The sequence below is a fragment of the Solanum lycopersicum genome, chromosome 2 (genome assembly GCF_036512215.1).
Source record: "Solanum lycopersicum chromosome 2, SLM_r2.1".
Classification (NCBI taxonomy): Eukaryota; Viridiplantae; Streptophyta; class Magnoliopsida; order Solanales; family Solanaceae; genus Solanum; species Solanum lycopersicum.
The window spans coordinates 22,858,900-22,930,988 of NC_090801.1; the positions used below are offsets into that span (position 1 = coordinate 22,858,900).

General features: G+C 34.3%; 1 long non-coding RNA gene across 1 annotated transcript; it reads left to right on the plus strand.

The window, feature by feature from the left end:
• Positions 1-26,076: 26,076 nt before the first annotated feature.
• LOC109119510 (uncharacterized) lies at positions 26,077-29,337 on the plus strand. Its single transcript, XR_002026711.3, has 2 exons — positions 26,077-26,846; positions 29,087-29,337. It is a non-coding gene; the product is annotated as an uncharacterized lncRNA (long non-coding RNA).
• Positions 29,338-72,089: the final 42,752 nt, after the last annotated feature.

Sequence of the window (72,089 nt, forward strand, 5' to 3'; positions counted from 1 at the left end):
CTACTCATTTACTGCATAGGAATCCTCCGCATAATAGCATTCATCATTTGGTGGTGGTGGTTTAGACAAGTAGTTAACTACATTTATCTTTTCTGCACCCCCAGTGATATGTTTTAATACCAACCCAATATCAGTTTTGATCTGTGCCATCTCTTCACGGATCTCATCTGTGGCTGGGTTGTGAGTGGATTGCACAACGAAGGTGTTTCTCCCAGTATCTGACTTCCTAGTACTCCAAGCTTTATTTTTCTAGGAGATTTTCTCTAACTTTTCAACAATCTAAGCATGAGGACACACCCCATAAGAATTACACGCTATAGTACCCAACACCGCTTTATTATTATCAACATGTCCCCGATAGAATTATTCCTTCAATGACTCATCATCTATGCGGTGATTGGGGAGGCTTCTCAAAAATGAGGTGAATCTATCCCAAGAACTACTAACTGACTCTCCTGGTAGTGCTACAAATTTGTTCACTCTATCTTTGTTGTTTAGTTTCTTGGAGACCGGGTAGTGGAGTGCTAAGAAAACATCCCTTAGTTGGTTCCAAGTGAATATTGAGTTGTAAGGGAGCTCATGAACCAAATAGCAGCCTCTCCCGTCAGTGAGAGAGGAAACACTCTTAGCGCTATCACATCCAAGTCCAAGTCAGGACTCCCTACACAGCTTTTACACACTGCCCTTACCTTATCTATATAGGCATGTGGATCCTCAGAGGGTAGCCCTAAAAACAAACCTCTGGCAGTGAGCATTTGCATCAGGCTACTAGTTACCACAAAGGTGTGGCCTTGTGGTAGAGAGGGCAAGACTAGTGGCCCATCAGAGTCTGCTATATTGTCATAGCCTCTGTAGTACTCTAAAGGACGTGGAGAGGGATTTTTCCTCCTCTGTTGGTTTTTACCCGAAGCATCGGGAAAATATTGCCCATGAACATCAACCGGAGTTGGGATGTTCTCGTTTGGAGCATCATAATTAACTCCCAAGTTTCGATTAATGTTGCGTAGTATACGCTCTAATTCGTGTTCGTAGGGAAACAAGGTTCTCTTCCTCTCCGTGTATTTAGCATACAAGGAAGATGATTCTGCAAGAATAAAAAACAATAAAACAAAGTACAATCAAGAAAATATTGACTAAACTATAGTAATAAGTTTAAGTTAAATCCGAAAGTTACTTTCCCTGGTAGCGGCGCCAAAATTTGATACGCTCAAACTTAATTCTCAAATAAGAAGTAAAGTGGTCGTATCAAGTAAAGAACCCAACTAATGAGGTTGGGATCGTTCCCACGAGGAAAATAGTTCAGACTTAACTTCAATCTATTATTAATACTTCCAATTATTTATGTGGAAATCAAAACAATAAAAGCGGGTTTTTTAATTCTAAATGAATGAAAATAACTATCTAAATTAAAGGAGACAACTAATAGCTTCAAATGTTGGAGCTAGTCAATTAATAAAAGTAACTAGGGTTTACGTGTCCCCCAAAGGTTTCTAACTTGATAATTCTAACTATAACAATTCTTTCCTAGTATCTTCCATGCAAAGTGATAAGTTATGTATTTCTGAATCTTTGGTCCGGCCTTTGGAAAATTTCACTCCGCACCTTGGTCCGGCTACGTGTGTTGCTATACTAACCCTTACCTTTACCTCATATTAAGCATCGTATTCGATATTTGACTAAGTTATTACCTCGTAACTGTCAATACTAGCCTATTAGATAGTATACACTAAATCTATGTTGATAATTCTTTTCCTATTATCTACCTCCTTGGTCCGGCAAGTAGCATTAAGGCGAGTTGTAATGTTGGCCATCCGTTAAAAAGGCTTCTAAGCGAAAGACTTATCAATACATGCAAGACACTATTCTAGAATTGTTATTTTAGTTAGGTTTTACCTCATTATTCGCCCATGGTTCCCACAACCCTAGTTATGGAGTTTAGTTAACCATAGTCATAATCACAATATTCAAATATGTAATAGAAGAATTCATGCACTTACTTCAATGAAAAAGAATAAAATTCAGAAGTTCACTTGATTAATCAATAAAAATCACAAATAAATTACCGTAACTAATTGGAGACTAAAGATTCTCCAAAAGTGTAATAATTATCACAAAGTCTTATCCACAAAAGAAGCTCAAACAACCAAGACTCGAACTATATGAAAATCTAACTACCAAAGAGTCTAACCCCAAAAATGAGTTTTTTCGAAGTATTTATAAAAATAACTAATTAAATAAGGACTCTATTTGCTTGCATACTTATGCAATTTCTTATGGTGATATTTTCATTACCCTCAATGACAGGTCTGACGGATCGTCACAGGCACAACGGTACGTCGGGGGTCTCCATTCCATAACACTTGAACTCTTGAAATTTGGGTACTGGACTACTTCTCTGATCTTCATGACTAACAAGCAGGATGGACCGTCATGGCTACGACAGTCCGCCATGCACTCCGTACCTCCATACTTGGTCAGACTTCCCCATCTTCCTTCAGTAGCTGCACTACAATGCCACCTACGGACAGTCATGGGCACGACGGACCGTAAGAAGCTCCGTAGGTGGTACTTTTCTGCATTTCATTCTCAAAAACATCCACATTCATCTATTAGAAAGATTTCCTTCAAATAAAGAGAACTGACATATAAATTAATACAAAAAAGCTTTTGGACACACTAAACTTAAGGAAAAAACATTAAAAATACCGTGAAACCACGGTATATCAAAAGTCAACTTCATGTGTACCATTATATATCACCTATATATCATTAAACATGTGCCTTATACTTAAAAGAATAGTCTGCATACTCAATTAAGCAAAATGCATATACTTTAAGGAGTTTGCAAACATAGTACACTCTCACTTAATTTATTTATTATACATGCATCCATTAAGAACCAGAAGTTGCCCACTATGTACATCTTTTTTAAATAATCGTTCAATACAAATTATAAATTAGGATTTTTGTGGATTGAAACGTAGGCTTGAGGTAAATGAGGGCACACTTAGATAAAACTAGTAATGTATCCCCTTAATGCACCAGATTCGATTTCCTTGCTACATTCACAATTTGATCTTCTCTTTATACTCCCTCTTTGTATATTTTTCACTAGTTATTCCACTCATTCCTTTATTTTCTACACACCCCTTGATTTTTTTTTGATACTAAACAACAACCACCCTTAACTTAGAGATTTCTCGCAAGTTAAGGTGCACATCATACTTGTAAAGAGAAAGGCCATTATTAAGGTATTCTCCGGCTTAGTCACCCTAAACATAGGCTATTACCTTTAGTTGAAGTACACAAAATCTAAAGGACAACGGAGATTTGCAAATTTAGGAACTTCTAGGTAATTATTGTTCCTAGCAATTTTCTTTCTTCCCTAAAAAACAAAGCATTTCCACCCTGTTGTAAACCTTTCCTAGGTCTGCTTCCTCAATAATACTTTTCCTTCCTTCTTTGCAACTCTCAGCCCGAACCTCGTGGTTTTAATTTGTGTACTTCCAGTTCAAAAAGTACAATCTCCCCACTCCGAACATGCTTCCTGTTGCTATAGGATGAATTTTCCTTACCAGGGCATTGACTTCCAGATATGATTACTTTGAATCAAAACATAAATAAGCGTCACAACACATACAAACATAATGTATTATGTAGGGAATAGAAGAAGAAAAGTAGAATTTTGGAAACCTTCTTCTACCCCAAGATCTTTAACTAAGATGAAATGATTAAATAAAGAAGTGGAATCTGGAAAGGAGACGGAATATCTTGAATAAGAAAACTTTGATAGAAAAGATGACTAGTTGATTTCGATTTTGGGTTGATTACAAATGACTATGGTCACCCTTATTTATTCTACTATCGGTATGCTTGTAGAAATTATCTTAGAAAGATCTATAAGAACAATCTAGATGACCCTATCTTCTAAATATCTAACGAAATATAGATTATTCTATATTTTACTCAAAGTATCTAATTATGTAGATTTTTCTTTAAGTATAAATATCAAAGATATTTATTCTACCAAATTCTAAAAAGTTCTAATAGATATCTAAGATATTTGTATATCCCCAAAAAAATCATCTTTATTTTTCACACTGCCCCTTAAAGTGATTTTTCGGAAACTATCCCACACTTGTCATGAAAGAACTCAACCGAAGCTTTGAGCAACATCATGGTGAGAATCTCGCCGGTTTCTTCCGATATCATCTTAATTTTTCAAATGATTAAAATTCTTCATGGACAGCTTATCCGTGCATGTTATCTCCTTGTTGAGTTCTCAAACTCCCCCTTTCTCTCAACTTCTCAACCATTATATTATCGAGAGATATATTATGGAGAGAAGCACTATAAATTTCCTATGAAGTCTCAACACCAACATAGGATCCACTGTCATATTCTCTTATCATCTCTTTGATATATTTTATTGCATCTTCAGAGCTTTCAAACAGCATATTCCTACATGGTATCAGAGTCATAACCATGTGTTTATTTGTGAGTGTTATTTTAAGATGGGGTTAGAGGTAGATTCAACTGGTTTGTGTATATGGATTTTAGCGGACGTGTTAATAGAGTTGGGATGGAGTTGTTGAATCAGTCCAATTAAAAGGTATGGAAGACATATAAAGAATCATACCTTGTGGGATAGGATTTGTGGGATGTTGTTAATGGGAATGACACAAATCCTCATTCTGATGGACCAGAATATAGCAATGTGAACATGAAGTGGAAGAAAGTTAATGTGAAGACAGTGTTTTTTCAAAAGAGGATAGTCTCCTTTGTCTTATTGAATCACATTATAAAGTGTAAATCAGCTCACATCATATGAAGGATCCTCGAACGCTTGTTTAGCAAGAATAATGAATCTCGGCTGCAGATATTAAAAATTGAATTGGCTAACACCACTTAGGGTAATCTTTCTATCTTTGAGTATTTCTTGAAGATTAAGAACTTATGTTCTGAGATATCTTTGTTGAATTCGTATGATGTAATTTCAAAAGAACGAATGAGAAGATTAGTCATTCGTGGGTTAAAACATGAATATATTCCATTTCTGACGTCTATTCAAGGATGAGCTCAACAACCATCCTTGGAGGAATTTGAAAATTTGTTATCGTCACAGATTTACTAGCCAAGCAGTTAGCTAGTGTGTTTGTCAAAGACGGAGAAGGTGATGCTCTTTTAGACTACAAAAGAAACTTGAAAAAAAATATAGGAGATATACCACACTCTCGATCCTCAGATGGTTCGCGCTCACTTATATAAAAGGAAGAGCCTTCTAACTACTACAAAACGAAGTCTCTCAGATGTTATCGATGTGGAAATATAGGACACATAAAAAGATATTGTCGAGCCAAGGAGAGCAAGATGGCTCTAAAAGTTGCTGAAGAGGACAAATGGGGAAAAATGCTTCTTAGTTGAGGCTTGAGCAGTAAATGCCATGATTTCTATCATCTTGAAAAATATTGGATTGAATATATAGAATATAATATAGTCGATCATGTGGAGAAGAACGCAAATGATATTGGTGACATGAAGCAAGAAATTTAAAGGATGTTTCCAATGGTAACATGGTAGCTACTATTGAAGAAATCAAAGAAGAAAATCTTCAATAGGTAGTATGTGAAACTACACGTGTTAATGGCGACCATTACAAAGAAAGGATGGAGGAAGATAAATTGAAAGCAGAAATATATGGTCAATCCTCTGCAATATCAAGGTCAACTAATGACTCAAAGCAAATTTTGAAGTAGATAGAGAAAGTAAAGATTTATAAGAAAAATCTAGATGACCCTATCTTCTAAATATCTAACAAAATATAGATTATTCTATATTTTACTCTAAGTATCTAAGTATCTAGATTTTTCTTTAAATATAAATATCAAAGATATTTATTCTACGCAAGTCTAAAAAGTTTTACTAAAAATCTAAGATATTTTTGTATCTCCAAAAAATCATCTTTATTTTTCACATGTTATGGTTATTTGCATACGGTACCCCATACGTAAGATCAAGTAGTGAATCATTTGTGGTACTCTTACATCCCAAAGGTGAACACATAATGCTCACAAGAAACACTGCATTACTGATTCGCATATCTGATGCACACCCCATATTAGTAATCAAACTGAATAGCATCCACTCAAGGTACCACAAAGCACACCCCTATTTTATACAATACAATTCTAATGGTCCTACTCATGAATTAACACTACAAGTTAAGACAAACATTTAAGAATCTAAAGAAAAACATTAGCCATCAAAGGGACTTTTTGCTCAAACTTTTGAGTACGAAAAAAACTTCCAGAAACAAACAATCTTACGACAGAAAAAAAAAAAGCTTTCCAAAAGCATGCTCATTCAACCCGACCAATTTACCCTAAGCCAAACTTTAACAAACAAAAGGCTAGTTCAATTATAGATTACAGACTACCCATTCAAACAATAACAAAGCACAACTATCCTTTAACAAATAAATCCATAATTCCCCAATCCTATATACTCTACACAACAATCTTCAAAGGAACGAACACCGATAATCACAAGCAAAAGCTGAAAATACATACCTGTAGTGTTGTAATTGAAGAAAATCAGAAGGGAGAACGGTTGAAGTGATTTCGGGTTATAGATGAAACCTTGAAAATTTGTAAGGTACAATGGGAGGGGTAATCGCAAGTGAACAGAGCAAGAATTGGGTTTTGCTTCGGGTAGAAAGAAAATGGGTAAACCCGTCTGTTTGATGAAAAACAAAACATACCTACCTTTTATGAGACGAGGTTTTGTCACAAACACTTCTTCCTAACAAACGTAATTAATTCCTAGATAAATACAGAAAAATTTCAGGCCCCGTGATACGGGATGGTTTTGGACCTTTCTTATTTTTATGAAGATCCAATTCACGTCGAATCAAAGTTTTTAAGAACCTTTTGTGATACGGGATGGTCATGAACGATTCTAACTCACCTTAGAAAATTAACTTCAAACAAAGAAAATTTTATCCCCTTCTTCGCAATTCTTTAACGGTGTCAATTCCATTTCCTGCATATTTTAAGTACACAATACAATATGTTGCCTCCTATCCAGTTCCGTAGTTTTGGTTGTGGCACGACTTATATTTTTGTATTTTCTAAATACATTCCTTTTTATATACTACTTCCTATTAATAGAATTATCCAAAACAAAAGAGCAGAATCTCTAACTATTACAAGGGGTCACTAGTTGCCTCTTGTGTAAAGCCTGATTTATCATTGCAGCACGAGCCTACTCACGAATCACTTGTCATTCCAAGTAAGTGTTTATTTCTCACAATCAACATGATTTACAAAATAGTGCTTTATTCATAGTCGATTCACAAGGAAACTAGAGCTCTTATCCTTCTTCCTTAGCTCCAGAGATCCATGTTAGGTCATCCTAACAACTTTTATGTCACAATCGGGGAGCACCCCCAGACGTAACAAGCGTCATCCTCCTCGAAGAGAACTTACACAAGCCTCTTAGCATTCGTCTTAACATAACATAAGTCAAAAATACAAAAAAAATTAAAGCATTTAGTTATGTATACATAGTGAGGTTTACATAAACCTCTCACATAATTCCATGGAGTTTACATAGACTCCTCACACAAGAAGCTTACATAGGATTCTCGATTAGACAAGATAATACATATGAATTATTCTAAACCATTGTCTCATATAGAACCATCTAAACTGAAGTAGAAACATTGTGCATATCCCTTACATAAATGTATAATTACCACATAGGGCTTAAAACAATATCCTCAAAACAAAAGGAATGAAGTGAATGTCTTTAGACTATAGCAATACTACTACGCTAGAGTAGTTGGAACCATCCTCGAACTAGAGGACCTACCAAAACTTTGGGAATCTTCCAAGTTCTCTTGCAAACGACCTTGATATTCAACGGCCTGAACCTACATAATTATTCAAATAGAAGCATTTTGTCTTAGTACAACCACTTCTACAAAGTATGGACATATGCACATAAAACCAATTCAATACATGTATAAATAGGATCATTTCTTTAAAAACGTGCTAGGTCATACGAAAACCCTTATGCACACACAAGATTTCATATACAAGCCGAGGAATCACAACAACATAAGAAATGTTCATAAATTGGACAACACCATCATTGAGTCATTTTACCATATTATGTTCATTAGTTCATATCATAAACATACAAGAACCTTAAAAACAATAACATCCCAAACCTACAAGTGCAATGCCGGTGTTAAGACCCATAACCCCACACAATCAAGTAAACAAGATAGGAGATCATAAGCAAAGTCTTGCTTCATAACACATATCATTATATGTAGTCATCACATCATGTATCCATTTAGACCAATATCATGCTCATCAATGTAACCAACATCATTTAGGAAAAACATATGTATATTCCATGATATCATAATACATAAGAACAACCTCCTAGGACTCCTCTTAGAGACAACTTGTGCAATGTATAGGTAGGGTCTCATAAACCTACCTATAATAAGTCAAACCCCTTAAGTCACCCTAGTTAGTGTTCACTTTATTACTTCATTTTACTTTCAGGAACAATTTCCCTAACAGACATAGACCATGTGAGATAAACATGGAATCCGGTGTGATGAACCCTATATGGAAAGAAGGTGTTGTACTTGCAAAGGTAGAATTAAAACATTAACATAGCTTTCTAGGTGGCTACACTAGCTAGTCTTCCTATTGGGGCAACATAGTTAAGGAACTAGGAGATATGTAATGAACCTTCTACATACCCATTAGCATTAGAATCCTCATCTCATGAAAACCATAGGATGAATCTCCCTCCAAGGGGAGTCGACACCTCATGTGGAACTATATGGTGAATCTTTCTCTAAGAGAAGTCAAAACCTCTCCTTTTTAAGTTCACTCGGTTCTAAGCTAAAGTCCCTTTTTGAAATGTCTTTAAGCCTCTATTAATCATCAAATCTTTTTATATGCCATATGAGACGACCCCCTTGTACATCATCATCATTATCTTATTAAGAATTGCATAAGAATGTCCTTGTATCGCAACACTTCATTTGTGGGATTAACATCATCATCATCATATCTTAATAAGGAACATAAGTGATTTACAATCAACCTTATATTATAATACCTTAATGATCATTTCACGATTCATATAGTAAAGATATTTAAATTATATTTATCATACCATAACCTAGATAATCTAATCACGTATAAGACTTCAATTTAACATCATCATCAAGTACAAGGCATCACAATTGGAGTAAAGGATTCAAGATCATAAGATATTAACAATTCACCTTCATAAGCATCCTTAAATGTTCTTACCATAAACCAACAAAATTCACCCATCAATAGGCTTAATAACATCATACAATAGTAATCCATACAAAAACTGGGTCAATTGTATCATCACTATCCCAATTAACTTCAATTTATAACCTAAGGTTAGGGGAAAAGGGTTCAAAATGAAGTCTTAAATATTTATATCCAATACCAACAATAAATTAATGAATAAATTATAAAGGATAAAAAAACCTAATAATCAATACATTCTCCAATTCCAATCAATTTATGAGCAAGATCAAGGAATTAGGGAAATTTGGGGAGGGATATGATCACCACGAAATTTCCTCAATTAATAACAATTACTAAAAAAGCTACACTTAATTAGCCATGGGTAACCACAATTAGTCACAATCAATCATCAATTTCAGGTTTAGAAGAAAACCCATTTGTAGAGAAACCCTTGAATTGGATGATTTAGATATCATCTTTAAAGGGACCTCTTGGGGAAAGGAAATACAAAAGTGAATAATATATATCTTAATGAAGATTAATACATGAAATTCTAGTGAAATCCTAGAGAAATTTGTCTTCTTCTTCAATATTTCTTTTTCCTTTAATGGAGGTTGAATAGAGAGAGAAAGTACATAGAGGTGAGAACTTTTGGATTTTTATTTGGGGATTTGATTTGAGTGAGTGAATGGGAGGTAAAACTGATTTAAAATCACTATATAGACTCCCCATGAAATACCTAAAAGATCCCTCACTTAAGTGGACCATTTAATAAAGTCAAACTTGAATTCTAAATTATAGATTTTCATCGGGGAACAAGTCCGCGACATTGACCTGCTCCGGCATGATTTTCTAAATTATTTTTTGATGCATAGGAGTACGATGTGTGTCCCGACACAGACCAAGAATTTTGGTCCAAGTAGGACCTATTCCTCAATGCGAACCTATTTCAGCCAAGTGTTATTGGGCAACTTGCTTGGCCAAGTTTGGGTTCCTTCGTTTACTCCTCGCGGGGTCGTACCGTGATGTTTTTACCCAATATATATAATTTTACATATTTGAAGTAATTTTACAATTTTTAGACCTCATACAACACCTCAAAACCTTCATGAAACTTACGGACGTATTAATAGTTCAATTACACTAGCTTTCGGACGTCTTGACTCTAAAGCTTCTTAAATGGTTTATAAACATTAAATTAGGATTAGAAACAGTTTTACCAACCTTAATTAAACATGTGAGGCTCTATATTAGTTAATGGACTTTCAGAGTGTTACATTCAAATGATTCACTCAACATAGACAAAAAATTTTAGGGGAACAACTTAAATCTTGAATAAAATATTAGTAACAATTGACCAAGGCTGAAAGGTATGTGACACAATATTCTTATCTTACTGCATTTTTGCCTTATCTTTGTAAAGCTTGGGGTTCTCATATGCGTATATCCTGGTTCTCTAACACATGCAACTATCTTATCCATTTCTTTCCTGCCATATCGGAATAAAAATTTAATGTTTCAATCGCCAGTATACTTTATGCTCCAATTCAGCTGGGAGGTTCCACACTTATCCAAACATCATTTTATAAGTACAAGTCCTTGTTGATGTCTTGTATTGCATTTTATACGCCCACCAAGAATCATTTAAATTTTTAGCCCAATCTTTCCTTTTGGCATTCACAGCCTTTTTCCAGGATTTGCTTTACTACTCGATTAGACACTTCTACCCACCAATTAGTCTGCGGATGATATATTGCCGCTACCTTGTGTCTCACTTCATATTTTTCAAACATTTTTCACATTGAACTATTATAAAATGCGTACCTAATGAATTATAATGGCCCTTAGAGTTCCAAACCTGGGGAAAATGTGCTTCTTGATAAACTATACTATGAACTTTGCATCTTCACTAAGTAGAACAACTTCTTCCATCAACTGGGACACATATTCAATACCACTATGATGTATTTGATTTCCATGTGAAGATGGGAATGGTCACATGATGTGCATCCTCCAGACATCAAAGATCTCCACCTCAAGGATGGTGTCCAATGGCATGTCATGCCTTCTAGAAATAGTACTCATGCTTTGACTGTTATCACAACCCTTTAGAAACATTGAGAAATCATTAAATAAATTAGGACAAAAGAAATATGTTTTTTGTCTTTGCCTCCATGGTATGAGTTATAGACTGAAGAGTGTCAAAAAAAATTGAAATGCTTCCTGTTGAGCTACAAAACTTCTCACCATTTGATTAGGTCCCTTCTGGAATAAGAGGAGCTGATCCTATAAAAAAATGTGCCTCAAGCATCAGCCTTTGCTTTTTATCTGTTGAGGCCTCGGTGGAAATAAGCCACACACCTTAAATTTCACAATATCCGCATACAAATATACTTGAGCAAGGTCCAAGGCATGAAATTTCTCATCAGGAACTCTTGGCAAATCATTCCTTAATTTCTCACAAGAAATGAATCCTCCAATCTAGACAGATGATCATTTATATTATCTCCGGTCCCCTTCCTATCTTTAAACTTTAGATCAAAACCCTTCAAGAATAATATCCATTAATTAGCCTAGACTTTGCATCTTTCTTGTTCAACATATACCTGATTGCATCATGATCAGTTTGAATGACAACCTTGAATCTACCAAGTATGACTTGACCTTATGAAATGCAAACACTAATGCTAGCATATCTTTCTCTTTGAAACTATAATTACACTTAGTTGTATAAAGTGCCTTTCTAGTATATCAGACTGAATAAAATATCTTATCTTTTCACTTCCCAAAAACTGCATCAATTACTGTATCACTAGCATCACGCATGATCTCGAATGGAAGCTCCCAGTTAGGAGCAATTAAAATAGAGACTTCTATAAATTTTTTTAAACTACTCAAATTCCTTGAAACACTTATCATAAAAAAAACTTCAGCCACACAAGGTTATTGCAATCTTATAAAATTCCTGATGAATCTCCGGTAATAACCATCATTTCCTAGCAAAATCCTTACTCCCTTCATTGTGGTGGAGATTTTTAATTACCTCGACCTTATATTTATTAACTTCAAGCCCATTCTTTTAGATTTTTTTCCATAATACAATACTCTCTCAAACTAAGAAGTGTTCCTTCTCCGAGTTTAACTCCATATTTGTTTCCTGACACATTGTAAGAACCCTATAAGTATTAGTCAAACAAAAGTCAAAAGACTCAAAAAAAGCTGAGAAGACATCCATGAAAACCTCACAAAAATTCTCCACCATATCATGGAATACTACCAACATGCATATTTGGAATGTCGCGAGTGCATTACATAATTTGAATGAGATACATTTGAACACGTGAGTGCGATACACACAAGTGAATGAAGTCTTCTCCTGGTCCTCTGATGCAATATCAATCTTAGTATAACATCAGTATTCAACCAAAAAGTAGTAATATTATTACCCTGCTAGACTATCATACTTTTTATCAATAAATGATACTACATAAGGTCCTTCCTTGTGGCATCATTCAGTTTCTATAGTTCGTGCAGTTATACCACCAGTTACTATCCTTGTGGGGATCAATTCCTTCTTCTCATTAGTGATCATCGTCATTCCACCCTTCTTGATAACACTGTGTACTGGACTCACCCATGTATACACAATCCTTGCATCAAACAAGGATTTTTCTTCTGATTATCCTAATTCAAATATCAAAATGGCTATTACAACACTTCCATTGTAATCTTTTTTTTTGTTGTTTAAAAGTCATGATATTTTTTTTAACTCACACAATGTTTTTTTCATAAAATCATAAACATTATTCTTTGAACGAAAAGAGTGAGATATACCAATTAAATATATAAACTAATGATATCATATAATGATGTAAATTAGCAAAATGAGAAAATTAATTTTAAGAATAATAGATACAACTCTATTTATATATACAAGTAAAAATAGCAGATAATAATAACTATTAGAAATATATTTATACATAGAAAATACAAAAATAATTAAATTAAAGTAAAAATTTTAACGTCACGATCGGAGAGCACCCCCTAGAAGTAACATGGCGTACTTGACCTCATGAAGGTCTTATACAAACAACTTAGCTTCATTACAAAACATCATGTATCAATGGGTGGAATTAAAACTTTTTATTCTTTTAACATAATACAGAAATCATTTCATAAATACGGATATCTTTCTAACATATGTCTCAAAACCATCTACGTTATACATGAATAATAATATCTTTGGACGCATCCCACAAAATTCTAAAACATAGTAAATGACATAAAAGAACATAAGGATATTCTCCTCAAATACTATGAGGACTCACCAATATTCACTTCTTGAAAGCTTTGGAATCTCTATCCTTCAATGCAATTGGATCTCCTCAATACCCTACATTGAATTAGAATGTAGAAAAATATTTTTTAGTACAAAATGTACAAAGTATGGAAGTTAACATAAGAAACATAAGATATCTCAAAGGGTAAGTTATAATAGACATTATAATAGGCTATAATAGCTTAAGCATAACATGGATATCATAAACATAATAATTTATCATAAGGCATGCATAAGTTCAAACTATCTACAATTTGTCCTACTCAAGTGAACTACATCACAAGCTACCTTAAAGTATACTTGTGCAAGGCAAAGGTAGCATCCCATTATACTACCTAGCTAAGTACCTCTCTTTAGTCATTCTATATCATATAGTCCACTCTCATAATCAAGACCCAAGTTCTTCATGACATAAGAGAATATACCCCTGGATCACCTCAAGTAACACTTGTCCAATGCATATGAGGCATCCTATACTACCTCACACACTAAGCATATCCTGATGTCATCCTAGTCATGGTCCCCCTACTTTTTCCTTATTATTAACTTAACCTTATTCACTAATAATATCTCATCTCTAGTCAACTATAACTTGGAAAGACAACTCTATTCCAATCCTACCTCAAGACTCCTCTTTAGTGACCCTAAGTCATGCTTTGTGCAATGTACTCATAGCACCCCATAATACTATTCAATTTACGTATTCCTTTTAGGTCCTCTTTACTATTACTTCTAAATATGTAACCTATTTTCTCTCATTAACATTAAAACCCTAAAGGTACTCTATCTTAAGAGCGTATTAGTTCATTATTAAGTGTAACCCTGGGAGATACTTCTTTAAGTATGTCTAAGTTCCTTATTCCCTTGTACCCTATGAGATACTTCTTTAAGTATGTCTAAGATCATATAAATTCATGATTACTATTAGATACCACTTTAATATTTCTAAGTTCAATCCACACTGAAGAACTACTTCTAAGTCTCAGTTCATTATTCTTTGAACAGTACGAGATGTTTCTCAAGCATGCCTTAGATCATAGGATATGAAGACATTCACTAAGAAACCTTTACTCAACTACCTGAAGGGATCCCGTCTCATGAGACCTAACTTTTGTAAAACCCACACTCTACTACGTAAGACTTCACCATTAAACTTGGATAGTACTCACATCTACTAGGTGTGACTCTCCTTTCTACTTGGACTCAAGCATATACTCCAACTTTTACTTCTTAAGCCTTGATTAACACTTTTCTCTCATTGAGGCATGTTCTTGACAATCTCCACATTCTCAAGTGATTCCATCTCTTTCATTCATTCAGTTCCCTAAATCTACATTCAACACAACCTAAGATTCACAATTCTTTACTTCATTCTATCCTCATTCATATGTACATTACAAGACTTTCAAGTAGTAAGCCTCTTCTCAATTAATTCTCCTCACATTCTTCATTACTAGGTGAATCTAGCCATAGTTCATCTTTAAGGTTAAATTCATGCATAAAAAGTCATTATCAACAATAATAAATAAGGTTTAGTTCAGTTCATATGTAGATGATCCTAATTATAATCAATTAGTATTCAAGACAATTGAATTAAGAAGATCACCTTAGAATCTTTATTCTTTCCTCTAATGGCCTAAACCTACAATTATTACATTCATCATAAAATATAAGAATTCATCAAGGAAACATCATGAAAACACAATACAATCATCGTATAAACAGAATTGAATGCTACCGACAAGATTGGATTACAAACAGGACTTACCCACTATACAATCATAACCTAGCTAAATTGGGGTCTTTTCGATTCAAAATGGAGGAAAACTATGGTGGATCCATGGATGGAAGACTTAATGGATGAAGAATATTCACATACCTTTAATGTAAGTCTTAATATAAGCTTGAATCCTTGGGGAAATGCTTCCTAGAAGCTGCCTCCTTTTTCATTGGTTATTTGATGGTGATCTTAGGAGAATTTTTAGGAGGCAAAGGTTTTGTTTGGAGTATTGATACGCTCAAACTTACTTCTCAAATGAGAAGTAAAGCGGTCGCGTCAAGTAAATAACCCAACTAGTGAGGTTGGGATTGTTCCCACGAGGAAAATAGTCTAGACTTAACTCCAACTTGTAATTACTATTGTTCGGTTGATGACTTTCTTAAAAAGTAAAAGCATAAAAGGGGGGTTTTGTACTTCCTAATAAAATAAAAATAACTAACGAACTTGATAGAGACACTTAACAGCTTTTAATGTTGAGTTTCAATCAAGTAATCAAAGTAACTAGGGTTTACGTGTTCCCCACAGGTTCATAACTTGATAATTCTAGCTATAACATTTCTTTCCTAGTATCTTGCATGCAAAGTGATAAGTTATGTATTTCTAAATCCTTGGTCCGGCATCTAGAAAATCTCACTCCGCACCTTGGTCCGGCTACGTGTGTTGCTTTCCTAACCCTTATCCTTACCTCATATTAAGAATCATATTCGATATTTGACTCAGTTATTACCTCGTACCAATCAATACTAGCCTATTAGATAGTATACACTAAATTTATGTTAATAATTCTTTTCCTATTATCTACCTCGTTGGTCCGGCAAGTAGCATTAAGGCGAGTTCTAACGTTGATCATCCGTTAAAAAGACTTCTAAGCGAAAGAATTATTAATACATGCAAGACACTATTCTAGAATTGTTATTTTAGCTAGGGTTTATCTCATTATTTGCCTATGGTTCCCACAACCCTTGTTATAGAGTTTAGTTCCTCATAGCTATAAACACAATATTCAAATATATTAAACAAGAATTCATGTACTTACTTTAATGAGAAAGAATAAAGTCTGAAAATTTGCTTGATTAATCAATAAGAGTTGCTTGTAAGAATCTCCAATAATCAAAAACTCAGAAAAACAAAGTCTAATAATATGATGTTAAATCTCCCAGAGTCTAACCTCAAAAATGAAGCATAGAAAACACAAAATAAGGATCAAGACAATTAGATTCAAGCTACAACATTTGCCCTTCTTTTTCTCCTTCATCATGACTTGGTTACTTTCAAAATGATTTTCATAAGAGGTCAATACTTCTTCTAACTCCTTAATTCTCTTTGCTAATCTCGAAATAACGTACTTGGATCGTATATCAACTTCTTCTCGATCCCTCTATCTAAAGAAGTTGCACGCATCTTCCTATAATATGCAAAACACAAATTAAAAAAAATACATAAAGAAAATATCTCAACAAAAGAATTAGTAAACATACAATAGCATGGAAAATACAAAAATCTTCAAGCTAGATTATGCTCCGACCATGAAGTTTGCATTGATAGTAAGTCACCATGTTTACATCATTGTTTCAGTCGCAACATCGAATCATTGTCATCATTATAAATACAATTTAACATTGAATTTGACATTTTCAATCAAAAACTAATCACAAAATTAAGAAGAAATTCAACTATAAAAAATATCAAATGAACATTTCTACTGGAAATTAAAAGATAAAAGATGAATTCCTACATTATTTTCTTGAGGAAGATGATGAAGTCGTCAAACAGAGAGCACTAACATTGTTCTTGCGATGGATATCAAAATATTAGGGCTACGTACAGATATTTTTGAGTTTACATTAGGGAAGATGACATAAATTGATTAAGTAATTAGTATTAAAGAAAGAAAATGAAATGTGGCTATTTTAAACTGCTATATAAAAATGATAAATGGCCCATGACGTGCCTAACATGCGTGTAAATAACCCAGATGAGATACTGGGTAAAAATGCTCCATTTAAAATGATATATAGTTTTTTAGTGGGGTGATAGGACACTTTGAAAGTTTAGGTATCTTTATGCAAATATGAAAAAACTTTAATGGTGTCTTTATGTCTTTTCTCATATGATCTAATACAATAACTTTCATCAATTTTATCAGTTATTTTTACAAAGACTATCATATCACTAGTTCATCATACAATGACTAAGTAACTTTATATGATGGTTATATAACACTAATGTAAATTGTTGTTTCAAGTGTTAATACTTTTATTGTTTAATTATGGTCCAAACTACTAAAATTTGATCCAATTTAACATTTTTCCATTCATTAATCGCTCAATTATCGATCAAGTCAACCTTGAAGTGACATATGTGACAACATATGCATGTTTGATTGAAAAAATGCAATATACATGTCATATGTGGCAACATTTACATCTTAAAATGTATTTTTTGGCCAGATAATATTTCAAAAGGAATAAAAACCCAACCATCCTACAACACAAATAGGTGATAAAAACAACTAAATTCCTTATTTTATATCAATAGTTATTATATTTTATCTTAGAAGATATCAACGATAAACTAGAATGATGAGGTCAACGATGCTCTGTTGTAGAAGAAAATCGCAACATATTAGCGGTGATGTTGTAGAAAACATAACAAAAATTTGAATTGCAAAGAAATAATGGAACGAGAGAAAGGAAAGAGAGAAAGAAAACGAAAATTAGCAAAAAAAAAAATTGATATATTAAATGAAACGAACTTTTATAGAGGAGAGGAGAGAGGGATAAAGAAGGATGATTGTTATAGACATTTTTATTATTTTTTATTTTTTTTATAATTCATAGTGTGACATCTGTTGCCACATATAACCTTTCTATTGGGGTATATGCAGATAATTTTTTTTTTTTTACAACAAAAAAGTTACATGTTATCAGAGACACCACATTTGTAACAATGAAATGTTGTCACATATCTTGTTTCTGTGGCATATGTTGCCACATAGATTCTTTTTGTGACCTATGTTGCCACATATATTCATTCTGTGACATATGTTAACACATCTCTTCTTTATGTGACATATGTTGCACATGTCTTCTTTAAGTGACATATGATTCCACATATATCTTTTCTGTTGGGGAACATGTAGATAATTTTTTGGTATTTTTTACAACATAGGTTATATATTTTGCAAAATACACCACATTTCTTCTTTTCCATCATAATTTAAATTTGTTTCAACAAAAAAAATCATTAATGTTATCATAAAAAATAAACACATCACCAATTGTTTTATACAACTTATAAATTAAAAAAGTAATTCACAATGCTATACATAAACATCAATCTAATCAATTGTGGATATTGTTGCTTCACATCACAATTGATGTCTTCAACTTTTTTATCTTTCTCTTTCACTTTCTTTTTCAATCTCCTTCTCCATCTCTAGGTCCTTGTCCTTCTCCTTCCTGTTCTCCTTGCCTTTTGGGTTTGACTGTGATACAGATCAGTATTCATTATTTTTTTTCTTTCACTAATTATAGATAGTGATTGAGAAATTGATTTTTTTTAATCTCCTACACTTCAAATATTTGTGGACAACTGAATAAAACTATATATCTTAAATCATATGTACAAAATAGTCACAAAAAGAACAACAAAATAACAAAAATATGAATTTTCAGTGAATGTTAACATTACATATACATTTTCTAAAATTATGGCTTTTGGGGTTTGTTAATTTTCTTTCTAAAATAGTAAAAAATAGGTATCCTTACACTATTATTCATTTTCATATCTATATAATGATTTATTCATTATTAACCCAAGAAAAAAACTTAATATTGTTTCAAAATTATAAAATCTCTAAAAAAAGGACTTACCCATTTTAAGTCAAATAAAATTTTCAGTTAAGAAAGTGGAGAGAGTCACGACCGGAGATGATAAGGAAGATGAGATAATGGGGGAGAATATTTGTTTGGATAGTTAAATTTTTTATATTTTCTAAACAGGAAGAAAAACAGAAGAGAGAACATTGAAAGAAGAAGAAGAGAGATACCTAGTTTATTTTGTTTTTTTAAAAAGAATGGTTTGGATAGAATTATAAAAGTTGAAAAAATGAAGTACTTTTTTTGTATTTTATAAAAAATTAGAAAGTTTTCAAAATATTAATTTGGTCCCAAATACACTTAATTACATTTTAAAAATGGTTTGACCAGCTTTTGAACAATTTGCTACCAAAACCCAAAGCAAGAATTATTTGACACCTTTCATTTAATTTTCTCAAGTTAAGTTGAAATAGGGTTTTTTCTTAAAAGATGAAAATAATGTTTTATTGATATAATTAGCGGGAATAGTTAATTGTAGTAGATTAATTTAGAGGGAAAACAAACAGGTGAAATTTGTGTTTAAGTGACTTTAACTGGTAAATTATTTTTATTGCCAATAAAAAGATATTTTTTAGCAGCTTTTGTTCATATAACACTGATAATTCAGTCTTAAGAATTAATTAGCGGCAATTAATTAAATGTCAATTTTTTAGTAATTTCCCCAAAAACCAATTTTCCTAGAGGTGTCACAAACCATTCTCGGGTTGGAGTTTCTCTTTGTACCAAGGCAACAATTTTCTAGGGTGCCAAAAATTAAGAATTCATCAAGAACGATCGAAACTATTGCCTTTGTCACATACCAATCATCATCCTTCTCTATAATGCTTATAGTCACGTCTCAATAGTTTGGTAACAAATTACTATTAACATTGAGCGCGATTGTCCGAAAAGTGACCACTTTCTGGTTAATCAGTTCTGATTGATATAGTTCTCGGTATCATGTCAAACACCATTGAAGTTATATACCCACCTTTTTTTCGATCTACAAAACTTTGAGCTATAGTGTCAACTGCATTGGCCCCAATGGATGAATACATATGCTTCTGTAGTTAATCACTCAAATAATTTTTTTGGTTTTCAATGTACGAAACAAAATTTCTAGTGGGCTTCTTCTCAATACTAGGATAAGGGGTATTGTTATTGCGCTGTTGAGGAGGAAGCATTTGACGATAATTTGGAGTATTTGGACGGGGAATTGGTATATTGGGTTTGACTTGGTTTGGTAATTTGGATTTGGACCTTTGTAGTTTTGAGGGAAGTTTTTGTAGTAAAAGGGTGGAGTTTGATAAATTGGGATGAGCTTGGTAGTTTGTGTGAATGTTCACACAGTTGGGGTCGACATTTTAGTATTGAGAGAATGGATTTGGGTGATCTGGGGAGTTCGGCAGACAAGTGGAGGGGTTTGGTAAGTAGGGGGTTATTTTTGTAAATAGGAGGAGGGTATTTCGGCAATTAACTTGTGTATAATAAGTCTTGTATGAACTCTGTGATGGTCGAGAATGAACTTGGTACGATGAGAATTTTCTTGAGGGTTTCTTTCGCTAAGATGCACAAGATATTCAAGACTCATCTTCTCTTTTTTCTTGAAAAACCCCTAGAATCCTGGAGAGACAACAACACGAGCAATCTTCTCAGTTCTTTATCCGTCTTTGATAATCTCATCTACCTTGATTTATACAACAATCTTCTCTTAAATGAGCGACATGATCCTGTCATAATATTCGGGCTCTTGATCCAACACAAATACATCAACAATTTCATTCTCACGCATAGAAGGTCGAACCCTAGTTTCATGCTTTAAGCAAATAACATCTTTCTAGCCTGCAAATTCGTGGAACTCAATCTCATTTTGAAAGCCTATCTCTATCTTTCAGCAACTGAAAGGGAAGTGGTTTAATCCATCTATAGGAAAATTCCATGAATCTTTAAGTTGAATATTGTTTCATCTTTTGTAAAGAATTTCGCTCAGCAACGATCTCGACATATTAGTAAAGTAGCTTAGCAAAATCTCTAGCGAGTGTGCTCCAATTGGACCACTACTTCAAATCTTGGGAAGTGATCCATTCTTGTTCCTCCCCTTTAAAAGGTCAGCTAAAGAGCCGCATTAACGCTTTTTCATCTATACCAACTCCAGCAAGTTGGTCATTATTAGTTCGTAGATGAGCCAACAAATTTCATGTTCATCCAAATGTGAAACTTTGGCACATTGAACCACTCATGATGGTCTATATTTGGATGAATGCATACGTCTTTGTAACTGAATCTGGTGACATCTAAAAGAGTGTAATGAAAATCCTTCACAATTTTCAAGATTTCCTCCTTCAAATGTTGTATTGATGAGTCTAATTTAGCCCTTCACTCTTTTTCCTGTTCCTTGTCATGATAAAGTTCAAAACAATTGGCATATGCTTATTTGGGACTGGAATCTAGAGAGTAGTCTGTTGAGGTAACGGAGGAATAATGGAAGGATTCTAAACATTAGGAGGGGCTGGTAATTTTTTTTTGGGGGGGGAGGGTGTTTGGGGTTCGTTATGCTCATGGTGGAAGGCTTGCGAGTTGTCGGTTTTCTGGTTTAACAGGGGAGGGAAAGTTTGCACATTCGTATTTTTATGAGGGGCAAGGTTTAAAGGTTTGTATTTTTGGAGAAACTGGCGCTTTGAAGGTTTGTCTTTGTGGGAAACGGTGGCATGATGGGAGTTTGAAGCGTTTAGATAAATGATTGGTTGATTTTGAACTACCTTTTGGGAGCAGGTTCTTAAAATATTCTGCACTTGAATTCTGATAAGAGAAATGTAGTGGAGGCCTTGCTTCACATAGAGAGTTGACCAAAAATTAGATTTTGTATACCTTATTAACCTCAGTTGTTAAATCTACAATGTGTTGGATCATTTGCACAATCAACTCATTCAGCTCAATGACAAAGTTATGAGCTACGACAACCTAATACAAGCAAACGTCATCACTATTATTGCACATTGACCATATTCATTTCTGAGAATTCTGAGTAGAGAATGAATCTTTGGGAGCTTTTCATCATGTAAAATAAGGATGATCAGATAACTTATCGACATAGACCAATTCTAAGTACCTATTGAGGAAACCAACTCAGAAGAAACTTTGTTAGTTTTGATCCATGACAACGTGATGAAAAATATCACATAGAAGGCATATAAATACATAAAAGTTCCTTTGTTTGAGGACATGTTAAACCACAAAGAATGGGGACTGATATTTAAATACGTAGGAATTTACTCTTTTTTTAGACTAGTTATCACGAAGGTTGAATTGTGTTGTGCTAAAGTCTTCTTGTAGCATCTGCTAGCACACGATGATGTGAGTTCAATGTTTCAATGTATATTGAAGGGGGAAAAGATTAATTTAAAAAGACATGGGGTAGGGGTCGGACCTTGAAAGGCTGCCTACGTATCTCCAGAGGAGAATTCAGGCAATACATAGTTTTACCCACATTTTTTTATTTGAGATAAATGGTTGACCTTTTTATTAGATGAGAAAGTAATATTTTTAAAATGAAGTTCAAACTATGTTGTGAAACTAAATACTCGGGACCTATTTGGACACACCATTGATAGTGACTTGATAGTTTTGATTAGGGGTTCTAAAAACAATTTTAAGAGGAGTGATATAGAATATCTCAAAATAAAGTGATATATTCTCACAAGCACTTATAAAAGATAAACAAATCTTGCACGTTCTAAAAAGGTTTGTGAACCTTTTTTTTTTATCAAGGATAGGCCTAGAGATTTTAAGGATTTTTCCCCTAAGATTTAAAAATATAAATGGGATACAAATAATCGGTCCCACAAAGGGATACAATCCTAACTAAGCATACATGGAAACTCCTCTATTCTTGAGATTTTTGCCATTACATTGGATTTTCACCAATGTTTGTGTTACCCAATAAGACAATCTTCCTTCAATTTTTTTCACCACCGCCCGTGCAGAGGCTTCTTTCTATGTTGGAGTGCTCCTGTATTGATTTTTTTTACATCCTACAGCTTCAGCGGACTGCTTAGCCCCGTTCATCTTCTATGCAAGAGCGGTTGGTCAGTGATCTATTATGAACTCTTTTAAAGGTGGATACCTTTAAGAAAACCTCCTAAATGTCTTAGAACCGCTAGTTCCTTTATCAATGAGCGGTCACTTAGAGGCCTTAGATGGTGATCCGGGTCGTTTCCCACTCGACGATGGAACTTATACCCCATCATATCACTTGACCACTATTATTTTGAGTTCATATCTTGCAGCGAAAATATGTTTTACCACTAGATGTCTAGTTAACTGCTGCACCTCAACATATTTTAGGGATTACCCGCTAGCTTTAGGTTTCAGTGGCATTTCACTACTAGCCACAAATCATCTATTGATCTTCAAAATCAGTCGGTTCAGAACTCAACTTAGTTTCGTACAAGCTTCATCCTGGTCACTGATAGATTAACCAGGTTCTGGTTCATAAGCAATGACAATTTCTCGAAGAAGACTCGTTTTCGATACTATTTGGGTGGGTTCAGTTAACCAAGCTAGTGCTTATGAATCACCGACTCATTTTACAACAGGGACGCGGTCAGAGCCCTGTCTTCTCACACTACTTTGGAAATTACAGTTTCATGCTCTGTTTCATTCCACGATGGGGGTTCTTTTCACCCTTCCCTCATGGTACTACTTCTATATCAGTCTCCTAAAGTATTTAGCCTTTCAAATTTGTCCTTGCTAATTCACATAGGATTCCACATGCCACCTGCTACTTGGTTAGAGAGTAAGCTATTGATGTTTTCGACTACTAGACTTTTTCTATTTAGGGCACAATATTTAGGATACTTCCCCTAGCAGTACGACGATTGTATTGCTCTCCGCAACATCATTTTCATAGTTTAGGTTGCTCTCATTTTGCTCTCAGCTACTATAGGAATATCTTTAGTTTTCTTCTATTGTGGCTACTAAGATGTTTTAGTTCGCCAGGTTTTCTCTTTCCTACAAATGGATTCAGCAGTAGTTAAAAATGTTGACCTATTCAGAAATATCTGTTTCCATGCAATTTTTCCAAATCCCTGAAGATATTTCATCGATTACTATTCCCTTCGTTATTTCTAGATACCTAGATATCCACTGTAAGCCTTTCCTTGTCTGAAATTTTCCCTTCACTCTATGTCTATTCCATCCTAAGGTACTTCTAAATGGATATATCTTATCAATTTCCATGAGTGATAAATGATATATTAAATTGCTAAATAAGAAAAATTGGTTGCTATTGTATCAGTTATGTTCACGAGTCTAAGATAAGAAGACTCCAACCGATGACATATGTCGCCGGGTAAATTACTGCCTCTCAAGTACCTCATTGATTCTACCACAGAGTCCAAAATTAGAGAATAACTACCACTAAACACAACTTACAACATTCATCGTACAGTGCTCTCCAAAAAATAGCTCTTTTCAAAATCTCACTCAAAAACATTCTAGAATATCGTTTGAAATATCAATTCTTGTCATTCCAAAGGATCCAACACCAGGAGAACAAGAAACGAAAAGATTTTCCCCCTTCCCCCTGATACTTTGGTCTTAACAACAATAGTTTTAAGAATAAGTCATTTACCTTCTCCAACCATAACTAACAAGGTTTTATGGCGATCCGTGAACCTTGGATGGTGAAAACGCCCTTGGGGTTGATCTTGTAGTTCCTATGGGGTGGAACAAAAGTAATCCTTGCCCTATCATTCACTTACACAAAAGTAAGAAATTTTTATTAGTGTTGTACCTTGAGTCAAATTGATCTTTTCATGTGCAATTTACTTCAAATATTGTTCATTAATTTTCATTAATTTAGATTACTTAATCCTTCCCAACTAAAAATATATTAAAGGGGCCCAAAAGCTCTGAAAAATTGAAATATAATTCGATCAATTGTCCATTCCCTCTAAAATAAATTAAGCTCACTCTAGGTCGAGTCTTTACCTATTGTTGTGTCCCCGCCACATGAAATATGCACAGACGAGGTATTCCTTGTGCACAGAGGATCCATTGAGAATTTTTCTCGGTGGGAACTATATGATATTTTCCACTACTATATTGAATTAATATAAAATAGAAGTTTGTGTTATGGCCCCCTATTATGTGATGTAATATTTACCATGGACGAGCCCCTACTTTCATCGATCCTTGGTTTAACCTACCCTAGTGGTGCTTGCTTTTAAGAAAGTGGAGCGTAGGCGATTTCTGATACTCTTTTAGTGTTCTCCCCTTTCTTCGGGTTCCCCGCCCAATTTACTGGTTTTTGTCTTAACAAGAAATGGTCTTCTTCTCCCATCACCTGATTAGCGGGTGGAGTGCTCGTTATTTAGACTATCCACTCTGCTGGGCATTCCTATTGCTATAGCCATAAGCTATGGGAGCTCCAACTCGCAACTGCTTCTGTTCTTGGTGGAAAAGAATCAAACAAAAGTAGGCTAGATTGTTTTCTTATTATGATCACTATCTGCTATCGCTCTCTATACCAAGACAACAAAGCTTAGATAGCCTACCGAGAAGAGGGTTCACGTCACTCGTCCCCTTGACCCAGAAATGTACTAATCCTTTTCTATCTCAAATGGATTCCCAATTTTCATTTAATATTTTTGATCATTTGACTAAAGAAAAAACACTCATCTTGCATTTTTCCTAAACTATATGCTCATTTTTTCCAAACCATAGTTTCTAGTTTCAAGATTGCGCTTTTTGTATGCGTGTGGTGAGATGTTCTGGGTCCGCCTCTATTACACTCTAAACATTAGCTAGGTTTAAATAGATCCTAAAACTTGTGTCATGATATTTTAAATTCTTTAAAGGGATAATAATGGTGTTTATAGTAAGTATATAAAGTTTGAAAGTGTTAGGAGGTAAAACATCCAAGAACGTCCTAAAAGTCCGAAAACTTGTCGAAGTTTAACTATTGTGTAGTAGTGTTTTATAGCGGAGTTTTGGGGGATGGTTTGAGGGTGAAGTTCAGTATTGACATGTAAAGGGGTTGAAAAGTCTAAGAATGATGCCGCGGAGACCATCCTAAGGGTCCCCAAGGAGGACCCACACATAGCCAATGAAAGTTGCCACGCTAGCCAAGATTTGGCAGTGGCTGCGCGTCGCGCATCTGGCACATAAGTGAGACAAAGTCTTCCCTAATACATGGGTCCATCATGATTCATTCTTTCTCAAAATTTTCTACAATCAAGATTTAAAAATGCCTCCATGACGCGCAGTAAACTTCCAATTTTGATTGCATTTTTTTTAGTCAAATATGAGTTTGTTAAAATGTCCAAAAAGTGAAGGGGTATTTTAGTTAATTTGGGGATGACTTATGACGATTATTGAGTATTTTTAATCCCATAAATTCAACAATAAAAGCTAAACTTTCAACTCAAAATAAAACCTCTCCATTCTTCTCTCCAAAACCTCCATTGATGAAGCTTTAAAGCTCCAAGGAGGAAGACTGATTTTCTCAAGTTTTCTCCATCAATCTCGTGGAATTTTCATCACATTTTAAGGTATCATTTTTCATCCCATAAATATTTTTCCTTAAGGATTCAATTCCAATGATTTTCAAAGATTATCAAAAGATGAATCCTTCTAATTCAAAATGTAGCCATGGGTTTTTGCATAAAACATTTTGAATCATTGTATTATGATTGAAGTGATGTTAATTTGATAATTTTAACCTAAAAATCTATGAACCCATGCAATTCTTGTTTTGACTATTTCATAGGTGAAGTGATCAATCTCTCTATATTATTGAATTTTTGTGTAGTTTTATGTGGCTATTAAATTATGGAGAAACTATGTTAGAATCATGTGTAGGATATCTTATATTGAAAAATTCATACTGAATTACGTTGAATTCATTTTACATTATGATTATTGGATTGAATTGGTGATCATAACCATTAGTAAGGGCCTTTCGGCATTGTGTCGGTTGAATTCGCTATGGATTGAAGTTGTGTGAGTTGATTGCTGGTATGCTGCCCCCTAAATCTCTTTATATTATGTAATATAGGTCTTCAATTGTGATTATGATTGGAATGGTCCACTTATGGTGGCGGTGCTTATGTGTTATACTTGTGAATTATGTATCCTTTCCGGCATTACTTTATGAATTGTGAAACAATGTTGCCTCGTCGGCATTACTTTATGTATTATGATATTTTTATGTGACACCTATGATATGTGATCATTGTGAAAATCTATATGAGTTATATGCATCTGTAAATTTAAGTATGTGTTCTTCTAATCAAATAGAATGATCATGAAACGCTAGGGAGATGCCATAAGTAGGTATACTTGATGTGGGAGTGTAAATCTTCCTAGTTGACGATATGAACATTATGATGAGTTCTATTAAAGTTTCTATATAACTTAGTAGGATGACTAGCAAGTATACTTAGTGTCTCTATGTGCCTCTTGACTGTTATGTTATATGTGATAAGATTATAATGAAGTGTGTCTTTCTTTGATAGACCTATGTCCATTACTTGATGCATCAAGACTAAGAATATAAACATCTTGATTTAGTAGGCTGATGATAATGAAGTGTGTCTTGCTTTGAAAGACCTATGTCCATTACTTGATGCATGAAGACTATGAATATAAACATCTTGAGTGAGTAGGTTTATGAACCTTTGTCTTGTATGTGTGTTAATGAATGTTTAATGAAAGTCCAGGATCGATTAGCCTAAGATGGTGCCCTTAAAAGCATGACTAATGCGTAGACGTTGTAAATAAAAAGAAGGTTAAGAATCATCTATCCTTATAAATCTTGAGTGGCAACCCTTATGTACCCATTCTTTGTAGGGTATTATGAGTTTGTAGGACAAATATATGGTACCTTCTCATATACCTTTAGATGATTGAACACTCTATAAGAACAAAGGCTAGTACCGAGTGAATATGTTATGGGTTGTAGCTCTACTTAATAAGGAGACTTAGAGTAAGATTTGACTTTATTTGAGAAGGACACTAGAGTTCATAAAATCCCTCGATATTCCTTAAATTCCTAGCTCTACCCTTGGCACGTATAACACCCTCCATCGGAGTAGGGTAGACTCCGGATTCCATGCCTAGCCAGTATGGTCTATGTCAATTTTTTACTATTCTCATCATGTGACATACATTCTAGTGTTGGATAAGTACGATGAATTTAGGTAGTTGAATGGGATGATACCTAGACATTGCAAGATTACTATTTGAAGATGATAGCATGTGAGTCCCTAGGTTTTCTCCAAGACCATTATGTGAAAGTCCTTAGTTGGTGAGTGTCTCTTAAAACCTCTAATGGACATAATGACTTAAGTAAAGGTAGTTTAATGAAAAGATAATTATCTAAAGTAGCTTTGAGGATGGCTTAGGTACGTTTGAAGAGGGTGTATGGGGGTCTCTTCATGCTTTACTCAGGTGAGTTTTAGAGTAATTCTAAATAGGGAGTTTAATTAATAAAATGGGAATAATATTATCTTTTGTAATCTAAAGAATCTCTTTGGTATATGTGAAGGAATTTTATGGGAGGTCTCTTCATAACTCACTGTAGCGATCCTTAGAATCCCCTTTGGTAGGAGTGTCTCATGCCTATGTGTTTTGAAGTGATCTTGTGTAATAAATGTGGTATTGGTGTTACATGTGATTCTTATACTTCTAATATGATATTTTACTCAAAAGAGCATGTTTTATGCAAATGTATTTTTATCGTGATTTTATTCATTACACCATACTTAGTACATTTTATATATCTCTAAAGGTGTAGGTAGCATTTGAAAGGAGTCTCGATGTGAAGTTTGGATTAGAATTTCATTCAAGTAAGAGTTGGTATGTCCTCACTAAATTGAAGAGCATCATGATATTTAGATTTCGTTAGAAAGTATTGTAATAAACTTAACTATTTTCTATACATTGAAGTATGGGACATGTTGCAATATATTTGTATGTCTAAGATGGGGACTTCGAGACATAGCCTTTCATTTTCTATAGAACAGATAACTTGAAGTATTACTATTTCGTGTGAAATTTTTTTATTCTGCACTACTTTTCAAACATGTATGCAATGAACGATGTCAAATGAATTGTACAAGACCTCCAAGAGGTCAGGTGCGCCATGTTTCGATTCGAGAATGCCCTAAATTTTAGCGTATACTCTCGAGTCATAATAGCCTCTAACTTAACTCTTAATTCTTCGGGCTAGTAAACCTACTGTTTAAAGAAGGCCCTACCACATATATTGTCTACGAAACCACGCCTAGCTACGTTTTCAAGCTCATATCTTATACATCTTTCTTGGGAAGAAAATATTCCTGATAATGCGAATAAAGACTTATAATATTTCATATCATATGTGTCAAAAACATCAAATGATGTGTTATGATATGGTGGAATTATTATCTAATACCAAAAGCTTGGGGTGAAAGAATATTTTTATGTCCTTGTATAGTGCTCCCCTATGAATTATGTGCCTTGAGTTCTCTACCTTTCCCTTATACCTTCCATAGAACTAAAAGCATGAAAAGATGGGAACTAAAATTTTAGAAAAAAGTCTTTCTCTTTATTGATGTCGAACTTCATCAACCTTATAGCGATGAAAATATTTTCTCTTAGTCCTGGCCTAGCTCTTCTTCAAGGGAAACATTCTTTGATAGTTCTCTTGCCAAAATTTTTGTGATTTGCGAGCTTAAGAGAATCAAGAGGTATTTAATAGTTTGTGTCAAACATATAATGTTATTATGAGTTGTCCTTCCAAGCCATATTCTCTAAATTAACAAAGAGAGAATATTGCAAGCTTTTTGAAATAGAGTTCCGCTCAGGAATCATTTTGAGGGAGGTTTAGACTAGCCTGGTGGTCCTATAAAAAATGGAGCTCACCGTTTTATGAATTGAGAAATAGATGTCCTTTAAAGGTTGTATGGAATAGAATGAAGGGATAATGTTCTTGCGGGAAGAAGGATAAATTGTGCCGCTAGTGGTCCTTCTTTTTTCACGCCACACATGGAGACTTCTCGAATAGGTAATTGTTTTGGGAAGACGGCGGAAAACATTCATCATTTAGGTTTATAATTAGCTAAGTTTAATATAGAATAGGTCATCACATCATTGGGTTGATGAATGAGCAACTTTGAAAGAAAATTTCAGGGAGGAAGGAAAGTAGTAACGTTGTAATATCCATCCGAAGAAGTAGCAGGCGAGGCGCTAGTCTTTCTATCTTCCGGTTGTTTCAAAAAGGAATACCCAATATTTTCAAATAAAAGATGTGGAACAGATTGCCCTTTTCTGTCCTATTCCTAATCTTTATTGATTGTGAAGTTATGTACTTTAACAATATGAATTACAAAATCTATAGGTGATGTGATGTCAAAATATATATAATTAATCAGTGTTTGCCTCACATTTATTATTTGTATTTTTTTCATTTTGAAATTTTTTTATGGAATGTTCTAAATAGTATATGTTATCTGTAGGATTAAATTGCTTGAAAAATGAAGCAGTTTAGAGCTAAAACTAACTGAAAATTCAATATTTAAGAAGTACATCAAGTAGAAAATTTATTAATTAAATTCAATATGATAAGGTAGAAGGAATAAATTGCACCACATCGAATTGAAAATAGGAAAAATTACTTAACTACACACAATTAATTATCATATTTTCTTATTTTCCCTACAATTTTTAATAATATAAAAAAATCCCTTCTTTTTATCTCATTATTCACTTTTCCTGATACATTAATTTGAAATCTCATATCCATGATTTTCTTTTCTTTTTTCAAATAACAAATCTCTCTATAAATACATACATTAGTCCATTTTAGAATTTCAAATATTTTCACTTTCCAAATAATGGTTTTAATTTATTCAAGAGGTAGATTTCTTTCCATCACATCAATTTTCAATTTCTTTTGATTTTGTTTTTTGTTTTTTCAACTTAAAAAAATATTGAATTTGTTATTCCCAATCTCTTCACGTGAAGAGGGGTGAAAAACGTTGCTAATGAAGAAAGTTCATCTTGATGTGCAATTGAAATTTTTTGAAAAATTTCTAATGGTGGTGTTGATACACTTCATTCCATTGGTTCAATCATTCAGTATTGGGTTACTGAATTTGTCCAAAAAGGATACATTTTCGTTGCTTTCTGTTGATTAAATTGTTGGCTTTTTTTTATGGTTCATCTTTTTTTATGCGTATTGGTTTAAGTTTTTAATATATCTAGTTGGTTTTGTTTCTTAAAGTAAAGTATACTGTCTTCGTTTCAACATTATGATATATTACAATTCTAGCATGCACACTTTATCGTGTTGAAATATTAGTTTTGATACATTAAATTAATTAGTATAGTTACTTCATTCGAAAATTCTACCAAATCATATACAAACTTCTCATACATATGTATCATTCTCTCAAACAGAATATTTACATAAATAATAATTTATCATGTACAATTATTTTAAGCATGATACTTAAATTCAAATTTATACTAAATGTATCTAGTACATAACAATTGCAAAACTGTAATGCATCAACCTCAAGTCTATCATCTTATGGACAATAATTTATTATTTAATGTATCTAGTAGAAATGAAACACTTTTGATATTAAACAAAAAATATGAATAGTCATATATTGATAAATCTATCCATCTCGAAAACGAAATTCAAAAAATGATAACATAACATTATAAAGGGTATGAATGATCCATTAAAGTTATGCATCTCTTCAGCCTTTTTGTTTGTTATATCAATAAATAATAAAAACATTGAAAATCTAAACTATTGTTTCAGATCTCCAATTTTTTCCTCAACTCATCAATCTCTTATTCATTTGCAATGAATGATTTGAGATTCAAAAACTTTAGTCAGGTTTCTCCACAAAACAAAACATATCAACCTTTGAATCTTTAATTCAGATAAATATCCAAGATACGAACTAACAATCTAATCTTTTAATCGATAAAAGAGAAAAACACAAAAGGGTGTTGATTAACAATAAATTTCACATTAGTCACTACTCAAAATAATATCTCAAATTTCAAGAAAAGGACCCTATTTTGAGAAAAAAGAGGAAAAGGGTTTAGCTAGGATAAAATGGATTGGATTCTCAGTAGAAAAGATGGACCTTCATGAACAATACAATATCAACAAAGGTTTTGTAATTGAAAATAAAACTATTATAAATAAAAATGAAATTTATTAGGGTAATGAAAAATAGGGGAAGACAAGGCATGAAATTTTGGGTATCCATTGGTAGCAATTTGAAATTTTGAAATTCTTCGTTCTGATTTTTCCATAGTATGATTAAGTGTAAGAAGAAACATAAGGATAATTTTTGGAATTTAATTAGATTGTTAGATTTTATTCCCTTTTTATATCAAAAGAAAGATTCTTCTTGTATTAGATTTAATCTATCCAAATGGTGAATTTAATTTATTCGGATGTGACTTATGTATCTAGAAGGGACACATTTTTAGGGATTATTGTAATTAGAAAAAGAATAGTGATTAGATGTAATTTATTCTATATAATATGGGATTTATGTAAGTTATACTCAAAAAAAAATGCTTGTTGCCATGTGGCAGCAAGTGAAAACAACAACCAACAATGGAGGCGGTTGGTTATAGTGCATGCTGAAAAAAAAATTCAATTCTTTTTGTTTTTGGATACAATCTTCAATTTGGAATTAATTATTTTATTTAGGGTTTCTAAATCTATTAATATGGCATCACAGATTATTATTTTAGTGAATCTAAGAACCAATAAACAATACACAATATAAGTTTTCTTTTAGCTTAGGATCTTTGGAAGAGCCGTCATGCAAGTCGGAGAACTGTGGTTTATTCAACATCTCCTTTATTATATATTGTATTCGTTGTTAATCAGAGATAGATTAGATATTTAACTTATATTTTTATTACTAATACAAACATATTTATTTTAATTATTTTTTATTATTATTTTGAGATAATGAGTAGCTAAATTTCGTAACTAGGGTTTTCAGAACCTTGAGCGATTAACATAGCATGAATCATTACTAAGTAATTCTTGAATAATGTTGATTCAAGCGTTGGTATTATTTTAATTTGAAGTCTTTTAACGGTGCACAATGTTTGGACTCGTGATCTTGCTTGTTGTCGGACAAAGGAGGTAGTGAACAAGAAAAGAATTTTCAACATACATTTAGTGTATACTATCTAATAGTCTAACGTCCATCGAGGCGAGGTGAAAACTAAGTTTTACAATCATGCGATGTTTAATATGAGGTAATTTTAAGGGTTAGTAAATTGTACAAACGTAGCTGAACGAAGGTGCGGGTCAAATTCTCTATTTCCCGGAACATAGATATAGAGATACAAAACTGACAACATTGAATATAATACACTAGCATAAGATTACTATTATTAGGATTACCACATTATGAGCTCATGTGGACATTCCTAGTTAATTCTAATAATCTTATATAGGTAAATACATAATTCAAAGCTATTTATTGTTTTTATAATATTTCAATTTAAATCCCCTCATTTCTATAACGACTATTGAGTATTATATTTTTTATTGAAGATTTTCTTCCATATTCTCTGTAGAATGAACCTCAACTAATAATTGGGTAAATATATTGCATACAACCGTTTAGATTTCTTTTCAAGAAGTATATTTGGATGTTTAAAGAATGGCGCTGTTGTTGAGGAATGTGGCTTACAAATTATCTTTTCTATTTATTTTGACTCATAGTACTTTTTTTCGTAGGATTATTTTTAATTTTTTTTATATTTTATTTGTTTTACTTTTCTTGAGATGTCAGCTAAAAAAAGTGTGTAGTGATGCGCGTTCTTGCAATTGTTGTACTTTTGATACTATGGATTTTATAGGTTAATCATTTCTCAACGAGGTAAGTTATATGAGGGAATGGAAGATTTTTTAAAACATTGCTATAAATAAATATGTAAGCAAAGTCTTGAAGATAACTTTGGTTTTGACTGCTATTCTTTAGATTGTGAGTTGAGTGCAAAGATTAAATTATATGACACCAAAATATTTAGTAATGATACGTGTAAGGAAGAAAAAATATTACTTATAAGTCAACTTGAAAAGCTAAAAGTTGAGGATAAATTGCTTGGTCATACTTTTATTGGTTGTGTCATTGTTGAGAAGAGTATACTAGAGTTATATAATGAAGTAAATAATATTTTTTTATAAAACTCTAGTATGTTTAAATATGAGGGATTAAATTATAAAATACTTCGTAAGTTCGGGGTCATGAAACCTTATTGCAATCATTTATTCACATTATCTTTCGATGATGGTAAATGCACCAAGTCATCTAAGCCTATAGAAGATTGTATGAAGAGTGAAAATTGTTTCTATATTCTTGAATTTATCGTCCCAACATCGTAGACTACATTTATCACTTAGGATCCAACAAGTGCCTAATGTGATATCCATTGCTTTAGATCTTTATTTATACCACCACCCCTTTAGCGTAACAGAAAAATTCATATTAACTTAGGGGGGAAATTCATATATTCTAAGTGGAAGGTAAATAGTAAAATTCATGGTGTCGTGTCACGATGTTAAATTAAGGGCTTAGTGGGAGGCAATTCAATTAGTGTTTAACTTCTTATTTTATTTCATTTTTATTCTTTTCATATAACTTTATTGTTTTATTTTAATTACAGACTAGGTAACGTCTATGTACCCAAAAACAATATCACGGCCAGGGATCACCCTCTAAACCACTTAGCAAACCTTTCATAGGTCAAAATGTGGAAAACATTGAAACTTTGTACATAATTGAGGTACACATAGACCTCTCACTTACATTACTTATATTCATCTAGATATGGAGTATACTTAGACTCCTCACATAGGAAGCTTACATGGTATTTTCATTTATTTATCATAATTATCATATAAGGAGTTAGTATAATCATACCATCTCATATTGAACCATCTAAATGACGTACCATATTTTTGAATCGCCCTTACACAAGTACATATTTTTCGTATAGGGATTACAATGAATTGTCTTGATGAATAATAAGGAAAAGAATGTCTTTTGGACTATATCAATACTACGATGGTAGATAAAAGGCTTTGTAACGCCCTAAAATGAGCTATGGTGAACTAGATCTTAGTTATTGTTTATGGAATTAATTTCATTTTAGAATGAGTTACATAGTTTTTTTAGTCAGTATGTGAAGTTTGGTTAAGTTTAGAGGTCAAATGTCAAAGAATGTCCATGATGTTCGGAAGATTTTGCTTAGAGAGTGCATGAATGTCTTGATGTGTTTGAGTGAGTTTTTCGCGTTCGTTTTAGTCAAAATTGGTGTGTGATATTCCTAAGACCTTGAAGACTATGTTTAGAGGTTCAAAATTTGTGTACGGCTCCACTTAGGAAGAGGACCCAAGACGTAGCACCCAAACTGCCAAAGCTGGGCAATCAACGCCCACAATCTACTGTCTGTAGACTCAACGACGCCTCGTCGTTTGGGGGGCGCAGTCCCATACTTACTGGGAGCATATCCCCCCATGAATAATCCTCTGAATTCATCAACGCCCCAACAAAAGGGGTCATCGATCAAACGATGTCTAGTAGCTTGGGGTCGTTGATTGGAACCTGCAAAAGCTGTTTTGACATCTGCTACCAGCTTGAGGTGTATTCTGTAAATTGGCCCCAAGTATCTTATGAGCATAGGGAAATATTTTTAGGGTTTTTAAGTTATATTATCTTAATTTTAATACCTACACTTAGACAAGACCCCTCACTTCAAATGCTTAAACTCCCTCTCTAAACAAAAATCACTCAAAGTCACCATAGGAGCTAAGACTCAATGAGGGAAAGGAGGGATAGTTTTGACGTGATTATATATAAAAATAATTGGGTTTTATTATATTTTAAGTATGGTATCCATCCTTCAACCCACATCCATTCAAGGAGTGATTTACCAAAGATTTCAAAATGGGTTTTCAAACTCTACTTTCTTCTATCTTTAATTATAAGCATGCGTCTCATCGTAAAAGTGTTTGAATGATTCTAATGTGTTTCTTTTAGTATTAATTTATTATTTTAATGTCAAAACCCTAATGAACTCATTTTTATACACATTTACAACTTTTATCTTAAGAGACGGGTTAATTGAACATGTCTGTGTAGGGTATGAACTTTTGTTTTTCTTGTGTTGTTATTATGATTTAGCTACTACCCTAAGGTTATTATGATTAAATATTGATAAATTGATTATAGATGGTTGTATATTGGTTAAATGGTGAATTTTTATATTGTAAAATTCTTATTATAAATTGCTCTTGAGTGGTATGGTCCACCTTCTTTGTGGCAGTGTTTACTTGTTGAATTTGATTATACTTAGTATGTATGGTGATTGTGGATTTGAAGGCTTGATATGTGAAATGAAGTGATAATGAAGATGGTTCTTGTATTGTGTCTTGGGAAGCTTGAATTGCATGTTAGACTTAGATTATCCCTAAATAAAGTATATGATTCTGTGAAGCATGTAAAGTGTGTTTTTTGATGAATGAAGCTCTAAAGCGTGTATAGAAGTTAATGTAAATTAAATTAAGCTTATATGCAAGGTGTGCTCACATGTACACACATACACACACTTAAATGAATGAATGAAGCTAAGTTAAGTAAATAGAGGAGTTTTGAGGTGGAAACTCTTCTTGAGTTGAGATGAAGGGCTTAGTACAAAACTCAGTACATTCTATGAGATTTCTAAGATAGATCGGAGGATAAATTCCCTTCATGAGTTGAGAAGTAGTGTTCACTAGTAATCCATAACCTATAGTAAATAATGTTTAGAATTCGTGGGCTTATGTCTAGCACCGAGAGAATATGAAGAAGAGGTGGTAACACTTCGTGATTTGAGATGTTATATTCCAATGTTCCTCTTGATATGGTACTCCTCATTAGTATATAATGACTTACTTAGTAGAAATCTCTTTGTCCCTTAACTACGCGCCTGCATAAGGGTAGATATTGGGAAAACAGTGTAAAAGCTAAGAGAATGACCTTACCTTAAGCAAGTGAGGATCCTTCATCTGATAGGGGTTAATATCGGCATTCCATGTATAGGTCTCATGGTCTATGTCGGTTAAGATAACTCCCACAAAATAAATGAATGTGCTAAGTCTTCTCAACGAGTGTGCTACTTAGGGTAGGTAGTGGCATCGCTATTTATTGTACTAAGTAGGCATTCCAAGGGGAGTCTTGGTGAGTCTTGTATGAATTAGATAAAAGAACGTACTAGTTAGGGTAGGTGGCGGTGTGGGACTGTAACGACCTGTTTAGTCGTTTTGAGCAGCAAATTTTATTTCTGGAAAAACAAGCTGAGATGACGGATCCCACGACGGACCGTCCAGGGGGTCTTGTTCCAAAACGCTTAGAATTCTGAAATTTGGGTACTGAAATCGACTCTCTGAACTTCATGACGGAATGGCAGGACGGACCGTCACAGGCGTGACCGGCCGTCACAGACCCTTAAGAGAATTGAGTCTCTGAACTTTGTGATGGAAGCAGCAGGACGGACCGTCGCAGGCACGGCGGCCCGTCACAGGCTGCGTAATCCCAGGCTGGGTCGGATTTCCTTAAATTTTTTAAGGGACGTTTTGGACTATTCCTGCTTATAATTATAAAGTTGGTGGTTGAATATTAATAATCCAATTTCTTGAGGGTTAAAGGAGATAACCTTAAATTAATTAGTGGGTTATTTTGTCATCTTTTATACTTAATTATATGTTAATTAGGGTAAAAGAAAGAGGGTTTGAATAAGAAAAAATAAATAAAAAGAACAAGAGAGGGAGAATCGATCAAGAGAGAGAGGAACGAAGAGGACAACAGAGCTTTGGGGAATTAGCTTGTTTGATCGCAATTCTTTAGTGGAGGTAAGTTATTGTTCATATGCTATTTGTAGTAAACTCTTAATAGCGAATGATATGTATTGGGTAGTGTTGTAATCCCTTATATATGCTTAATTGTATGCTTGCATGAATGTGATTATATAATTGTGATAAAATAAGCATGATGAAGCTATTGAATCCTAAATCTTGAAAAAGAAACCCTAATCTACTTTGTTAATGATGATGCCTTGGTATAAAAGAAGGCTTGATGAATGAAAGTAGTGAGATTAGGGGATCGGGTTCCACGTTCCGGTACCAAGATAGTATATGAGGATCGGAGTGTCACGTTCCGACACCAGGATAGTATATGGATCGGGTGCCACGTTCCGGTACCAGGATAGTATATGAGGATCAGAGTGTCACGTTCCGACACCAGGATAGTATATGGATCGGGTGCCTCATTCCGGTACCAGGATAGTATATGAGGATCGGAGTGTCATGTTCCGACACCAGGATAGTATATGGATCGGGTTCCACGTTCCGGTACCAGGATAGTATATGAGGATCGGAGTGCCACGTTCCGGCACCAGGATTAGCAAAGAGAATGAATCTTGAAATATGTTAATATACTCAATTTAATTAACCTAATTCCCAAATGAGTATGATGGGGAGGCATGAGTCCTCATTGATGAGCTTGGTGTTGTGACCAAGGGTTATGGTAATTGTAAATGCCGCATGTTGATTATTGTAGTTAATTTTATGATATTATCTGATATATACTGTTTTCTATTTTTAGTTGGCCGATGATATCTACTCAGTACCTGTGTTTTGTACTGACCCCTACTTGTATGTTTTTCTCTTCTTATTTGTGGAGTGCAGCAAACGTGCCGTCGACTTCAACTCCACCGCAACTCTAGCCAATCTTCATTACACCGGATTTCAGGGTGAGCTAATGCTTCTAGTTTGGACTGGGTCTTCCTCTTCATGTCTTGATGCCTTGAACTTCCGACATGGACTAGCTTTTTACTTATTTTAGGTCCTTAGATACTCTTAGAATTAGTAATTTGAGAATAGATGTTCTTGTGATGATGACTTCCAGATTTTGGGGATATTAATTGATAAATTTTAGAAGTTGTTAATTGATTTCGTTAATGAGTTTTAAGTCTTCCGCATTATTTTATGTTATTATGTTAAAATGTTGGGGTTAGATGTGTTGGTTCGCTCACATAAGAGGGTAAGCGTGGGTGCCAGTCACGGCCCGATTTGGGTCGTGACAGGGACTCTATCTATCCATGGCACTAGGTAGGACCTTCCAAAAGGGGATTCTTGGTTCAAAGCCTTCTAAAAGAATGTACTACTTAGGATATGTGGTAGTATGGGACACCATCTACTCATTGCACTAAGTAGGCATTCAAAAAGGGAAGTCTTGGTGTCTTATTTGAGTGTCCTCCAAACGTCTTGTTATTAAAGTGGTTGCTTGTTCTCTCTAACTGCGTAAGCCGAAAAAGGTTGTCTTGATGATCACTTTGGTGTTTATTGAAGGAGGCATATGCGTACTTCCTTGATGTCTTATCTTCGTGAGTCTTAGGATAACCTCAGTAGGGAATTTCCTACGAAAATGAGTTCACTTCCTCAATGACAATACTTTGGAAGTTCACTATTCTTGAAGTAAAAATTGGTTCATTGTAAATGTCACATCTGAGTTACCCACTAGACATAACAGGCGTCCTCGTCCTCTTCGAGGACTATGACTACCCTCTTAGTTAACATCGTTACATTCATAGGTCAACTTTAGAGGAAAATTTTAAAAAACTTTGCATTGCCTTCTACTTGGAGGTTTTCATAGACATCTAGATATGCATAACCTATATATATCTCTAGTATACATAGGCCCTTCGTATAGGAAGTTTACTTAGTCTTTTACTTTTATTGCACATAAGTATATAAAGTATAACATAGACATAATAGTCATAATAGTTGGCTCGTCTCATAACCATCTAATAAGATTGTAAGAACTTGGGCATGACACATACATCATGTAAAAATTCCTCAAATGGGCTATACAATGTTTCATACTAAATGGAAAGAAAGAACCGTAGAAGTCTTTAAACTAAAAAGCAAACTCCATAAGCTAGATAGCGGCATCGTTCTCAGAAAATGAGGACCTACCCTACTTGGATGAATAAGACATTCAAGCCTTCTTCAAGTATTGTTCAAAGCACTTCAATGATCAGAACCTAAAATCTTTGGGGAAAAGGAAGAAATGGGGTTAGTACGCACTTGTACATAAGTATGAGACCATATGCACACATACTTTGAAATCATGTTAAGAAAAGGGACATTTTATAAAGTATGAAATTTTCATTTAAAACCCATATTCACCTTCAAGAAAAACATACCAACCATTGTTGCATATTTATTAAGTCATATGAATGTACATCAAGTCTAGTCAAGTCAACCACACATACTATATAAGTAATTACATACATAAGTAACTCTATCATCAAAGTCATATAAACAATAAGAATGAATAAGAGTACATTTCATTATAAACAAAGCAAGTCAATTAACCATGAACCTTATCAAGTCAAAAACATCTAATACCAAGTAATGCCCCATAACCTTACTCAATCAAGTTACCCAACAATCACATAACATGTAATTTAAGTATACATATAATCTTACTTTAATAGTATAACCCAACACATATTCATATGTGAACTAATCCACATATAGTATCAACAATGTGCAAGTTCATCATATACATATCATATAACATTATAAGCATAATCATACATAAAGAACATCCTCCTAAGAATCACCTAAATGCTAACTACTGCAATTCTTCGGTAGAGTACAATACCCCTACCTAATCTAAGTTAGACCTCTTAGTTTATCCTTGTTAGAGTTCATTCCTTTAGTTCATTTGACCTCCTTGGGAACATCTTGACCTAACCGAAATAAATTACATGAGCTAATATGGAATCCGGTGTCATAAAACCCTACACCAAAGGAAGGCGGACTACTTGCTAAGGTAGTACCAAAACATGAAACATAGCAACTACGTGGATCCACTAGCTAGTATTCCTAGAAGGGCAACATATTTAAAGAACTAGGAGATGTAGTTGGGACCCTCTTTATGCTATATGAATTTTAGTATCCAATCTCAAGAGTAATTTAGTGATTCTACCTTCCCTATGTGGGAAGGGACACTCCTCACTCTACTTCACTCGGTGCTAAGCTATATTCCTTTTTTGGAATGTTTTTAAGCCTTTATTATCAATAATAAATTAGTTTATGTCATAGGGTCTACCCCTTTTATAATCCTCATAATTAATATCTCAATAAGAATTGCATGAGTGTAAATCCTTTAATTACAGTTCATATACTTGAGGTTAGCACATTAACATATTCATATCATGATAAGGAACATTAGTAACTCATTCACCCTTCTTATAACATCTACATCTTAAGACAACACCTCACAACAATAATCAAGACATTTAAATTCAATATAATACAACCCTATCAATCCTAATACAAGGCATACTCCAATACAACATCAAGACTTAATGATAATTAACCACAATTTGAAGTAAAGATAGAGATTATAAAATTTACCAAGTCTCCTTCATATGTCATCATCAAGGTCTTACCATAAACCCTAAATTCAACCCAATTTGGGTGTAAATCATCATAAGTAAATACTAAACATGATAACAATTCTAGAAGAATTACTACATCACAATTCAATACTGGATCATAGCTTAAGACAAAATACTTAGGTCAATCCACAACATACTTCTTAATCTAGATCATCTTCTCAAGAACTAGTATGAAAGACTAAAAATAACCATAATTTTGTTCATGACTAATGTATCAACATCATCTAATAGTTATTCAACCAATGAACAAGTTAATTGAAACAAATACAACCTAATTCATATTTAGAGAAAACCTAGGGTTAAGGGTTAAGGGTAATCTTCTACAAACTAGACCAAACCATCAAGATATATCATAAAAAATTTATAATACATGTCAATAAATTCATATTATACAATATAAAATATAAAAAAATTGATTCATAATATAATTTTCGAGATTGAGAAAGACCTACGTGAAAACTCAACTTTTCAAAATACTTTGAAGGAACCCTTCGAGGAAAGACGTATCAAAGGAGAATTAGATCCCATTCGTCAATGCTTGATGAAGAATGGATGGTGATATTTTAACTTTACAGATCCCCATATCCCTCCTCTAGCTTGAATGGATGGTGATATTTTAACTTTACAGATCCCCATATCCCTCCCCTAGCTTGTCTTCAATGGTGTCTTCCAATAGAGAGAGAAAGAAGAGAGACAGAAGAGAGTTTTGTTTTGAGAGTTGTAATTAGAAAAATGGGGTTGGGGTGTTTATATTGTGGATTAATTAAGTTAATTAGTCTTTAATAAATTCCTAAATAATCACCAATCCCCTTAATTAATTTTTTTGAACTAAGTTAAAATGTGCAGCTAAAACATGCAACTTACATACTGAACCCCGTCGACACCTCGTGTCTCAATCGACGGACCATCCCCCCTTTCGTGTTGAACGTCCTTTGATGAATTCGGAGAGTGTTCAAACGATAACCTAAAAGAATTGTATAAGTTTTTGTCGAGGTTTATCATAGATTCCCCATCGATCAACACAGGCCCCGTCGTCTTCCTCTCGTGAGTGCACACTGCCTAGGCAGTGTTTTACTCAACTTGCAAGGGTCCTCCTCAAGCCCCCTTTGTTGGTCCTTAGGGATTCGTACCCGAACGTTTCAACCATGAATATATTTAAACACGTGTTACATACCCTTCCACCATTTTTCATGGATTTCCAACTCTTAAAAGCTAGTCAAATAGACTAAGGCACGCCAGTACTTCCTAGAACTAGTTTACAGACATCATGGATGTTCTTCGATGTTTTGGTTTCTAGACTTCCTAAATGACTTATAAACATTTAAATAGGTCTTAAAAAGTATCTAGACCTTATGAAACTTATGTTAGGCTCTAGCACAAATTTTGGATTTTTGGAGTGTTATAGTAAAGCTATGTTAGTTCACTGTAACATTTTGGTTACTTTACTGTAATTCGGTCCTTTGGTTTTAAATTGTGGAAATACTTATACAAGTGTTAAATTATTTTTATTATGTTGTCTTAATTCTATATTCATGAATGGTTACTTAATTGGCATGAAATTTATTTATACTGAAACGTACCTTTTTTCATGTTTTCGCATATGCCATACATAGTACCTTATTTGTACTAATCCCATACTTTTTTGTACTCTATAAATATAGGTTGGAAGCGTTTTGGAAAATTTAATATTTAAGCTTTGGAATTCTACTCTCTAAAGATTTTGTATGTCCTCAAATATTCGAGGACATAGTCTATTGTTTTATTAGTTTTAATATCAAGAAATTATGTATATTTTCTTTCCATGTAAAGGACTGTATCCCTAAGATATTATATCATGTCATTATGTTCGCTTGTAATGATGATATTCTCTAAATATTTATGAAAGACTAGTTTTTTATTAAATGTCTTGAAAAGGTATAATTTCGCACTACTTTTCATGTCTTTTGTAATGAACGATAGTTAAGGGCTTGTACAAGAACCCAAAGGGTAAAGTGCGCCCGGTCATGACCCAAGGGTTCTCCTTGAATTCTAGGGGGTACATTTAGGTCGTGACAGGCTCCATCCTCGAACTCGCTGGACTCACCCACCACTTAGAGGAAGAAGACTATGTATCCTTGCAAAGTGGCCTAGAAATTCTTCAATGGTCGGAACCTGCAATTGTAAGACCCCCGTGAACTAAGGTGTCTAGGGCATCACATGTTCCTAATAATCTTTTTAACATGTTAATTAAGTTTTTTAAAACATTTATGTTTTGATTTTAAATCAGTAGGAAGTGAAACGTCAAAGAACGTCAAAGATGTTCGAAAGCTAGCCCTTGGGCATAATTGAGTGTGCTTAGCATGTTTTGATATTTTGTATGTGTTTTATGATGCCAAAAATTGTATGTTAGTTCCTTGAAATTTATAATAATGTATTTACGTTGTAAACATCCGGTACATTTCCCCAAGGGCCTCGCAAAGGCCCTCAAGGAGGACCCAAATCTTCCTAGACACATCTTACTACTATTTGCAAACAACCGCCAGTAGGTGTGGTGACTCCCTGTCAATGGGTAGGATTTATCCCTTAATTAGTATAGGAGACATAGAAACCATTTACAAGCCTCATACCCAAATGATGGCAGTCAGTACAGTCTTTCGATGCACCTAAGGGGTGTAGGTTGCTCCGTCGATGCAGCTTGCAATCCAACTGCCAGTTGCACTGTTTTATTAAGGGATTAATGATAAATTTACCCCACATCCTAACCTGACCATAGGAGGTTTATTTAGTAATTTTTGTGGAGTTTTAAGTTGGTTTATAACATCAAAGCCCCATACCCAATTCATTATTAAAATTTGACGTCCCTCTACCAAACAAGACCTCTTTAGAAACCTTCATTGGAGATGAAGCTCAAGAACAACCCTTATGATGGATTTTCAAGATTTCTTCACTTAGTTTTCGTGGCTCTCTCCTAAAATAAGGTATAGTTATCCTTCATCTTTAGATAATTTTCCATCTAAAGATATCTTTCCAATATTATTCAATGAAACTTCATGATCAAACTTCCTATTTTTCAATCTAGCAATGGGTTCTTTCTCCAATTGATTTGAAAAGCATGTTCATGATAAATTGATGATAATGTAAATATCTTAAAGTGAATTTCAATCCAATTTTACGATGAACCACGTTCCCTTCAATTCTCAAATTAGCCTATGTTATGGGCATTGTGATCTTGATTATGTGTTAATTTAATTGTGATTCTATGATTATGAATTGATTCTATATATACTGCCACTTATGTATACTGTTGGTGAATTGTTGATGAGTGATCCATTTAGATCATGTTTTGAAGATTTGAATGAGATTAACCTATGTTTTTCTATCTTCTATTGATTGTTAATCTAGAGAACCTAATATGATATCGATTCTATGGAAATTTAAGTAAACTTTCGTTTAGATTATGATATCTTTAGATACTTCCCTACATTGTATTATATATTCATTAGAAGTATTGATCATTAATGATCAAATAAAGGAAGATTTGGTAAGGTTGATCTATTCCTCTACTTTCTTATAGAATCGCTAGATGATTGGCTTTGTATGACATTAAATGTTATGGTCCACTTATGGTAGTGGTGTTTAATTTATTTTCAATATATATGTGATATTATCATTTCCTTGAAGTAAATTGTATTGTGAAGGTGTAGTGGTGATGATCACCAAATGTGAAGCATGCTTAGTCTTTCATTCTAGTTATGATCTAGGTTGTGTTGCTAATGTTATGATCATGCTAACGACTAAGTTAGGATAAGTTTAGGTACTTTCATTGATAAATTAATGATGGTCAATAACCCCTACCTATGTTCCCTATATGAATGTGTGAATAGCTAAGGTTAGGATTTTTCAATACAATGTAAAGTTAGCTCTTCTCCTAGCCTAATTTGAGATGTGTGGTCTATACTTGAATGTGCAGTGTGCTATTAAAAGGGAGGCTGCCTCATGTTATTGTTAATAGCAATTTTATGATCATTTTGACCAACGTAAACACACTTACACCTCATGCATTCTTACAAGAGTATATGTTTATGGTATCTAATGAAAGGGTATTCTCATATGCCTTGTATCTACTACTATGCATGTAAAGTATATGTCTATGAAGCATGTTATGTATCCCTTAACTACAATGACTTGATAGGTGTACTAATATGGATAAGGGTATGGAACCTTGTCTATGGATTACAGATGTGTGCCTTGTTATGAAAGTTCCTAGGTTTACTGATTCATGCACATGAATGTGAATGATATTCCATGATGAAGTATGATTATGTATAATGTCTAAATGTGTTTAGATGAAATTGTTGCTTATATAGTTACACTTGTACACTTATGCATGAATGAAGTATGAGCATGTGTGAATGAAGGGTATTTACGTGAAAGGTTTGCTCACATTTATGTACAAACACACATGAAAACATGTACATTATGCAAGTATGATGAACAAGTCAATAGAGAGGCCTCTAAAGGTGTTCTCAAGCATAACCTAAACTAGATGGTGATTGTATCACATCCAGAGAGCACACCCCAGATGAGAACGACGTCGTCATCCTCCCAGAGGACCCAAACAAGCCTCTTAGCGTTCGTCATAACATGTCATCAATTAAAACTGCAGAAAATTAAAAACATTGACATGCTTATGTGAAGTATACTTAGAATTTGCTTTTAACATTTAAAGACATATGATATTCTAAAACATGTCTCACATATATTAAATCATCTAAGAGTACAAATTTTGAAATAGACAATATATAGTCGATGTGTCATATAGTCCTTAATACAAAAGAATCCAAAGAACATAATGGAAATAGCGTATGTTGAAACTACTAAACATTTACGTAAGATAGAGTGCGACAGATAGAATACCCGCACATGAGGACCTACCAAGAATTAGAGAAAGAGTTTCAATCTTCTTTAAATCGACCTCCTTAAACTTCAATTGCCAGAACCTACAGTTGTAGTAAAATAGAGTAAAAAGGTTAGTACACCACATGTAATAAGCATGGGTATATTCACCTAACATATGTGGACATGCATGAAAAAAGTATCATTTACCGTTTCTTCAAATACATGCTTATTCATGTGAATGTATTTAATGCACACACCATAGAACATATACAAGTTAAGGACTTCATCAACCTAAAACATGATCCTAATCAAATACATATTATCATAGTGTCATTTTAATATTTCATGTTCCATAGATCATATAAACATAACATACGAAACACTTACCAATGATCCCATTCCTAACCTACAAGTGCAATGGTCATATAAAATCCCATAACCCCACACAACCAAGTAAATAAGATAACAGACCATGAGTAAAACTTTTATTCATATAACTTGTAACATAAGCAGTCATCACATCATCTAAGAATATAACTCAATAGCATATTAAACATAATTACCAAAATCATATAAGAGAAACATCATGTATTATAAGGATCATATCATTCATGTTATCATATTACATAAGAATAATCTCCTAGGACTTCCCTAAGAGTCAACTTGTGCATTGTCTAGGTCGAGTTCTGTCACGCCCCTTTTTTTTCCTCAATATTTTTTGATTTTTATTTGTTTAAAAACAAATAGTTTTCCAATTAAAGTGACATTTTGAAAAGGAATAATTATTATTCAGAGTCGTCACTTGGAATTGTTATGTGCGTCATTTAAGGCTGGCACATTCATTAATAGGGAACTTTAACTTTAACCGACATAGATCAGGTGAGCATCATGAAATCTAGTGTCTCCCCCACATCAAAAAGAGGTGGAATCACAGGCTAAAGTGACCCAAAACATGCTAGCGTACATGGGGATTGAACCTTTCCAGATCCCTATATTGGCAGTATAGATTCAAAAACAAGGAGGTATGAGGAGACCCATACCCGGCATGCCATACAACCTCATCTAATTAGAGTACGTGAACCTCCACCCTTCCCAAAAGAAGGCATCAGTGCTGATAGCTAGTCTATCGCTGTTGAGTATAAAGTTCCATTACATTCAACTCTTACGTCATGGAAGTTGGCTTATGGTATAAGGACATCATTGCTCAATAGATGATTTCTCATCTCATTATTAGTATTAATCTTAATAACATTCATTAAAGTGTTCATAGAGACTGATCTCTTCATAACTTTACACTCTCATAGGTGAGTACGTTTTGGTAACATTTACTTAGGCTCATTCTAGATTAGTCTCATATTTTACATAAGACTTTTATCAAGTTGTCAGCACATTCCTTAACATTAGGTTATTTGATCTTCATAATTACTCACCCCTTATAACGTGAATGTTCATTCAAATATATGCCAATGCACTTGGCCATTTAGTGTGTTTCACACTCTTACTTAACCCTCCAAGGGTTTTATCATTTCACTGTTCATTTCATCATATGCCAACGTACTTGTTTATTTAGTGTGTTTCATACTCTTACATAACCCTTCTAGGGTTTTATAATATCATTACATACATCTTAGGTTCACGTACTTTTAAACGTATGCTAGACTTATGGGTCTATACATACAAGCCACGAGCTTCATTCATAGTTCATTTAAGTGATTCATATATTCGTAAGATTATGCTGTACAAGACATATACATCTTGTATATATGTCAAGATATCGATTTTGACCTGAGTAAGTATTATTATCTTTGAACATTTAATTCACGTATGACTTATGTATCAATAAGGAATTTGGGAACAACCATCAATGTCGAATCCATTGGATAACACTTTAATTTTTATTTATTTTGGTTTGATCCACATGGTGTGGGGATCCAAGATCGAGCCCCAAAGCCATTGTTTAATTTTTCCCTTGATTTCTCCCTTTATTTTTTTCGTTCATTGGGACAAAGATGATGTGGGATTGATCCCCCAAAACCTCATTTTCTTTTTTTTCCTTGCTCTTTAATTTGTCTCCTCTTGGTCGAGGGGGTGTGGGTTTGAACCCCAACAGCCCCACTTTAATTTTTCTCCTTAATTTTCCTTGGTTCTGCCTAGAGGTCGTGGTTTTGATTCCCACACGCCTCAACGTTTTTTTTAATTTTTATTCCTCCTTAAATCATATTGAGAGGTGGTAGGTTCAAATCCCACTCCTCTCATTTCTTACTTTTTTATTTAATTTTCGGATCAAGGCACATGGGTTCGAATCCCACATACCACATTCCCTTTTTCTCACATTATTTCAATTTTTTTAACGTTGTGAGGTCATTGGTTAGATTCACAGCGTCCTCGCATCTTTAAATTTATTTTTACATAGCATGATAATCCCCTTAGATCGTCCGAAACTCATCAACAAGATGCTGGAAATTTTTGCAGCATAGTTTCTCACCTCTTTCACATAAATGTTTAGACGTTTTAAGTAGTTTTTAGTGAGTTCTTTAGGTGCATTTTCATGGATTCATTTGACTATTAGTTTGCACTCAAATCAAAATTTTTACATCACTTATGAACATTATGATTTACGCAAGTTTATATACATGAAATACAACCATAAACATGTCATTTTTTGAACTTGATTCCCAGAATATATATCACGTCTACACATTGCACGCATATTATTTTTCATTTAATTTCGGAAACATGCTCAATATTCACATATTTCCTAACATGTATACATCAAAATAATCATCACACAATCATATTACATCCCTAATTTCTACCATCAAACATACACAGCCTACGATTCGATGGGAGCTAGTGACAAGGACATGTAACGGGGAACAACCCTAGTTTTTGAAATAGATCTGTCTGAACCATAAGGGGTCTCTTAGGAAAGTGACCAAGAGAGAAGAGAACCCATTCATTTTTAACGCTCAAACCTTGACTTGCTGCCCAAAACATTCTCTAAAGATCACGTCTAAATGTTCTCAAGTTCAACACTAATTCAAAGGACAAACCCTCTATTCGCCTAACGTGTTTGATTAGCGTTTCTTTTCTTATATTTTCGTGTGAGTTCATCAAGTGTGAAGAACATAGGTCAATTTTTTGTTCTTGTAGTTTGTTAGGTAGAGAGAGCGTGAAAGAGAAGAGAAAATAATCGTATGTTGAGATATAGACGTCAGTAAGGAGAGTTTTCTTAGGTTTAGGAGTTTATTTTAGGACTTAGTCAAATAAGGTTTAGTTAAATTGTAAAAATCTTATTTCCTTTTATTTTAAATCAGTCAATAAATATTAACTAATTAATGTAATTACCAATTTAGATAAAGATAATTTAAATCATTGCTTTCACGTAGGTTCGGACCCCGGTCGAGCAAGACTTCACTTCAAAGGCAAATTTTCGGCCCTATATCCCCAAAACACCCCTCCACCTTATTTATTAAATAATTAATTATATATTTAGGGTAATTAGGATACAACCCTTATCATGGAAAAAACCATTTTACCCCTAGACCCTTCAAATTTAAATTTTCCCTTTTTAAATTCGGTAAAGACTCATTCGGGTAAATTTTCATATTTTGGAGCCCTACATTGTTGGACCCAACCTTTCCTAGATCAACTAACTCCTTAAGTTCGTTAGCATGTCTTTCACAAGGATTCGGAGGTCCTATTCTATGTGAATCAATCCGTGTGAACCCGGTCTAATATAGGCATTCTAGACATATTAAGCATTATTTAGCATAGCCATGTTTAGGGTTGTTACATTATCCCCTCCTTAGGAATATCCATTCCCTAATGACGTTACTAGCAATCTAGGGTAATGCATGTTAGTTCATAACATAAATATTATTCGCAAATAAGCAATAGCAACAAACAATGGGGAGATAAGGAAACTTAGACTTAAGAGTAGGAAGTCTAACCTCAACGGATGAAAAAGATGAGGGTAGCGGGATCTCATATCAGCCTCGGCCTCTCACATAGCACCCTCAACAAAATGATTCCTTCATAATACCTTTAATATGGCAAAATCCTTGTTCCTTAACCGCTTGGTCTGTCACTCAAAAATATCAATAGGTACTTCCTCATTGGACAAGTCTTTCTCGATCCCCAAACCTTCAGCAGGTAGAATCTATGTTGGATCACCTAGGCACTTCTTTAACATAGAGACATGAAAGAATGGATGAACAGAAGCTAGCTCCGCATGCAATGCCAACTCATACGCCACATCACCCACACGCTATAGGATCTCATATGGCCCAACATACCTCAGACTCAACTTTATCTTTCTTCCAAACCTCATCACCCCCTTCATTGGTGATATCTTCAAATAAACCTGGTCACCAACATCAAACTTAAAGGGCCATTTCTTGTTGTCTGCATAGGACTTTTGCCGATTGTAAGTAGTAGCCAACCTATACCTAGTAATCATGACCATCTCTAAGGCATCATGAATGATATCTGGACCCAAAATGGATGTCTCTAAAACCTCTAATCATCCAACTGGAGACCTACATATCCTACCATACAGTTCCTCAAACGGTGCCATCCCAATGCTATGGTGATAGTTATTATCATACGAGAACTCTATCAAAGGCATATGGCCGTCCGAACTACCTATGAAGTCAATCACACACGCCCTTAACATGTCTTCCAATGTTTGAATTGTGCGCTCTACGTTACCATTAGTCTGAGAATCAAAGGCAATACTAATCTTCACATGCGTGCCTAAGCTCTTCTAGATGGATCTCAGGAAATGTGAAGTGAATTGAGCTCTTCTATCTGAAATGATAGACAAAGGAATCCCATGACATCTCACAATCTCATAAATGTAGAGTTTCACATAATCCTCGGCTCTGTAAGTAGATTTCATATTAATAAAGTGGGCAGGCTTAGTCATGTTGTCCACAATAACCCATATGGAGTTATGTTGTCTCATAGTCTTCGAAAGACCAACCACAAAGTAAATATTGATGTCCTTCCATTTCCAAGTCGGAACCTCAACAATCTGAGTAAGACAGCCTGGCTTGAGACGTTCTACCTTAACCTATTGATAATTATGACACTTGGCTATATAATCTGCAATGTCTATCTTCATGCCATCCTACCAATAGATTTGTTTAAATCATGATACATCTTGGTGGAACCTGGGTGTATGGAATTTCTGGAACCATGAGCCTCTGCCACAATCTTGGTCCGCAAATCAACCACATGTAGTACACACAGGCTGTCTTGGTATCTAAGTATGACGTTACCTTCAAAGGCAAAAGACTCATTCATCTTTATCATTATGGATTCCTTTAACTCCATCAAAACAGGGTCAAGATGCTAACCCTTCTTGAATTCAACTACTAAGGATGATTCAGAACTAGGATGAACTGAAACACCTCCAGTAGTAGAGTCAACAAACCGCACACCCAGTCTTTTCAGTCGGTGTACATACTTAACGTGGGTTGTACTTCCCATGCTCATTCTACTCAAAGCACCAGCAACCATATTAACTTTACCTGGATGGTAGTAAAAATTCATGTTATAGTCCTTCAACAACTCCAACCATCTCCCCTGACATAGATTCAACTCACTCTCTGTGAACATGTATTGGAGACTCTTGTGGTCTGTGAACAGATCCATATGCACTCCATACAAGTAGTGCCTCCACAACTTCAGTGCAAACACCACATCAGCCAACCCCAACTCATGATTTGGATAATTCTACTCATGAACCTTAAGCTGTCTAGAAACAACCCAAACTAAGCCTAGATGAATTACAATAAATAGTGTAATTCTCAACACACATTGGCAAAGTAAGCAACGGGGATGAAGTGAGTTTGTCCTTGAGATCCAGGAAAATCTTTTCACAAGTCTCCGCCCGTTAAAACTTGTTCTTCTTCTAAGTCAAAGCTATCAGTAAGGTAGCAATGGAAGAAAAACCCTCAACGAACCTGCGATAGTAACCAACCAATCCCAAAAAGCTACGGATATCAGTGGGAGTAAGAGGTTTTGGTCACTCCTTAACAACCTCAGTCTTCCTGGGATCTACCTCCATACCTTTTTCAGACACAACACCAAGGAAGGTCACTGATCTAAGCCAGAATTCACACTTGCTGAATTTGGCATACAACTGATGTAATCTAAGTACCTGCAAGGTTAGTCTCAAATAATGTTCATGCTCTTCCTTGGTCTTAGGGTAGATGAGAATGTCATCAATGAATATTATGATGAAAGAGTCAATGCATTTACGGAATACCCTTTTCATGAGATCCATAAATGCCATAGGTGAATTTGTGAGAGAAAATGACATAACAAGAAACTCATAGTGACCATAACGGGTACGAAAGGAAGTCTTTGGGATATCTCCATCCCTAACCCTGAGATGATGGTACCTTGAACGAAAATCAATCTTCGAGAAGAAACTAGACCCTTGAAGATGATCGAACACGTAATCTATTCTGGGAAGTGGATACTTATTCTTGATAGTGACTTTGTTGAGCTATCGATAATCGATAGACATTCTAAGGGTTCCATCTTTCTTTTTCACAAACAACACTGTAGTGCCTTAAGGGGATATACTCGGTTGAATGAAACCCTTATCAGTTAGATCTTTTAAATGCAACTTTAACTCTTTGAGTTCAGTTGGAGACATACTGTAAGGAGGAATTCAAATCGGTTTAGTATCGGGTTCTAAGTAGATAGCAAAGTCAATTTCTCGATTAGGAGAAACCCTAGGAAAATTATCATGAAATACATCTTTTAACTCATTCACTACAAGTACTGAGTCTACGGAAGGAATGTGATCATCTAAATCGTTAACACTCACATGATGATACAATAACCCCTTGGAAATAATTTTATTGGACTTAAGGTTCGAAATCAAGGGATTAGGGTGACTCAAGTTGTACCCCTCCCAGACTAGATCTTCTTCATTAGGGAAACGAAATCTCACAACCCTACTACGGCAATCCATGCGAGCATAACAATTATGAATCCACTCCATGCCAAGAATAACATCAAAATCATGCATTGGTAACTCAACCAAGTCCGCACACATAGTCTTACCGCATACAACTATTGGGAAATCCTTATATACTCTATCTGTTCTTACGTTCTCTCCTAAAGGCGTAATAACCACAATAGGATCATGAAAAACTTCAGGCGATATCTCAAAAGTGAGAGAGATCAAAGGAGTTACAAAGGAAACCGTAGACTCTAGGTCAAGTAAAGCATAAACAGAAGTTGAGAATAATTGCAACATACCTGTGACCACATCAGCGGACTTTTCCTGCTCTTCCCTTCCCTTAAGGGATTAGAAATTTTTCCTTTTAGGAGGCTCGGTTGCTTCTTCATCCTATGGATTAGACCTGGGGGGAATTACCTCCATCTTGACCTCTTTTATGTGGGTAGTTCTTAACCATGTGCCCTCTCTTACCACAGCCGAAGCAGGCATTAGTGCCCTGTCTTCCCTCTCCTCAGTGAGCTCGACCACACTTATAACAATCCTGTCAGGAACACTGCATCTCACCACCATTGCCCTTCTTAGGATCGTATTTTCCTCCTCTTGGTGTTGTATTCCTCTAAAAGATAGAGTTCTGTGAACTCTGTTGCCCTTTTTTAAATCTGGTATGCTCACGGATGCAAAAATTGTTTTTGTTGCCTCCATTACTAAGACCTACCTGATCATGACACTTAGGCCTCCTAGCATTACGAACGCCATTGTTCTTCCAACTGTCCTCTAGCTGGTGGAAATGCACCATCAACTTGGGGAGGTCAATGTTATCATCGAGTATCGCAACCCAACAGTCCTCCTCCAAATCTCCATTGATTCGTATGAGGAACCTGCTCATCTCATCCATGTTGTTAAATATAAGGGAAGTAGCATACCTAGACAGTTTAAGAAACTTTATAAATACTCCCTGACCATCATGGATCCCTTCTAAGGTTGATAAACTCCTCAGCCCTATCCTCTCTCATCTTTTTGGGAAAGAATCTCTCTAGAAAGTCTTTCTTAAACAGCTCCCAAGTTACCAGAACTCTGCCCAAAACATGGCTATCTTGCCACATCTTGCACCAAATCTGTGAAACATCCTTGAGTTGATAGGATACCAACACTGCTTTTGTATCCCCCGTAGCCAAAAAAATCTTATGCAATTCATCCACAAATTCTTGAGGATCCTCCGAAGGCTTAAACCCTCTTAAAATATGAGGATTCATCTTAGTAAAGTCTCTCAGCCTGTCATCCATACTACGAACTGGTGGGTTCTCCCTCTGAAGATTCTTTCGGTTGACCTAGTCAGTCATGGCCTTGGCCTGCATAATAATGGCCTGTGCCATCTGGGCCAGAGATGCCCGCACCTCAACATCAGTCAACCCAACAGGGTTAATCAACATAGCCGCTTCATTAAGCTAGACACTGGGGTAGAACGTGACTGCCCCTAGCAACTGCTCCTCCTCTTCTTTGACCAACAGTTCTCATAGTACTCATTCCCTACAAACAACCAGGATTGATGTTAGACATGCTCATAACATCAAGAAAATCAGGCATTAGGAAAGGAACAATGAGATCAGAAGAAGGGAAATTTTCCTATGCATCATGCAGTCTCTAATCAAGGATAGTGGTGTATTTCACTACCATGACTTAGAAACTACTCGATATGGTTGATGTGAACTTCTTATCTTCGGAATTTAACCTAGTGCTCTGATACCAACTTGGTCATGATCAAAATCTAGACCAAAGACGAGACCAGCGTTGTCGACCTTTTACAGGTCGTAGACAAGCCTACAAACCTCTTTCTTACTTCATCAAGGTTAATTTTAGTGAAAAATTTGAAACATTTTGGTTCTAAACATACATGTATGCATACTAAATAAAATTATCGGCGTTCACAAATCAACCATCTAATAAAGAAATAATGAAATGAAATAATCAATTCATAATTTTATTAAACGTATTTTTGCCAAAACGACACCAATACATAGTTTGAACAAAAGAGGAAAGAAACACTAGTGGAACATGCTACACCACCTATAGCCTACATCTAAGCTAGATAATAATGGTACACATCCTCAATAGAATGAGGGTGTACCAAGTACGGATGAAAGCTCCACATTCAAATAGCTGCACAGTCAACCTGTGAGCTCTAGCATCCACCTGTACCTGCACATAATGTTACAAAATTTTATGGTACTAGTACACACTTTTTCTATGTATGGGTACATGCAAGCACACACCAAGGACATGCATGAGTAATAACAACTCTTTCCTAACAACATGGTTATGGAAAATCAAGTCAGTTGACTTGCAAAAATGGGATTAGGAAACTTAGTGAGATTTCCAAATTTGGATTAAGAATGTCATGCAATGAGATTAACATCAATCATCATACTTATCATATTTTACAAAACACATAACATCTTACACCTAACACATATCGTTTTGCATATGGCACATAACATCTTTCATATCATTCATTCATATACCATGAGACCTTGGAATCATGGACTTGAAATTAAGACTTCCCAAAAGGATGTCTCAACATATGCGACCTCAACCAGGGATCCTTCTTTAGAAAACAAAAAGTCTGCTTCATTCATTCGTACGTACTTCCTTTCATTTCTTTCATAGGTTAGTGTGAACACCAGTTATACCTAGGATGTAATTTAAGACTTTGATAGGGTTCGTTGTGCAGTGATAAAAATGAACTAGTGTCATTACTTAAGTCTAGATCATCTCTTGATCATCCTATCCTAACACCTTTGGTATCATTCATTTCATTATGTGCATCATTTCAGGATAGCCTCATTCATTCTTTGGAAACTTTAACTTTAACCGACATAGATCATGTGAGAATCATGAAATGTAGTGCCTCCTCCACACATAAAAGAGGAGGACTCACCGGCCAAAGTGACCCAAAACATGCTTGTGTAAATGGGAATGGAACCCCGCCAGATCCCTATATATTGCAGTATAGGTACGAAGACTAGGATATATAAGAAGACCCATACCGGGCAATGCTGGATAGCCTCATTTCTTGGGAGTTACGTGACCCTCCTTCCTTCTTGAAAGAAGGCATCACCACTAATATCTAGTCTGTCGATGCTCAATATAAAGTTCCATTACATTCAACTCATACGTCATGGAAGCTGGCTCTAGTATGAGGAAATCATACTTCAATAGATGATTCTCATCTCATCATTAGTATTAAGTGTATATTAATCTCAATACTTTCATTAGAGTGTTCATAGAGAATGGTCTCTTCATTAACATTACACTCTCATAGGTTAGAGTAGGTTTTGGTAAGATGTACTTAGGCTCATTTGAGATTGCTCTAATCTTTTACATTATCCTCTTATAATATTTTTTACCATATTCCTCAACTTTAGCACATCTGATCTTCATAATTACTCACCCCTTATTATGTGAATTTTTATTTCATCATATGCCAATGCACTTGGCCATTTACTATGTTTCGCACTCTTAATTAACCCACCTATGGTTTCTTCATTTCATTGTTCATTTCATCATATGAAAACGTACTTGGCTATTTAGTATGTTTTGCACTTACTTAACAATTCTAGTGTTTTATCATTTCATTACATACATCTTAGGTTCACTTACTTTTAAACGTATGCTTGACATATGGATATATACATACAAGGCATGAGGCTTCATTCGTAGTTCGGCTAAGTGATTCATATCTTGCTAAGAATATGTGGTACAAGACGTATGCATCTTGTACATATGACAAGATCTCAGTTTCGATCTAAGTGGCCAGCATTATTTTTGAAAATTTGATTTACGTATGACTTATATATCAATACGGAGTTTTGGCAAGTGAACTGGATTTTCAAATCCCTTGGACAACAGTTCACATTTTTCTTTTTACTTAATTTTGATCCACATGACATTGAGATCCTAGATCGAGCCCAAACATCAAAGTTTTCTATTTATTTATGGCATTTGAAAATTCTCTTCCTTGGCCAAGGGGTTGTTGGTTTGAACCCCAACATCCCCTTTTATTATTATTTTATATTTAGTTTTCCTCGTACAACACTTACATTTTTATTTATTTCGGTTTGATCCACACGGCTTGGGGACCCAAGAACGAGCCCCAAAGCTTTCATTTCATTTTCCTTTCATTTCTCCCTTTATCTTTTTCGTTTTTTGGGACTGAGAGGATGTGGTATCGAACCCCTACAAACTCAATTTATTTTTATTTCCTTCTCTTTAATTTCCCTACTCTTGGGCGAGGGGGTGTGGGTTTGAACCCCTATAACCCCACTTTAATTTTTCACCTTAATTTTCCTTGGTTCTGCCTAGAGGTCGTGGGTTTGATTCCCACACGCCTCAACATTTTATATTCTTTTTATTCCTCTTTAAATATGATAGAGAGGTGGTGGGTTCGAATACCACTCCTCTTATTTCTTATTTTTTTTATTTCATTTTCGGATCAACGCACATGGTTTTTAATCCCACATGTCACATTCTCTTTTTCTCACATTATTTGAATGATTTTAACATGCTGAAATCACGGGTTCGATTCTCAATGGCCTTACATATTTTAATTCATTTTTTACATAGCATAATAATCCTGTTAACTTGTCCTAAACTCATAAACAAGATGCTGGAAATTTTTGCAGCCTAGTTTCTCACCTCTTTCACATTAAATGCTTTGACGTTTTAAGTAGTTTATGATGAGTTCTTTAGGTGCATTTTCATGGACTCATTTGACTATTAGTTTGCACTCAAATCAGCATTTTTATATGACTTATGAACATCACGATTTACGCAAGTTTGTGCACATGAAACACAACCATAAACATGTTATTTTTTGAACTTGAATCCAATTGTGTATTTCACGGCTACACATTGCGCACACATCATTTTTCACTTTATTTCGGACAACATGATCAATATTCACATAATTTTTAACATACATACATAAACATAATCATCACGAAAATACATTTCATTCCCATCAAGCATACCCAACCTATGATTCGATGTAAGCTAGTGAAAAGGACATGCAATGGGAAACAACCCTAGTTTTCAAAATAGATTTGTCTGAACCTTAAGGGGTCTCTTGGGAAAGGGACTAAGAGAGAAGATAACCCAAACCTTTTTTACATTATAACCTTGACTTTCTGCCCAAAATTTTCTCCAAAGATCACGTCCGAATCCCCTCAACTTCAACACCAATTCGAAGGACAAACCCTCTCTTTGCCTAACGTGTTTGATTAGCATTTGTTTTCTTATATTTGTGTAAGTTCTTCAAGTGTAAAGAACTTTTTTCAATTTTCTGTTCATATAGTTTTTTACCAGAGAGAACGTGAAAGAGAAGAGACAATGATCGTGTGTTGAGAGATAGACGTGAGTAAGGAGAGTTTTCTTAGGATTAGGAGTTTAGTTTAGGACTTAGTCAAATAAGGTTTAGTTAAATGGTAAAAATCGGATTTCCCTTTTATTTTTAATTAATCCATAAATATCAATTAATTAAATTAATTACCAATTTAAATAAAAATAATATAAATCATTGCTTCCACCAAGGTTCGAACACAGGTGGAGCAAGACTTCACCTCAAAAGGAAAATTTTCGGACCTCTCTCCCCAAAATACCACTCCACCTTATTAATTAAAGAATTAATTACATATTTAGGGTAATTACGATACTATCCTTAGCCTAGAAAAAGATCATTTTACCCTAGACCCTCCAAACATAAGATTTTCCCTTTTTAAATCCGGTAAAGACTTATTTGGGTAAAGTTTCGTATTGGGGAGTCCTACATGGATGGACCCAAGCTTTCCTAGCTCAAATAGCTCCCCAAGTTAGTTGGCCTGGCTTTCACAAGGGTTCATAGATCTGGTTTTACGCGCATCAATCCATGTGAACCTGGTCTAATCGTACACATTCTAGACACATTAAGCATTATTTAGCATAGCATTTTTATGTTTGCTACATAAATGTATAAGGGTTGAGGGACATCATGTTGGATTCAGCCTCCCATTTTGCATCATCTACAAGATAATTCCTCCATAGAAATTTTACAAACGCAACCTCCTTGTTTCTGAACTTCTTGATTTGGCGATGTAGGATCTGAACCAGAACCTCTTCATACGAGAGGTTATCATCCACTCCTAAACCTTCAAATGTTAAAATAGATACTGGGTAACCTATGCATTTCTTCAGCATTGGCACATGAAACACCAGATGAACCGAAGCTAGTTCGCTAGGTAGTTTTAACTCATAGGCAACCTTCCTAATTTGTTGTAAAACCTCATAAGGACTAAAAAAACCGGGGAATAAACTTCCCCTTTCTACCAAATCTCATCCCCCCTTTCATAGGTGAAATATTCATCTAGACCTTACAACGTATTTCCAACTCAAGATCCCTTCTTTTATTGTCGTCATAAGACTTTTGCCGACTATAGGCTATCTTATATCTATATCTTATGATTCGAACCTTCTCTATCACTTCATAGATAATATCTGGACCAAGGTTTGAGGACTCACAAACTCAAACCATCAAACAAAAGATCTACACCTTCTACCATAAAAGAGCTTCAAAAGGTTCCATGGAGATGCTCGAATAATAGCTATTTTTGTAAGAGAACTTAATCAAAGTTAAGTGATCATCCCAACTTCTCTTGAAATCAATGACACAAGATCTTCAAATGTATTCATGTGTCTGAATGGTACGTTCCGCTTGACTATCTGTCTGAGGATGCAAAGTGGTAGTAGGTTTAACTTGAGCACCTAAAACCTTTTGAAAAACCTTCAAAAAACGAGAAGGGAATTGGGAACCTCTATCCAAAATGATGGACAAAGGAATCCCATGGAGACTCACAATATGATTAATGTATATTATTGCCTAATATTAAGCCGTGTAAGTACACTTAACTGGAATAGTCCACAATAACCCATATCGAATGATCTTTCTTCCTAGTTCGAGGCAACCCAACAAAAAAGTCCATAATGATGGCTTCCCACTTCTATGTTGAAACATCTATGATTTGGGTCAAACCACATGGATTATGATGCTCAACTTGAAATTATTGTCAGTTTGGACACTCAGCAACAAATTCTTTGATGTCCCTATTTAAACCATCCCACCAATAGATCTCTCTAAGATCATGATCATCTTTGTGTCACCCAGATGTATAGAGTAGCAAGAACCATGAGCTTTTTATAGAATTCAATTTTTCAAATCCTCAACATCGGGTACACATAATCTCCCTTGGTACCTAAGAACACCACCACCCTCAAGAGAATGACTCATTGAACTTAAAAAGTACCGATTCCTTCAACTCGTTCAATAGTGGATCAAGATGCTGCTTAGATTTCACCTACACCACTATTGATGAGTCGGAGTTATGATGGATCATGAAACCACCATTTAGAGAACCTTCCAACCTTACACCTAACCAAGCAAACATCTTATACAAGTTATTTCTTCTCTTATTCAACATGATACTCAATACCCAAGTCATACAACGCAGAGCATCCGCACCCACATTGGCCTTTCCAGGGTGGTAAAGGACATTCATGTCATAATCCTTCAACAATTCTAACCATCTTCTCTATCGTAGGTTCAAATCATTTTGTGTAAACACATATTGAAGACTTTTATGGTCACTAAATACATCAACATGCACCATACAAGTAGTGTCTCCATATTTTCAAGACAAAAATTATAGTGGCTAACTCAAGATCATGAGTTGGGTAATTCTTCTAATGAACTTTTTGTTTCCTAGAAGCATAAGCTATCACCTTGCCATGCTACATGAGGAAATATCCTAAGACCTCTCGGGAAGCATCAAAATACACTACAAAGCCTTCATTTCCCTCCAATAAGGTAACACCGCAACGGAGGTAAGCTTATCTTTCAATTCTTGAAAACCTTTTTCACAAGCTTCCGACTACTCAAACCTCACATTCTTTTGGGTCAAAGCTGTCAAAGTAGAATCAATGGACGAAAATCCATCAACAAACCTTTTATAATACCTGGCTAGACCCAAGAAACTCGTTATGTCAGTGGGAGTTAATGGTCTAGGACAATTTCTGACTGATTCATTCGATCAACCTCTAAAACATCATCAGAAATAATATGGCCAAGAAAACACAAAGACATAAAGTTTGTGTCGTTTGAGGAATTGCAAGGAAAACCTCAAGTGACTCTCATGCTCATCTTCATTCTTGGAGTATATCAAAATATCATCAATTAACACAACATATGTGTCAAGGTAATCTCAGAAAACTCTATTCATTAGGTCCATAAATGGAGCCTGAGGATTCGTTATTCTAAAACACATAACTAGAAATTCATAATGACCATATCTTGTTCGAAAAGCTATCTTGGGAACATATTCACCACTCACCCTATGTTGGTGATATTCCTACATTAAGTCAATCTTGGAAAAGTAACTAGCACCTTGGAGTTTATCAAATAGATCATCAATCCTAGGGAGAGGATACTTGTTCTTTATGGTCACCTTATTGAGTTGGGGATAATCAATGCACATTCTAAGGGACCCATCCTTTTCTTAACAAACAAGACCGAAGCACCCTATGGAGAAATACTAAGCTGAATAAAACTCTTTCCAGTAAATCTTTAAGTTGGAGCTTTAACTATTTCAATTCACCCAGAGAAATCCTATATGGAGGAATTTAAATGGGATTTGTATTCGGTAATAAATCAATGCAAAAGTCAATTTCCCATTCAGGAGGACTCATGGAAGATCATTAGGAAATACTTCTGGGAATTCTCTCACTACAGGGACTGACTCAATAGAAGGGTTTCACATTCTTGGTTCTTAACCCTCACCACATGGTATAAACAACCCTTCGCTATCATCTTACAATCCTTCAAACAAAAATAATTGGACCCCTTGTCATAAAATTCCCCCTTCCACTCTAAAATAGGTTCATTAGGAAATTGAAACTTTACTACCCTTGTTCTACAATCTATGGAAGCAAAACATTCATTAAGACAATCTATTCCCAAAATAATATCGAAATAAAAGATGTCCACTTCTACTAAATCAAAAAGAGTAACTTTATTGGGAAGCATCACAATACATTTCCTATAGACTATTTTTACAACTACAGAGTCACCCATTGGTGTTCAAACTGAAAAGGGTTCAATCAAAACATTACGAAGTACATCAAACTTCCTAGCTACCAACGGTGTAACAAAAGAAAGGGTAGCACCTAGGTCAAGAAAACCATAAAAATTTGAAGAGAAAACTTGTAACATACACGGCACAACGTTGGGAGAGTTCTCTTGTTCACCCCTAGCCATGAGTGCATAGAAAAGGTTCCTCTTTTTTATCTCTAGAAATAGGAACACTTGATTGAGCTTGTTTATTCCCTTTACTTTGGCTTCTCAAATTAGGACAATTTTTCAGCATATGGCCACCTTTTCAACAACTATAGATACTATTAGTTCCAACAAGGCATTCACCGACATGTTTCTTACCACACTTACCAGAAGTTGGTCTCTCTCTTGGTGGATCAACATTTTGCCGTTTTTGAGGTTTAGAATTAGAACATTTATCATTGAGATTCTTTGAAAAATTTGAAGGAACTTGATTTAAAAACCTCTTCTTCAACATAGGCTTATCTTGCACATCAAGCGTATTCTTAGAGGAAACACTTTCATAAGACCTTGCTTTCTTAGTTTCCCTTTTCTTATTCCTTATAAAAATTCCCTCAACCTGCTTAGCATGAACCATCAACCCGGAAAGATCCATATTGTCATGATCGTTATTGAAATTCATGGCTGCACGACATTCTTCTTCAAGCTCTTTGGACACGCCTATTACGAAATGAGTTATTTCATCCATAGCATTAGAAACCAAAGAAGAGGCATGTTTGGACATCTTAATGAATTTCAAGGAGTATTCCTTAACACTCGTACCTCTTTGATGAAGGTTTATGAACTCCTTAGCAACTATTTTCTCCCTTGAGAATAATCTGTCAAGAAAGGCCTTTTTGAAGATCTCTCAAGTCATAGGACCTCCTCCTAAAACCCTACTATCCTTCCACTGATTGTATTATGTTTGAGCCACAACCTTAAGTTTATAAGCAGCAAGTTTAACCTTCTCACTAGTACTCACCCCCATAGCAAATAAGATCTTTAGACCTCATTAATAAAATCTTGAGGTTCTTTATCAAATTTTGATCCCAAGAACATGGGAGTATCCATCCTCATAAAATCTCTTAAACTACTAGCCATAGTAGTAGCATGATGGTTTCTCTCAAGGTGCAACCTCTCTGTTAGCTTGTGCAGTCATAGATTGAGGTTTGAAGGTGATAGATGTGGACATTTGGAAGAGGTCTTCCCACACCTCACCATCCGTCATAGCCGAAGGATTCACAAGAACTAGATCATTTGCAGCAGCTTGCACTTGAGAAGGAACTTGATTTCCTTGGGGAGTAACTCCCTCATTTGCAACATCTTCTCTTACTCTTCTCGCGGTTGTCCTTCTTGTGTTCATCGCCTATAACCACAAGAAAGGGATTAGTGTAACATTAAAGAAAATATACTTGTCTATTGAAGAGCCTAATAGATTTTAAGAATAGGAATTGGGGGTACACACACATCCTAATGCCCAATATTAAGTAATATTGGGAATATTGGAGAATAAAATCTTAAGGGTGTTAGACAATTTCTATGAATTAAAAAAATGTAGAATACACATTGATGATAAAATTCCCCAATCCAAGATTGTTTTACCTTCAATTAAGACCTTAAAATAATTTTTTCCTTTATAGCTCACACTCGTTAGGTATGACGCATCCAAGTGTAAAGCCTAGGTACCATAGCACATAATCATTTAAAATTACCATGTAGATTAAGCAGTGACCAAAAACATATTATGAATCCTTGGACAAGTAGTGAATTTTCCAGAATGAAAGGTTTGGGAAATTACAAGGCAACACATGTGCAAGCACATGTGCTACCAACGGCCAAGAGACAAGCCCCAACTGAATCGGTTAGGGTTGTTAGGGGAAATGAGTGTAGGATCACGTGGAGCCAAGATACCTAACTGATTCTAGGTTCTTAATAACTTAACCTAGGACCAACTAAAATTAACTAACTAGGGTGCCCAAAATCCTAAGACCTAACCGAGTCACCTAAACGAGTAACTAAGAAAAGAAACATCCTAGTACCTAACCTAGGATGGTCCAAAGGGTTGGTAATGATCCTAAAACCTTATGGTACTTTATTAATTACACTAGGTTACTTAATTAATTAAACTAACAACTTAATTATTTAATTTAAATGTACAAAACCGAAACTACCAAGCAATTTCCAGATTTCGGTTAAGTCAAGTAAGAGATAACCTAGTACCTAACCTAGGATGGTGAATAGTGTTGGTTATGGTCCTAACGACTTAGGGGTACTTTATTAATTACTCTAGGTATTTTAATTTATTAAATATCAAATTATTACTTAAAAATCATGGTCACACCCGAATTAGGCTAGATAAAATATTTTCCTATTTGTAGTCGAATTAGGAGGGGTGTTTTAGGTAATTTAAGTAGGAGGTATTTAGGTTAATCTATGGGAAGTATATATATATATATATTAAGTAAGTTTTAGACAAAAATTACACATCCCGAACCAAAACCACACGAAATTCTCTTAATATCTCAAGAACGCTCTCATTTCCAAACTTCATTGAAGTACTACAAAAGCTTAAGGAAGACGACTAAAATCTTGAAGTTTCCAACCAAGATTTAGTGTATTATTAATCTATAAGTTATGGTTATTCATCCTTTAAATATCAATATTCAAGGAGTCAATTTCAATGATTTTCAAAGATCATCAAAAATATGATTTTTCCAATTATATGATTCTAACAATGGGTTCTTGCATAAATTTTTTTTAAATCAATGTTTTGGAATTAAATTAATGTTATTTCTTTTTTTAATGCTCTAATTCTTATGAACCCATGCAAGCCATGAAAATTCCTATCTTGACTATTTTATGGGTTAAGTAATCATGTCTCTATACTTATGAAATAATAAGTAGTTTTTTATGGGCTTTCTAATGATGTAAAGAATATATACAATTTATGTCTAATAGGTCTTATATTTTTAAGTCTATGTTGAATTGACCTAGTTATATCTAGTATTATGATTTATAATTGGAATTGATGATCATGTACTTGTCGGCACTATTTGAAGTATTATGATGATTTGTCTAGTTGATTATGTGAAGTATGATCTTGTCTATCTACGTGCTAGTTACGTGAAATTATGTTCTCTCCTATGGATATTAGGTGATCATGTTGGACTATGACTATCTGTTTATGTGTGTAGCCTTAAAATTGTTACATGATTATTCCTAGTTTACTATATGAGTCTATGATGATTATATTGATAATTTTATCTTATATTATTATAAGCATGAAGCTCAAAACTTAAAAGTTAAATTACCATTTTGGCCCTCTAATAAATTAAAACTTATATATTTTATATATATATATATATATATATATATATATATATATATATATATATATATATATATATATATATAATCTTCTTATTCTCATTTCATAATCATGACCTTTCAAATTTCTAACATAAATGTAAATAAACATTAAAATGAGTAATTATCAAGAAATTAAAGTAGATTCATGTATCTTTAAAATTAAATTTCATCTCTTTCTTTTTTATATTTATTTTAACAATAATTCATGTGACTTTTCATGTTTCCATAATTTTGTTCTATAAATTAAACTTTTTCAAGAAGAACTTTTATTTACCACTCCTACAAATCTTGTATGTAGGAACTCTAAACATGTGAAATCATGTCACAACTTGAGGTGAAAGTTGTTAGATTCCCTTATGCAGTTTTGAGAATAGATAAGAATTCAATTACTGAAGCATCGGAGCTTGATGTGTTAGTTTTATACTTATTTATAGTAAAAATTATAATAAGACTTTTTTGTCTCTCTTCATATAGTTGAATTCTTGTTTTATTAGCAAGTTTCTCTAAATTCATATTTGTATTTTATATGCTCAAATGTTCAGTTTCACAATAGAGACAAACAAAATCAAATGCCTAATTATCTTGCTCATGTGTACCTTTTTTTTTCTTTTCTCCGTACTTATAATTTTTACATATACATTAATTTTCATCTTTAAGAATGAATGTGATAAAATAGCATGTTTACTCTTTTCTTTTCTTTTTATGGAAAAAAAAGGTGAAACATATAATATTAGATTAATGGTGGATAAGTTATGTATGACAGAATTAAATTTTATATAAAAAATGTAGTTATTCATAAATATCCTGATTTTTAAAATATAAATAATAAAACTTTTTACATCTTAGTTTTAAATATTTACAGTTAACTAATTAGTTTAAAATGTTTGTGGATAAAAATTTAATACAATACTTAAAACACATTCATTAAAAAAGTTGAAAGGTTTTGTATTCCTTCACTCAAAGTTAATTTTACACTATCTAGCATTATTCTACCAAGAAAACGGAACTATCAAGAAATTTAATTTAGATAGTTGTTATTTTTCCTTTTAGCTTTGCAAACTTATTTTTTGAATTACAAACAAAGTTTATTTTATTAATTTCTCATATTATTATCTCGATGCATTCACTTGGAGGTCAGAAAATTGGAGTGTCACAATTAGTAGTAAAACAAAGTAAGAAATCTCAATTAGACATATTTTATTATTTAGTAGTATTATCTTTTAAGAAATAATACACTCATTGTTACACGCGCAAAGCGCGTGCCCGGAAACTATTAGTAATATATAGGGCAACATAATGATGATAATGGTCATTACTAAGTGCTTTAAAGAATGATATGTACATGAAATAAAGTAAAGAATGTTGTGTCTTTTTTTGGTAGACTAGTGTCCCTTAATTAATACTTGTATATGATGAATATGAATATATTGACTTAGTAGCCTTATGAACCTTTGTCTTGTATGTGTATGAAAAAATGTGTAATGAAAGTCTGAGATCGGTAGACCTAAGATGGTTCCTTCAAAGCAGGACTAATACAAGGAATCTTCTATAGAAAGATGGTTAAGAAGGAGCTATCTTTAGAGACCATAGAATGGCAGCCCTAGTTGACCCATCTTAGGTAGGTAAAATATGACTAGGTAACGACTATGATATGGTACCTTTTCATATGTCCCACATATTAAACTTTCGATATGAGAAAAGAGGCTAGCACCGAGTGAATATGTTATGGTTTGCAGCTCTACTTGAGAATGAGACTAGCGCGCAATGTAGATCTACCTGCTAATGAGATTAGAGTACATAAAAGACCATCATATTCCTTAACCATGTGCCTACATAGGATGTGTCCTTGTTCTACCCTTGACAAGTATAAAACCCTTATCAGAGTAGGTTGGAACTCCGGATTCCATGCCTAGATAGCATGGTCTATGTTGGTTATTGCCTATTCTCATCATATAAGGTACATGCTAGTGTTGGATAATTTCTAGGAAGTTTAGGTAGTGGAATGGGACACTACATCGACATTGCACAACTAGACTTTCAAGATATAGTATGTGAGACCCTAGGTTTTTTGATGTCCATTATGTGTAGTCTTTAATGAATGATTTCCTCTAATTGACTTAATGAATGATCACGTGTTTAGTTAACGTATAATTAATAGAACATGCTCTATTTAGGGTAGCTTTGAGGGTTGCTTAGGTAAACTTGAAGAGTGTGTATGGAAGTCTCTTCTTGTTCCACCTGTGTGAATCTTAGAGTAACCTTAGGCAGGGAGTTAATGAAATGAATAAGAGAATTATTTTATATTAGGATAACCTTTGGTGAGAAGAATGCAAGTTCAAAGAGGTTATGGTAAGGTTAAACTCAAATCACGGTAATGTCCTTCAATATTGATAAAATGCTTATGTGATATCGTGTATGTCTCTAAGGTGTTAATGTTGTTATTACACATATATTATGAAATGTTGATAAAAAAGAGCATGACATACTTAGTACAAGTGTTTGCACTAATTCCATACATTTTGTTTATCATTACAGGTGGATGTGGCATTTGAAAGGAGTCTCAAAGTTGAAGCTTGGATTAGTGTTCATTTAAGCAAAGAGTTTGGTATGGCCTCAACCAAGACAAGATACCACATACTTCATCTTAACTCATAATACATGCGATTCTAGAAACACATAAACATAACCATATTACCTTCAAGTCATCCTATCCACTATCATACCATCCTAAATGTGACAAATATAGACTCGTATATTAAAGTAGAAATAACAAAGACTCAACCCTAACCTATAATCATAAGGTCAAAGTCATAGTCTAACATGAACACCTAAGATGACATGAATAGAAAAACACATATATGACTTCACATGTAGATAGATATTGTCATGATTCACATAATAAACTACACAAATAGCCACATTACTTCAAGTAGATTCCTACAAGGCCATGATCATCATATTGCATAAAGTAACGTTAACAAGGCCACGTCAATTGAAAGTAGAACACATATCACTGCCACCATAAGTGGAACATACAATTCACAACATAATTGAAGTATAAAAAAAATAAATAAAGTAAATAGGACAGCATACCCCCACTCCATCATCAAAACCTCAATTTCATACTAAATCATCCAACTCATTTGCATAACACCCTTACCAATGGACATGAACATCAATTCAACATAAAAACTACATTAATCAATCAACTAGGTCAATTAAATGTAAATTCATCAATATAACACAACCTATATATTAATATAATACAATTATTACATCAATGAATAGCCGATATAAAACTACATAAGAATTCATCGATATTAGATCAATGTCAAGTAACCCACAATTTAGTAAAAAACTAGTGTTTATCCAAATTAATGGATTCATAGGTAATTTAGGTTAAATTAATCAATACAATAAAAATATAATCATGAATAAATATTTACAAACCATGAATTCAAGAACCCATTGTAGAATCATGAAATTGGACAATTAAACTTTGAAAATTTTAGAAAAACATGTTGAGAGTTGGGCTCCATGATGAAACAAATTTCAAGGATCAAAAGACATACCTCAATAATTATAATCATTAACTTTGATTAATAATATCCACTCAATCCAACACTCTAAGCTCTTCCTTTACTTTGGACTTCAACGGAGTCTTTGGGAATTCTTAAAGGACTTTGGGGTTTTGATTTGAAAGAATAAAATCTTCAATGTGTTTAAGACTTGTATGCACATTTAAAATACCTAAAGGACCCATAATTAACCAACAATACCCTTAAATGTAAGTGGGGTAAAATTACAAGTTCACCCTCAACTTGGCAATGAACTGCATGCAGGACACACACCATCGATGGTTGAATAGCCTACGAATCGTTTGCCCACTAACGGACCATCATGTCCTTCCGTTTGTTTTTGCAAAGACTTGAAATGTTTATCATCCTTACCAAGACTGAGTACCTTACAATGGCACCCATCGAGAAGGCTTCGATAGTCCCACGAGCCGTTGATGCCTCTGTTGTTTGGGGCTGCCTGGGACAGTCTTAACTCCATGTTGCGGTCCTTCCTCAAGAACCCTCAAGTGGTCCTTGGGGATGTTTACCTAGACTTTTCCAACCCAAATAAAATATTATACAAGTTTAAAGCCTCTCACATGAATTTCATGTATAAAGAACATGTAAAACTCAAGGAAACATGCTTAGACACACAAGGACATTTCAAGGCACATCTTTCGAATATTATGGACGTTCTTGGATGTTTGACCTCGAAACTCGACACACTACCTATATATTATATAAAAATCATTTAATAACCTTAAAAACTCATTAATCACACATAGACACATAGAACCACATATGAGGCACATAGGTGACTTAGTCGTCAAACATCTTGTCGTCCCTTGACGTTTGACTTCCAATGCACCTAAACTCTTAGGCACTACCTCAGTGCCATATATTAGACTTATTTAGTCTTTAGATCATCAAGACCAACATGTTAGGCTCTAGATCACGTAAGTTATTTTCGAGGTCTTACAATCTCCCTACTTGGACAATATTCGTCCTCGAATGACACTTACCACTCTTTGAACACTTCCAAAAATATAGATGTCACTAGAAGATAATAACCATACCATAAAACACAATAATAAGAATAAATAATCAATTTCACATAGTCAATAGAGTCATTACACAACAAGAACAAGAAAACAATTTTATAACTAATTATAATCAATATCATACTTAAATACATCATTTCTAACCATACATGATTTTTAGACGAAAGAATCAAATAGTCAAATTTTGAAATATTTTATAGTGAACAATTTAAGTGCTACAGTGATTCTGCAACTTTTTTAAAAAATGCAATTTTAATCGATTCATGATATAACATGCTAGTATGCAAGGTAATATAATATAAACAAATCATGCACATAATAATGACTTCATAAAATTCACAATGTAAGAAGTTAATGAAATTCAATTTCAACAAAACTCCTGAATATCATGTACATATAACATGCATATATATCATTATATTCCATCTATTTAACTTTTCTCCCCCCACATAGAAGGAACTCATCTTACTATAAAGGACAAACAAGGAATTACCCTCATCATCATCATCATCATTCTCCGGCTTCTCTCCTCTAGTCCGGAGTGCATAGAAATGCCTCTTCGTTGGAGCATCGTCCTTTGTAACACTAGGAGCAACTTTCTTACCCTCTTTTCCTCTAGAAGAAATATTAGGACAATCTTTCACCTTATGTCCTTCCTTACCAAAACTATAGCAATTCCCTGTACCTAATAGATACTCACCATAATGTTTCTTGCTACAAGTTACACTTGTAGGTTTACAATTTTGAGAACCAGCTCCTTCTTCCAACTTCACCTTAGGACAATCTCCACCTCGAGTTCAATCCCTCTTTTTGAATCTAGGTTTCCCTTGATCACTATCTCTACCACTTTTTAAGCTTCTATCAATCCTCCTCTGTTTAGACTCTTGAATCGATTCTGCATACACCATGAGTCTAGCTAGAGTCATATCACCATGTAACATCGCCATACAACTTTCCTCCGTCACAAAGTCTACTAATCCCATCAGAAAATGACTCATTTCATTCTTGGATTAGACACAAGAGAAGGGGCATACCTAGATAATGTAGAGAACTTCAAAGACTGCTCCTCAACACTCATATTTCCTTGCTTCCTTAAATTCTTCCCACTCAATAAGACCCGATTACTCCGGCCTATTATCCTTCTATTGAGTGTACCATATTTGAGAAACATCCCTCAACTGATACAAAGTGAACTCTGCCTTCTCCGTAGATTTATCTCC